The sequence below is a fragment of the Malus domestica genome, chromosome 03 (assembly GCF_042453785.1).
Source record: "Malus domestica chromosome 03, GDT2T_hap1".
Classification (NCBI taxonomy): Eukaryota; Viridiplantae; Streptophyta; class Magnoliopsida; order Rosales; family Rosaceae; genus Malus; species Malus domestica.
The window spans coordinates 26,613,524-26,676,324 of NC_091663.1; the positions used below are offsets into that span (position 1 = coordinate 26,613,524).

Genomic DNA, 62,801 nt, shown 5'->3' on the forward strand with positions numbered 1-62,801 from the left:
TTACTGGGGTTGACATAGTTTTATACCAATTTTCAGTCAGATGAAAACAAAGACTGGGTTTCGTCTACTTGCAACTATGGAGACAATTTTATTGCATCTGTTAGAAGGGGAAATGTGCATGCAGTTCAATTCCACCCAGAAAAGAGTGGAGGCAAGAAATCATTTCTCTCTCCTGTCTGTTAGTAGATTTTAATGGTAGTCCAAAGTGTACAGGGATTGTGGGAATGTTCCATGCCTTGTTTCTTTTAGTAAAAGGGAAGCAGATTTTATCTCACATGACTTTAGACCATTGAGTTCTTTCCTAGAATGAAGAGGTACAGTTTTTGTTTAAGGTAGACCATTGAGTTCTTTCGTAGAACGAAGAGGTAAAGTTTTTGTTTAAGGGCTAGGCAGTGGATCATTCTGACCTTTGCTGTGTAATTTTGGCATTCTGAGATCTATTTTATAGACTTTTGTTCCAGTTCACTTTATCCATGCATGAAAAGTGATTTAGATTTATTTTCATTATATGAAGACCTATTATTGATATCAATTTTGCCTGAATGTGAATGTTTAGATGTTGGTCTTACGATATTGAGAAGATTTTTGTATCCAAAGACAAACCTGGAAAAGGTAACCTTTGTACTTATGAGAAATATGCTTCCCATATGTTGACTATGTTTAACCATCTAACAATGTGAGATGTTCTTGTGAAGACAGAAGCCAACTGAAAGGAAGGCTTTGAAACTTGCTAAGAGGGTAATTCCTGTTGACTTATTTTATAGTTTTATCATTTTAGTGGTAGGAAAAGTGAGAAGGGCTTGAATTTTAATCCGACCTAAAATATTGTAGTCCAACTTACAATATCATAGTTCTAAATGTATGGGTGATGGTGCTTTTTATCTTGTTTTGTTTGTGCCTTTGTGGACTTCTTCTCCACTTTTGTATTTTTATTGTTTCTTTGCAATAAAAAATTGTTTCTTCTTCTTCTTCAAAAAAAAAAAAAAAAACTTACAATATCATAGGTCGGATACGGATTATGACTTATCTCATTGTCTGTCATATGCTGACTGTGAAGGTTGTCCCTAAATTCTGTTACTTAGGTGATTGCTTGTCTTGATGTGAGGACGAATGACAGGGGAGATCTTGTTGTAACCAAAGGCGACCAATATGATGTAAGAGAGCACACAAAAGAGAATGAGGTATTGCAACATTTCTTGACTCTTTCCTTATATGATTTTGGTGATTTTTAACCCTTATTTCTGGATGCTTGTCATGCTTAGCCATCAGTGAATAATATTTGATCACATCCAAAATATATAAGATCTAGTTCACTAAGCCCACTTATGGATCTTACTGTAGATTATTTTCTTGTTTCAAGCACTTCTGGTTTCATGGTTGATACCCTTTTTTTTTCACTTTGAGTATGCGACCTGCTTTAAAAAGGATCAGCAGCACCTCCTGAAGAAAGCGTATCTTTGTTTTGATGGAATTTTGTTATTAGTTAAAAAGAAAAGAGATACTTTTTCTATTCATTGGGGTTCTTGCTCTAGCATGACTATTCAAGATCGTACTTGATATCTTTTCATATTTTTTATATGATTCAAATTATTTTCTTTATGTCATGAAAATTGCTTTTATGTCTACTAATCAAAAAATTTAATAGGTGAGAGAACTTGGTAAGCCTGTAGAGCTTGCTCGACAGTATTACAAAGATGGGGCTGATGAGGTATGCCTCCTTAAGTTTGAACAAATTTCACTGCTTATGTATCGTCTAAGAGCTCTAGTAATCTGCTGAAGTCTTAATTTTGAATTTTTCAGGTCAGCTTTCTGAATATTACTGGTTTTCGAGACTTCCCTCTGGGCGACTTGCCCATGTTACAGGTTTGTGATAGAGAATCAGTTCATGTTCGACTTGAATCTTTCAGTTTTGACACAATTCAGAGTTCTCCGATTTTAAAGCTGGATTGTTACATGTTAATTAATTTCCTAATTCTTGTTTGCTTTCATGCTTTGTAGGTATTGAGATACACATCAGAAAATGTTTTTGTACCATTAACAGTTGGAGGTGGCATCAGAGATTTTACAGATGCAAATGGCAGGTATAATCTTCGGTGTAAAATTGTGATGGATCAATAATTGTCCTTTCTTGCATTTTTCAACTCTACTGCATATGTTTTTTACCGGAGAAACTGAAATCCTATAGCTTCAACTCAAATTATATATGCCAAAATCCTTTGTGATGGATCAATAATTGTCCTTTCTTGCATTTTTCAACTCTACTGCATATGTTTTTTACCGGAGAAACTGAAATCCTATAGCTTCAACTCAAATTATATATGCCAAAATCCTATAGCTTCAACTCAAATTATATATGCCAATTAGATGTATTGGTATGGACATGGATTATAGGTTCACTTTTTTTTCTTTCAGGCACTATTCTAGTTTGGAAGTTGCTTCCGAATATTTCAGATGTGGGGCTGATAAGATTTCTATTGGAAGCGATGCAGTTTATGCTGCAGAAGAATATTTAAGAACTGGAGTATGCAATAACTTTTGCTGTTTCAAATTCAGGTTGGTACAATATACACATCACACTGTGTATGCCTCTCTAATGGTTTTGTCAACTGAATTTTCAGGTAAAAAATGGAAAAAGTAGCTTAGAGCAGATATCTAGAGTTTATGGAAATCAGGTAATTTGTTGTCCAGTAGATGCATCCATGCTTAACATTCTTTTGAGTTAATCTACACAATTGGACATAATATAAGAAGTCTCAGTACACATTTTGTTATTTTCCTTTGATCCCAGCGTCCGTTTCTGGAGCATTTCTTTTGACCCTCCGAGAATTCATTATAGTTCTTGTGGGACCATAAAGTAGGAAACTAGAGTTGATGAAGAAGCTCCTCATTCTGTTCTTTCTGCTTTTACGTGTTCTGAATTTATTGAGGATCTAGGAATTTCTGTAGTTTTGACTGACTAATTAGTCATGGTCACCTTGACGGTGTTAATTATGTCTGGTATTATGTCTTAGTATTTGCAGAAAGCATGGATCATTGTTTCTTTTATTGAGTTTAGACGATATTGAGTTTATATGAAAAATATGATGCAGGCTGTGGTTGTGAGCATTGATCCTCGCAGAGTGTACATTAAGAATCCGAAAGATGTAGAGTTCAAGACTATAAGGGTAGCAAACCCAGGTAAGGGGGCATAACTTCAAATCTTTCTTTCCTTGTTTCTCCAGCTTGGATATGCCATTGATCTTCATGTTTTATAGAGTAAAATCGTGTGTTCAAATTTTCAAGGAAAGTTATAAGAAAGAAAATTACTTATTGTTAATTTCAGGTCCAAATGGAGAAGAATTTGCATGGTACCAGTGCACAGTAAGTATTCTTTTCCATTGCTTTCTTTACCTCTGTACTACTGTTCAAAGTTAAAACAGATATATTTCGGAAGCTTGCATATTACATGGAATTGCTTCATTTAATTTGTCCCCAGAAAATAATAATAACAAGAATGCCCTGAACCTCCATGTCGCCTTTAAAGTATCGTAGTATGGCATCAATTGTTGGCTCTAAAGACATGATTAGGAGTATATATTGTTGATTTAAGATAGTCGCGGGTAGAATTTTAAGTTCTTCACAAGGGAGAAGGGAACTAGAGTAACCTACATCATCTTATTCTTACCGCACAGACAGCTATATCTGTTTGTGCATCATTGAATTGTTTCATATTTCCAATTTGACTTGTGTTATGATATGCTGTAAGACATTTCCGTGCTTCAATTGTATGTTATAATATATAATTGGCAGGACAAGAGTATGAACTTGGCTGTCAGATGCAACAATTAGAGATCCTTGCCTTGGCTGGTTCCGCCTTTACAAGATTTTCCGGATTACATCTTGAAAATATCTGTTGTTTGTTCCTCAGGTTAGCGGTGGCCGAGAAGGCCGACCAATTGGGGCGTATGAGCTTGCAAAAGCAGTAGAGGAGCTCGGAGCTGGAGAAATACTGCTAAACTGCATTGATTGTGATGGTAAAGATTACTATTGCTTTACTCGAAACTTTTTTTCTGTTACATTAATTTATTTTTCGAGCATAATCTTTATAAAATGGATACATAAAGTTATTATGTACAATGAGTGCTATCTTCCCCCCGTAAGTTTTAGTTTCTTAAACTTCCCAAATGTTTGAAACTGTCTATTTTGTTCTGGAAGGCATTGATGTCATTTACATTTTTTTTTTTTTAAACTTCATTCTCAAACTAGTTTGTTGTTTTTGTTGGATTTTCATGCTTATGTCGAGTCTTCGATGCTCTCAGGTCAAAAGAAGGGATTTGATATAGATTTAATAAAGCTGATCTCAGATGCTGTGAGCATTCCTGTGATTGCTAGTAGCGGTGCTGGTTCTGCCGAACACTTCTCAGAGGTGTTCAGGAAAACAAATGCATCGGCTGCCCTAGCTGCTGGTATTTTCCATCGGAAGGAGGTACAGCTTTTGAACCGTTTATTTGACTTGTTAGCATCTAGGTGCTGATCATCATTAGTAATACTCTGATTATAATCCTTGCAGGTGCCTATTCAGTCAGTGAAGGAGCACTTGTTAAACGAACAAATAGAAGTCAGAATCTGAACGCATCACTGCTCCTAACGCTTTGAAATATGTAGGTGACTGATTTTCTTTTTCGCCAAAATAAAAAGGTTTTGAGAGATGTCAAGTTTGTCAATCTGTTAAGCTGAAACTTTTTAGCTCTTTGACCTGAGCATGTACCTTCATTTTGTGGCAGCAGTCGACTCCAACGAATATTGGAGTTGTTTAAACAGGGTACCCTGAAGTTTTGTGGATTTAGGCACAAGTTATAGTATGTAAATTTTTGCATTCCTGTATTTTACGGTATGATCCCACATTTGGTAACTCACAGCCCACTCACCATCTTCTTCAAGCTCTCATACTCACTCTGCCTGGTTGAAGCAAACTGAACCCGAATGCAGTCGTTAAGACCTAGTTGGCTTATTTATTGATTTGCCCCATGAAACTTCTCTTTAAGATCACTTTACTCCGTGAAATTTCGAGTGGTGTTCTAAATCAGTTTTAGTGGATGTTAGATTCAGTTCGTTCACGAGGAGCTGCCTGGGAAGTTTGAATTACATTGGATTAGAAAGGAGAAGCATCCTTCATTTGTTGCCAAGTACCAAACATGAAACTGGATTAAAAAAATCTAACCCAACCGAGGATGTATAAGATGTGCCTCAAGTCTTCTTTATGCGTTGGATTAGAGAGAATCAGAGCATTGCTCTATGGACTTTAGTCCAGTTGCAGTTTTGATCACTCAAGTAATAATCTGTGGGTGCGTTTTTTGCACCAAACTATCTCGAACTGGACTATCTTGAGGGACTAAGCTAGATTAACTTAGTAAAGTGTTTGGTGCAATGTCGGACTAATAAGCTGGATAATGAAAAAAAAAAATTTAAAAAAAAAAAAAAAAAAAAACCCATACTATATCAACCAACATCAAAATTTCATCCAAATTTGACCTTATCATGCCTCACTCCAACAATTTCCATCATGATGTATTTATCTAACGCTCCCTATGAATGCCCATTTTGAGCTTTTCTAGCAATAGGAGTATTCCAAGTAATTTCTTAACAACTAAACACAACTATCAACGTTCCAAATTCCAAATTCAAACAACATATTACACTTATATCTCAGTTTCAAATTCTAGCAAAAATAAAATTACACAAAACAATTATGCAAGCAACATCAATTGACCATACTTTCCTGGAAGCCTAAAAAAATTGACTCTCACAAAAAATTATTCAACCCCAGTCACAATCACAATCACAATAATTTAACTCAAACACCTCCTGGGCACTTTCCAAATCACCCTTTTGCACATACCCATTAATCAATTGAATTCACAATCAACAAATGACTACATTTTCATTCCTTTGGTAATGAATTTCTTTCTCATTGGTCATTAATTCACAATTATACCATAAAAAAATCAAATTCAAGTGGAGAAATCGAAAACTGTAAGCTAAAAAATGAGAAGCTCTCACCAGTTTTCGGCAACGGCGGCGATCTTGGTGAGCTCGTACTAGTTTAGAGATGACGAGGAAGGAGGATTTAGCTGCGGTGGATTCGGAAGGGCTAAGATTGCTCCGTGAATGCTCAAGAGTCATGGGCTGAGATTGCGGTGGAGGATTGTGCAACTGGTGTGCAGTGCTCGAAGGCCACAACCATGGTGCTTTTGCTAAGAGAGAGAGAGAGTGAATTGAATGAAGAAGAAAGGAAGGGAGTCAGTGGATTGATTTTCAGTTTTTGTTTGAGGTCTGGGTTTAGCCTTTGGGGTGGGATGGTGAAGGCCCAAGGGAGTGGGCGAAGGTGCGAAGGTGCGAAGGAGAAGGGAGAGGGCGAAGGGGTGAAGGCGAAGGAAGACGACGAGGGATCAGCGGCGGGGGAGAGAACGGGACTAACAGTCTGCTAAAAATCGAGGGGTCTCGCTAAGAACGTTTACCAAAGCATTCAGTCGGGGTGAGTCCCCGTTAGTCTTGTTGATGCACAAAACCGGAGGTCTTGGAACAACGTAAATTCGACCGTGAATCTGCAAGAGATGTAAATAACACAAGATGTATCGTGGTTCACCCCAAGGTTTGGGTTACGTCCACACTGATTATGTATTTATTTTAGGGAGAGAGTGCTCTGAGAGGGAGAGCTTTGAGAGGGGGTGAGAGGGCCTTGGAATTGGCCTCCCCTAATTATGAGGGTGAGAGGTCTTTTTATAGAATAAAGACTCCTCACTTATTACATATTTGCCCATTCCTTTATCACATAATTACATTTGAGTCCCCCGAGTATTTATACGAGGTCTAAATACGAGGCCCTAAATATGGTATAAACAGTAGTCTCCCAAGTCTTCAGTCAAGAGAGTCTTTTGGCTGGAGACTTGAAATTCAATCCATGTGTGGGCCGAAGTAACTAGATGTTGTCTTGAACTTGATGCTCGATATGAGGCGGTGCTCAATCAGAAATGATGCTCAACTAGAAGTAGCACATGCTGCAAAGCTGCTTGGCTCGTGACTTATGTTGCCTTGGTTGGCTCGGCTTGTGGCATCGAAGGTGAGGGAGTCCCTTTTATAGAATAAGGGCTCGCTCCTCAATACATAAATGATGGGCTAGAGTTGATGCTCGCTGCGAGGCGGTTGCTCAGTAGGCGGCGATGCTCTCTAATGGTGGTGAGGGAGTCCCTTTTATAGAATAAGGGCTCGCTCCTCAATACATAAGTGATGGGTTAGGAGTGATGCTCGCGACGAGGCGGTTGCTTAGCTGGCGGCGTTGCTCGCTCCTCAATACATAAGTGATGGGTTAGAAGTGATGCTCGCGACGAGGCGGTTGCTTAGCTGGCGGCGTTGCTCTCTAATGAAGGTGAGGGAGTCCCTTTTATAAAATAAGCGCTCGCTTCTTAGTACATAAGTGATGGGTTAGGAGTGATGCTCGCGGCGTGGCGGTTGCTCAGCTAGCGGCGTTGCTCTCTAATGAAGGTGAGGGAGTCCCTTTTATAAAATAAGGATCGCTCTTCAGTACATAAATAATGGGCTAAGTCCCCCAAGTATTTTTCATGAGGCCCAGTTGAGGCCCAATATATGGTACATAATGTAGTCCCCCAAGTCTTCGGTCAATAGAGTCTGTTGGCTGGAGACTTCAAATTGAATCCATGTATGGGCCGAAGTGGCGATTGTTCGGAAGCGGTATTTGTATACCCTGCACTAAAGCTTTGCAAGTGAAGCTTTGCAAGTGAAGCTTTGAAGCTAGAGTTCTATAAATGAAGCTTTCAAAGCTGGAGCTTTTGTAAATGAAGCTTTTAAAGCTGATTGACATGAGTGATGCTCATGAATGTTTATGTTGATTGACATGAGTGATGCTCATGGATGTTGTCATGAGTGATGCTCATGAATGTTAACATGAGTGATGCTCATGAATGTTGACATGAATGATGGTCATGAATGTTTATGTATAATTGTCATGAGTAATGCTCATGAATGTTTATGTATGAATGACATAAGTAATGCTTATGTATAATTTGGAGTACTGGGCGTACTTTTAATCACTTGGTTGGTGGCATGAAGGAGAGTACGAGTTGTACATTTCATCACCTGGTTGGTGGCATGACTGGCTAGTTGCCAAATGATATTAGAGTACGGGTTGTACATTTCATCACCTGGTAGTGGCATGAATGGCTAGTTGCCAAATGATATTGGAGTACAGGTTGTACATTTCATCACTTGGTTGGTGGTAATAACGGTAGGTTGCCGAATAATTTTGGAGTACTGGGCGTACTTTTGGTCACCTGGTTGGTGATAATAGAGGAAGGTTGCCGAATAATTTTGGAGTATTGGCGTACTTTTGGTCACCTGGTTAGTGCTATTTTGGGCTTATGGGCCTTCGCCCTCCACAACATGCCAGCCTATTTATTTTGGGCTTTGTCGTTTTTTTTTTGGGTATTATTACCCTTTGATGGGGTTTATACAGATGTCTCCGAGAGATAAGAAAAATAAATTACATCATACATCTGTCAAAAAAGTAAATCACATCATTCTGGTGGGGTGTTTATTCCTCACTTTTGCTTTCTCTTTTGCTTTCTCTTTTCTTTATGTTTTCTGCTTTGGATATGTCGCTTGATGACATGATTAAGGGCAACAGGGGTAATCGTGACAGAAATAGAAACCATTGTGGTAGGGGCTCTCGTGGCCTCGGTGGAGCACGTGGCTCCTTTAATGCTGAAGGGATGGCCTGGTTGCTTTCGGCCTGGTTGCTTTTCTTTTGCTTTTCCCCATCTTTGTTTTTCTTTCTGATTTGCTTTTCTGCTTTGACGTGGCCGCTCTTTATCCTTCTCCCGGTCCTTGTCACCCTCGTGGTCACTCTTGTCTCTATCACGTTCTGAATGGCACTCCCTCACCCACCCAAATATCGGGAAGAGAGCTTGAAGACCGAGAACCAACATCTTCCTCCTTGTTTGGTCTTTGAAAGCACGCAAGGGGTAAGATTTAAAAACCAAAATGTCGAGGCACCTTCTCAGCAACAGGCTTTGCTGCAGGTTCCAGAGGAGCGGGTTCATCGGAGTCTCCCTGTATAACTTGTTCGACGATCTCTTTTTCGATGTCCTTGTATGGGAATTCTGACTCGAGGTGATTGTCTTTGATGCAATGAATCTCTGCGCTCAGATCACCTATTTGGTTGTCTTCCACCTCATTTAGCCATTTTGTGCAGTAAGACTGCCTTGCACCTTCCACATATTCTTTTAAGAGTGGTACCGAAGGGAACCTGGCAGATAAGTTGAAGCCGCAAATCAATCTAACAGCTTCAATCAGTTGCTTCCTTTCAATAAGATATTGAACAAAATCAGGGATCATATCTGCAAAACCAATTTATAAAGTGCAAAAATCCCAAAATCTCTTAAAAACCAACTCATCTGTAGAGCCCTGCAAAACCAACTCATCTGTAGAGCCCTGCAAATTCCTTGTATCTGTGGTTGCACTCGGTTGAAGATCCAAAGGAGATGAAGCTGCGACGTTTATAAGTTATGGCACTCTTCCTCGCGATTTTGAGGCCCTCGACCTCCTCCGCCAGTGTGGGCCTGCTCTTGGCCGAGGATTGCCTGCACTTCGCAGCCAACACCGCCATGCGGCGGATCACGGCAGGGTCCGATTTTGGGGTCCAAGACTTCGGCGAAGTCGTTGCGCTTCATGATCAGCATGGCCTAGTCCACCAATGATGGCGGACTGTAGTTTGCGTCAATGGTGTTTCTCCCACTCAGAATCTCTAACAGGAGTGTTGGATCTTGATGGGCTTTTCAGCGGTGGCGGTGGTTTTGGACAATGAAGTTTGGGCGACGGAGATGGCTAAGTCAGCTCGGTAAGAAAGGTACCCCCCTAAGAGGAAAATTGAGATCTCAACTCTGCGTGTTCTCAGAACTCGGGGTCAAAGCCGCTATGGGAGGGACCAAAAGATCTTTTTCTTTTGAATTGTAGAGAGAGGAAATTCAGATGGATTTATGTTTTTGTTGTTGTTAGGCATATGAAAATGGAGAACCGTGGGGTTTTTTTGGGAAAGCTTTGGATTTTTGCAAATTCACAGCGGAGGTGAAAAAATGAAAAAGAACCGATATAGCTTTTGTGTCGTTTCCCACAGACGGCACCAAATGTTGATGCACAAAACAGAAGGTCTTGGAATAACGTAAATCCGACCGTGAATCTGCAAGAAATGTAAATAACACAAGATGTATCGTGGTTCACCCCAAGGTTTGGACTACGTCCACACTGATTATGTATTTATTTGAGGGAGAGAGAGCTCTGAGAGGGAGAGCTTTGAGAGGGGGTGAAAGGGCCTTGGAATTGGCCTCCCCTAATTGTGAGGGTGAGAGGTCCTTTTATAGAATAAGGACTCCTCACTTATTACATATTTGCCCCTTCATTTATCACATAATAACATTTAAGTCCCCTGAGTATTTATACGAGGTCTAAATACGAGGCCCTAAATATGGTATAAACAAGTCTCATTAAAACTAGTCTAGTGTGGACAACAAGCACCGGATTGGACAAACACTTAATCTAGTCTAGTCCAATGATCCTTAAAAAGGTCAAACAGACACACCCGTGAGAATTGATCTCTAAACTTATCAAAAAGAACAATTTCGACGTATCTATATAAAGGTACCACATGTAACGCATGTTACTACCTTATCAAAGAGAACATCAACTTCCTATTCAACTATTTATCTTTGAATTCATATTCTACTCTACCAACATGTAAAATACTTCTGTGAATGGGAGCTGTTATTTGCTCTCCAGAAATGTAATCATGCATTCCTCCAAATTGTTCTCTTATATTTTTACATGGGAGTGCCATATGACTTTTTCAGAAATGCCGATAACAGTTCTATTCTCGTACTTTGCAAAGCAAAAAACAAATAACAATGACAATATTATGGGGATCATCAAAACAAACCATCAAATAATCAGCCAAAACAAAATCTAAGAATCGAGTTTAGGATATAATGTCTTTCGACATGAGATAAATTCTACACAAGGATTTGAAGAAGTTCTAAATACATGTTCCTTGGAAATAATTCCTACGATATAAGATTCACAGTAGCTCAAAACATCTAGAAAACGGGGTCGATCAACTATTAGAATTAGAAAACACAGCCTGACAAGCCTCAATTGAACAACTCACCTAGGATCTCAGTTAACAGATCAAAATCCTACCAAAAATGGTGCCTTCCGTATTTATGTTTCCTGTAGTATATCAGATTTTTTCAAAAGCCCGAATCAAATCACGTACCACTGCTGATGGGGGGCTTCATACGTCGAGGAGAAGCCTCTGAGGGTCCTCCACAACATCTTTAATACGACGCAAGAAGTAAACTGCCTCTCTTCCATCAATGAGCCTATGGTCATAGGTAAGAGCAACATACATCATCGGCCGCAGGACAATGTTGCCTCCGACAACCATTGGACGGTTAACTATTGAGTGCATACCCAAGATTGCCGACTGCCAAAAAAATCGCTTGTGTGAGATTACGTTTCCAACGTTGGTGTCTACCCAGAATAAGAAGTTCCAGTTGTTCAAACAAGATAATAAAAGTCCAAGTTCATCGTGTCAGAGAAGCACCAAACCTGAGGGGGATTGATGATGGGGGTACTTAGAAGGCTTCCATAAACTCCACCATTAGATAATGTAAATGTACCTCCAGCCATCTCGTCGATTGATATAGATCCATGGTTTGCTTTCTTTGCGAGGGTGTTGATCTCCTTCTCTATCTCAGCAAAATTCATTTTATCAGCATTGCGGATAACTGGCACAACAAGGCCCTGCAAGAAAATAAATTGAAAAACTTATAAAGAAGCAATTAAAATGCATTCTTATTTTACAGGTACGATCAGCTACTATGTTTCTACTCATTCCAGAACATAATAACCATGAAAAACATGTATATTTACACAAAGGTTACAACTTCTGAGGTATTAAAACAAAATAGTTTGTCAACAATCATATGTCACACTGCATACTAAATTATACGGTCAAACAGATGAAACGACAAGAATACCGTCACAAACCCTGAGCTTATGTGACAGTTTGTAGAAGGAATACCACATTTTCACTCTTAAAAATCTAAAAAATAGATTTCTGGATGGGATCTTACGGATTTAGAAGACTGTTAAACCGACCGAACTTGCAAATGGAAATGCCGAAATCAAAGAGGGGTAAAATTTTTAGTTTCACATAAAAGTTGCTATTTTGACATCTATGTTTGCAAATTGTCAAGATGGAAGGTATATAAATCAAAAGAATTATGGCCAAACCTTTGGAGTGCCAACGGCTATACTTATATCTATGTAATCTCTGTATATGATATCGTCCCCATCAACGACTGCATTAATAGTAGGCTGGTTTTGGAGACCACTGACGGCAGCCTGTTAATAGAAAACAAATACAGATAAGAGTACAGAATATAGATATGCACGCAACATATTATTCTGTCTTTCATATTAGCAATTCTACACGTATTATGTATGGCGTACTTTGATAAATCCAGACATAAGCCCCAACTTGACTCCGTGCTTCTCAACAAATGCATCCTTGTACTCAGAACGAAGCTTCATCAAATTGGTCCTACCACAAGCAGCAAACCAGTGAGGGAAGAAAAGAAGACGCATATATACAATCCCTGATAAAACTGGAAAGGCACAGATTGAGTTCCGCTAACCAGCCACACCAAAGAAAATACATGCAATAGCATCAAAAGAAAACTAGAGTCAATTTATTCAAGATGGAGCATGCCAAAAGTTGGTGAATTAATCCAAGAGCTGGAAGAAAAAAACATGATGAATGCTGAAGAATACTTTTTTTGAACTCACATATCAACTTCATTGAATGTCGTCAGCATTGCAAATGTGTTCTGTGAGTCCTTCAATCTTATACTAACCCGCCTCCGAAGCCTTGTCATTGGAATCTTCAATCATGCGGTTTTAAATGATTACAAGCAGAACATCAAAATAGCCTCATAAAATCTTGCAGAGGATTTTCATTTTATATTTTAAAATATGCTAAAAATGAACATAATATAAGAAACCATAGAAGACTTACTCGTCTTTCCCTTTCCTTAGAGTAAAGCTGAGGTTCTCTGGCAGAGGGTTTAGGAGGTGGTGAAGAGGGAGTTTTACGCTTTTCAGTAACAGGTGTAGTTTCAACTTTAGGTTTTTTCTTCTTGACAATCTTTTCAACAGGGGGAGATGGTTGAGCAAGAGCTTTCTCCGATGTCTTCAGTGACGGACTGACATGGGCTACACCTTCACCGGACTTTGAGATAACAGCAATCTTGGTGCCTGGTTCGACAGTATCCCCTTCATTGGCCACAAACTGCCAACAATTAAAGTAAACACACAGGATGAACTAAAACATCAGCAACCAATGCACTCATATGAAAGAGCACCAAAGTTAATGGGACTAAAATCTATACCTTTTGGATCACACCGGATTCAGGACTAGCAACATCAATCGTCACCTGATGAAAAATAATCACAGAATTAAAATCCTACTCATGGTTCCTGTCACTTAGGGGTTACCAATCCCTTTTACAACTGTGGAAAACTATATTAACATTCAAATAGGACTTTATTATAGAACCTTATCTGTTTCAACTTGAGCAATTGGTTCGTCAACTGCAACCCTATCACCAGGCTCTGCCTCCAAAAAGGGCATAATCAGTCATAGAATCAGACCCAAGAACATTCAGCGTTATGTATATTTGACAGAATATAGGAAGTGGCTGAGCATACTCTTCAAGAATTTCGCCAAAGTGCCATCAGTGATAGATTCACCCATAAAAGGGACGACGGCATCAACCATATCCCCTGCATCATATGGAAGCCAAAAGTTAAACCTCAACCCAGAGAGAGAGAGAGAGAGAGAGAGAGACGAGATACCAAAGACATTAATTTCCTCACAGGAACTAAAATACTTTGAGAGTGTCATAAATTGTGCAAAGTTTGAAGAGTACCGTTTTTAAATAACTTACTCCAGGATGTTCGTTCGTTCGTTCCTACTTTCACATTATGAAACTTAAAAATGAAACCACTCCTAAGTTCTAGCGAATCGGTGAAAAACTAGTACTACATTTTCTTTTCTTGTTTAATCCAACTACATTTAGTTATTTTCCTCCTACAGGTATTGTCCCTTATTGATCCAGTTTTGGAGAGCACTTATAGGGTTGAACTCGTAAGAGGACCCAGATTCTCTCTCTCTCCCAAGCTCGTCAAAGCTCTAATTGTTTGTGAATATCAGTCCGTCCATGCGCATGTTTGAGAGAGATTAAATATTTGAAGTGATTCTTTTTCCTGTTTCTAAGTGAACATATGAACAGGACAATATATTAACGACTGTTCTCCATACTAGATTGACCATTGACATTTCTCCTTATTTAAGTCACTGCATATTAGATGCATAAAATTAACAGAGAACAGAACATATACAATACAACTGTAGTGTTGCCAATTTAGATTCACAACGGTGTCTGTTATAATGAAACTAAATTGTTCACTGACTCCCCATTCAAATAAATCTGACGACAATATTTATATAAAAAAATATTAAAAGGAAAACTAATTGGCAATGACAAGTACTATAGTCCTACTACTTTAAACATAAAGCAAGCATGTATCCTTGAACAATAAACAGCATGCAGACAATTATAAATTCGAGTGTGTTAAATTGATGGAAGAAAAGTAGATAACCGACCAATCTCTGAAGAAAAGGTCCTGCTCCACATTTGCCTGATAGGCTCTGGCAGAATATAGCCACCAACATTCCTGAGAAACAAATGCACCATAAACTTCAAACGGTTATGTTGTCACTCAGTCAAGCAAAGCATCAGAAAACCAGGATTGAGAACAAATGCACCATAAACTTCAAACAGATGCAGCGTGAGAAAGAGAGGTTTTCACCCTAAGAGCCTTGCTTGCTTCATACATTATCAATCATTTACGCATACGGATACATAATTACATTGTCTACACAAGTAGTGTACACAATCCGACTGGAAAGCAGAACAAATCTCTTTTGTGAATGCAGAACACAATGTACAATAGGATAACATTACCGTCAATTCACAAGACACCGGCTGGTAATTATCGAGTTAAACAGAATAGACAGAAACAACATAATGCGGTCACTAACCTTGTTGTCCTGCTACAAGGCGAGGAACCTGTGACAAGGAAGCATGTATTACAGCAGGATCAATCACACCGACACATTGATTGAGATATAAAACAAAACCGTATGTAAAAGTAATCCATCTTTCAGAAAAACTTACCTGCAAAAATGAGGTGAGAAAGGTTTCGAATACGGTCTAATCCTCCTTTGGGTTGAAGTAAAATCTGTACCCGCGTGCATGGAAATCCAAAAATGCAATAAACATACCACATAAAACACATTAAAAGTAAACCCACACTTCTGAATTCGACGTTGATAGAAGCTAGCAAAACCAAATTCAATTTATAGTAAACATAAGCATGCACATCGTGTAACATCACAGAAGAACACAATATATATTTGAATTTTTTTATAGAAAAAAAAGGGGGAAATACAAAGTAGTAGAGAAAGAACCTCCGATTTTGCAACTGGTCGGATTGACAGCAGTGAGTGCCCCAAAATCTGAGACAAACAACAGAAATAAAGCTTTCAGAATAATCTACGAAATATATATATATATATATATATATATATATATCAAATTCATTTAAAAAAATATATGCAAGAAAAAATATGTAGTATTGGGTTGTTTACCGAAGCAGAGGAGCCCCCAGAAACGACTCTTCGCCTTAGAACGCCAAGCATCGTCGTTGTTTCGATCAGTCTCTCTCTCTCTTTGAGGGTTTAGGGTTTAAGCGAAATTTGTACAAATGGGAGTGAAGATTTCAGAACGTAGGGTTTTTTGATACTATTATAAATGTCACTTTCATTCACACGCAGAAAGAGACGCGGCGCCAAGATGTGTAAGCTACACGTCTTGCTCTTTTAGTATATTATTCGGGTTGGTGGTTTGGGCTGGTTCGGTTTTGGGTCAAGAGATTTTTTTAAGTATTAGATATTTAAGCGGTACTTTATATATTATAATATGTAGGGATATTTTTAGCTAAAATGATATTTGAAATTTGCATAACTACTTACTTTGATCCGTGAGATTTGAAATCAATAGATGTGGTCCCAGAGTTTGTCTACTATCAATCATTTTGATCATTATGTGAAAAATTGTTATATAAGAACCAAAATACCCTCAATTTTACAAACAATGATTTGACAAAATTTGAGAGTATTTTTATCATTTTATTCTTATTTAATAGATATTTTTCAATGAATGAACATTATGACTAAATAGAGATTTCCATACAACCCTCCTTATTTATAGTCATCTGATTGAACAAATCAAATTAAAACAACTAAAATGACTAAGTAGAGATATGTGAGACGCTAAAAAAGGTGTATGTTTATCATCTTCGAATCTATAAACAAACAAAAATGCTATTTTTATCATCTAGTTATACCATCATTTGTTCCGTCTCTCTATTAGAGATAGAACCAACATGCGTTGGTGGGTCCGACCTCTATTAGAAAAATAGTATAAATAGATAGTAAAATTACTCATAAACAAATAATGGAAACGAGCGAGAGCATCGATAGCTAAAGATTTTTCAGTGTATCTGAAATATTGCTACTGAGTGTCAAAATTTCACGAAACTCATTAATAAACTATAAAAATGAGACATATTAGTCGTCCACCTGTATTATACCACGAGACAAATCTTTCAAAGTAGACAAATTTCTAATGGATAGCTCCATTACATAAACCACGTTAACTTATCTCATTCTATTATCGAACAATAAGAAGTTATAACTCATAAGTCTACAAAGACAGAGGCGGCGCTGAGGGGGAGTGAAAGGTGCAATCGCACAGGGCCCCTAAATTCGAAGGGCCCCCAAAAATTTTTGGTATCTTATATTTATATGTAATAATGTTATATATTAAAAAAATGCTTTTATTAGCACTTTAAAATCTTATAGTGCACTTTTATAAGTATAAATTTTTCTTTCTTTCTAAATATAAAAATTTGAAATGCACAATGAGATATTAGGAGTGTTAATAACAACACCTTAAAAAATGATTTTCTTTTCAATTTTATTAATTATATAATAATGCTATATATTCAAGTGAAACTCTAAAGTTAGAGTTTTTGAAGTTTTTTCTTTCTTTATTTGGTTGCTTAAGATTGAACTGTTTTTTATTATTTAGTGAAGATTATGTTTATAACTCTTTTTACTTATTTAATGACACTTGTAAACTTACAATCAATGAGTCTTAAAGGTTGTTTTGATTTAAGTTATTATTTTCTAGTACCAATATATTGTCATACTTAAAAAAATATATATCTTAAAAAGGGGCCCTTTTATAAATTTCGCACAGGGCCCCCGAAATCTCAGAGACGGCCCTGTACAAAGATACTGCTTTTTTCTTTACAACATTCAAAGATATATATTGTTGGATTTTATTAAGAGAAAGAGCTTAGCTTTGGCTAGAGATCATGTGCAGATAAAAGTTTCTTATAATAACACTGTAACACATGCATGGATACATTAGCACAATTGGGTAATTAACAATCATACGAAGATCAGCTTTGTGCCTTCAACAAATTAGGGTTCGAACATGGTCATCACGATTAAAATACTTGGTTGCTAAAGCAACGATGGTACACATTACAGTTGACACAAAACAACAAGACTGTCCTTAACATACTCATAGAGCTAGAGAGAGTTCAATAGTACGTACTAAATTACTAATTCAAATAAGATATATAATTTGATTTGGAAGTGCATGGAGAAATGAATCGTAGAGTATTCATGCACACGTACGTCTTCAAGGCAATCCACCCCCAAGCCCACCGCCAGCACCAGCTCCTCCACCGAAACCTCCCCCAGCTCCTCCTCCAAGTCCTCCTCCACCACCACCACCGAATCCTCCTCCGCCACCTCCTCCAGCTCCACCCCCAAGACCACCACCGGCTCCAAACCCACCACCGGCTCCCCCACCAAAACCTGATCCACCACCTACTCCTCCACCGCCGCCACCGCCTAATCCTCCACCGCCACCGCCACCAAGTCCACCACCTCCGCCAAGTCCGCCACCAGCTCCAGCTCCAGCACCACCACCGAATCCAGCACCAGCACCAGCACCGCCTCCTAAACCTCCTCCACCTCCAAGACCACCACCACCTCCACCGCCTAGTCCACCACCACCACGGTGAAACAAGTTTTTCTGATCCTCAAGGGAACCCTTTTCACTGCCGAGCTTTCTTGCACCAGTAGAGAAAACGAAAGCACCGATAAGCACAAGAAGAAGAAACTTAGAAGAAGAAGTCATCTTATAATTAGCCATAGTTCGGATATAGTTGCTAATTAAGTGACCTTTGGTTGTGAACCAGGGGATTGAGGGAGAAGATTATATATAGACATGGATATGAAGGGTAAGATGGCCAGAGTGGAGATAGTAGTAGGGTTTGGTCTTAAATTTTGGACCATCTTCTCATCTACAAAACCGTGTCGGGACAGTTAATGCATGCAAACCCCAACTGTACGTCTTTGAAAAAGAAAACCCTCTGCCTTTACTCGATGCAACATGCATGCCCCACTCGATGTTGAGATAAATTTTTATGTGTACCATGTGATCATATAGGGTTGATATGTCAAACTTTTATGCATATTTTAACGTCTTTTTATTTATAATATGGAACGTGCTATACCATATTCTGTTCCATATACACTGAAATTTTCTTCAACCGTGACTACTCTTGTTGGATCTTCACTTTGCTTGCTAGCTCTTGCTACTTCCATTCCATTCCAGCGCAATTCGAGTGGACTTTTTGCAATTTGCATGAGATACCCTCCTCTCTCTCTCTCTTTCTCATGGGTTTCTGGTGACTACATGTGCCTCGTTTCATGTTTTCAGCAGGAATCTGGTGCACTACATAATACATCGTTCCCCGAACTGTTTTGTCTCGATCGATGTATAACTGTATCTCCAATGTACCGGAGATATAGGATTCAAAACTCATTTTTAAGTTTTCTGATTTGGTTTTAATTCATCAGTTCAGGGTGGAGCTCATGCCAACAACGAAAAATGTTATTTAACAAGAAAAATAACATTTGAGTTTTGAGTCGAATCATCTTCAATGCATGTATCAAAATTGCCGAAACTCAAATTTGGTTTTTGACTCCAATGTTTTCTCCTCCAAAACAAAGATTCAAATCTTAAAACGCAGAATATAAGAATATAGGTAAGTCTTTGCGTTGAATAAGAAAACCAAAAAACTCAAAACCACTTTTTGTTTTTTTTGTACTCAAATATAAGAGCATAGATATAAAATTTAAGTTTTTTCATTCAAGATGCTCTAATATGAGGACTTAACTAAGAATATGTATTGGGTGGATAGAACTAACCAACTTTTATTCTCATCAAAAGATTCTAATCCAACTTTTCTGCTATATATTTTTGGAGTAATGCTAGCGAGACGATTTATTTAAACCATATTTTGTAAATCATCTGCCGTCGTTGTTTCTATGATTGGATTATTACTTACTTGATGATTAACATACTTATTTTCTATTAGTGACACATCATATAGTTTGCAAAGTTGGTTTAAAAAACTAGTGTACCTAACATTACTTTTTTTTTTTTTACATTGTATAACACGTTAGAATATCGTCGTTCATAATTTTAATTTGTCATTCTACACGCTAAAAATTATTTTATTATCTTAAAGTATGCACGAGTTTTTGTTTTTGAAAAAAGAGTGAACAGATGAATGTCTAATGACAAATTAGAAGTGCTCACATTGTTCTTTATTTGTTTAACTCAAATTTTTTTATCTTTACCTTTTTGTCTATGAAGGTTGCCTTGCTGCTCTTGCAGATCTATATGGATTAAAGATCAAGGGACCACAAGAAATTAATGTTAACCATGCTTTCAACAATAAAGCAAAAGTATAATAAATTAAGGCGGTACAAAGAGAATATATATATGATAAATACAAGTTAAAGTAATGTTCAAAGTTTTCTTTAAAAAATAAAAAAAAAGAGAATAGTGTTATTTACATGTCTATTTTTACTTTCCACACATTCTTATTAATTTTTTGTCAATGATATTCTTCAATTCATTTGATTCAATTGCCAGAAATAAAAAATTGTGTATATGAAATAAAAATGAGTATATGGATAACACTATCAAAAAAAAAAATGTAGTGTTCACATAGTTCATATCTTACCTTCGGTTTACATGTCAGAAAATAGAGAACAGTATAATGATAAATTACTGGGTAAACATCTCAATCCAATTAATTCGCCTACAAATGTTTGTTCAAATTAGGCTTTATGCATGCATGCTCGGACGTCCTAAAAAACTCTGATTTTCGAGTCCAAGTAATGCTTGAAAGACCAAAGATGGAGATGGAGGTGCTTTAATAGGAAGTTTTTGAGCGTGGGTCTTTTTTATATGGAAAGTTTTAGCGTAACCGGTTGTACAAATATACATCGATCTTTCTTATCATATGATAAGAGAGATAGACAAATGATTGTATATATTGAGAATGAATCACACATTAAGAAAAGAGATCGTGTACGAGCTGACAAGTAAGTTGAACTATTCTATATATTGTCAATTAGTTTTATAGTGAAATCTTATTATTTTTTTATTATATCCTATATGAGGGAATATATTAAGAAATAAATATGTCACACATGACTGTATTCAACCAGCAATGTTGTTGCCTATTTTCTCCTTTGGCCAATTTGGCTCTGATTATAATTATATGAAAGAGTTTAATTCGATATAAAAAAAATGCTCTGGAAATATGTAGCAAGTGGCTCGATAGGCTTGATAATTGAGAAAGTTAATTCGTTGTTGGGTTTGATTAATGAAGCGACGTGGTGGTTGGGTTGGCTCATTTGACCAACACGGATATGAGCTCTACCGACTGAAACTAACCAAACAGCGAGTTGAGCTGAATTTTTCTGTATGGGTAAATAAGTTTAGTTGAATTATGGTAAATGGTAGCTGAACATTGAATGCACAGTTTGACCGGAGGCCCTGGTAGTGATTGTGTTAAGCAGAGCAGAGAGAGAAAAAGAAGACGATGTTAGTGAATGGATACAATGAGACGTCATTTGTTAAAGAGGATTGGCTTCGAAATGCCTTCAAAATACTGAATAATTTTATTGTTACATTGATATAACAGGCTAAGGCTAGAACCAAATTCTCATTTAGTTACCAGCTGATGATCATCCAATCTGATGACACTTGGCACTTTAATGACCATTGATCTATACTCTTAACATCCCCCTCAAGCTCAGGAGTAGAGAAGCCAAGCCTGAGCTTTCTCCTTTGTGTTTGAAACATAGGAACACGTAAACCCTTTGTCAATATATCTGCAAACTGTTCATTTGAAGAAACAAATATTGAACACAAGGATGTGTTTTAGACACTCCTTCTCTCAGAAAATGGACATTATTCTCCAAATGCTTGGTATGATTTGGATACCAGAAAAGCACTCGACTGATAGCATCTGGCATTGCATGTGATGATTATGTCATCAACATATAAACTATCAAGGAACTGGACTCTACATATGTGATTTAGTTTTGAAACCCAAATCAAGAAAAAATTTGGTGAACTATTCGTTTCGATCTGTTGGAGCTTGTGAAAAGCTACATTAACATTTTCTAATAGGGATTCATTATAGAACCTTAGCTGCTTCAGCTTGAGCAATCGGTGCGTCAACTTGAACCTTAGGTCTTTGGAAGCGCTTTTAATTTGACTGAAAGTGTTTTGGATGAAATTATTTTTGAAACCAATGCTAGTTCATCCTTAGAGATGGCAACGGTATGGCTTGGGAAGAAAATGTTATATTCATTCCAAAAAGCACAAAAATTAACCATATCCATAACCACAAGCTAACCATTGTGGATTATTCATAATCATACCCACCGGGTAATGGATTTTCTATCGGTTAATTGTTATATCCATCTTCATCAATGCAAAAAAAATATTTGTTCAACTGACACATTATAATTTAATAGATACTAATTTTGTCACTAAATATCCACATCCAAATCATCATAAACATAACAATACTTTTTAGAGGTGTTCATTATAAGCCAAATATGATAGCAAATTAAGGCAAATGAAAAAACGTAAAGAGATGACAAAAGCAAATACAACAGCCAGTATGTAGCAAAAAAAAAATCCGAAATATCCTATGGTTGACACGTGAACTTTTTCACGAAGAAGACAAGAATGCCCTTATTAAATTGGGGGCCCACAGAGATTTCCGCGCGCAGTCCAACATCCCTAGAGGCTAGAGCAGTTGACTATAATATCATCAATCTCCCCTGCCCATGGCAACAAGAAAATTCAAAGGCATTTATCTTTAATACTCTCCTAATTGAAGATCAACTCAATCAAGCAATGAATCATGATCATATTCAATCAAGGATACTTCCAAGATGATCCCAAGATATTATTTAATAAATAATATCTTTGTGATTAGTTATTCCTCATCCATTCTACAGATGACTTACCTTGGCCAATTGAATGGGGCCACATGTCATGGCAAAACCCTACACATGTGGCCGGCCCTAGCTCTATAAATACCCCATCAACACCAATTTTTGGTAAGCATTTGCTATGCACTTAAGCCCTAAACTCTCTCTCTTTTCAAAGAAACCGACTTAGGCATCATAGATCCATTGGCCAACACCCCCCTCTCTTGGGTGCGTGAAGCTTTGGCCTTGATCAATGGTGTTTATTTGTTTTTTTGGGTACAATTTCGTCATAACTAAAGAAAACAAAATTTAACTACCACAACCACTACGGAGAAAGACCAAATTATCAAATAATTTCTAGACTTGTGAACATATATATATATATATTATTTGAGGTGGATTTAAGGACGGATACGGATTGGGAACCCTTATAACTAAATTCAAAACACAACCAAATAAATTAACAGTTTTTCCCATATCTGAAAAATATTCAAAATTTTATCCCCGAATCCGTGCCATTCATGCAATTATCCACAGTTATCAGATGTAACGGATTGAATTTTCATCCCTAGAATCATTCTCGAGCACTTAAAGTATTTCTTGCAATAAGCACATAACTAATGTTTTTTTCCAAATGCACTTCAATTACTTTTGGAACCCATAATTATTCTACTAAAAATATTTTATTTATTTTAAAAGCACTTCCAAACAAATCAGTCGTAGAATCAGACAAATGAACGATTTAACTTTATGAATATTTGACAGATCATCCAAATTGGCTGAGAATACTCATCAAGAAATCCGCCTAAGCGCCACCACTCTGCTCTGCTGAGCCCAATTCAAAACCCACATGTTTCTGAAATTCCCTTAAGCCCAACAGCCCAAATACTAAACCCCATTTCCCCATTCATCCCCGTCCAATCCAATCAATTTCTCTCTGGGTCCGTCTGGGATCTAAAACCCTAACCAGCTGAGCTCCCCCTTTTACCCTTCCTTCCGTAACCCCTGACCTCCTCCTCTGCAACGACCGAAATCGATTGAAGATGCAGCACGACGAGGTTATATGGCAGGTTATCCGCCACAAGCACTGCAGCTACATGTCCAAGTATATGCCTTTTTCTTCCTTTTTCCCCCTTAAATTTTGAACATTTTTGCCTGCGTTTTTTTGAGTATTTCTTAATTATTTGGTTTCTTTTGGCAGAATTGAAACTGGGATTTTCTGTAGAAACCCCTATAACGTTACCGGGATTTGTAACCGGAGCTCCTGCCCTCTAGCTAATAGTCGTTACGCCACCATTCGCGACCATGACGGTACTTTTTGCCTATTTTTTTTAAGGAATTACTTACTTGATCGATATGCCAGTCAATATTTGATTATTTCAGTAATTGGGATTTGATTTCTGATCGTTTTAGCCGATTTTCCAAATTTCTGGTTATGTTGATATCAACAATTCGCTCCTACGCCGGCGGCAATGTATGAATTATTTGTATTTGCTGTGTTTGTTTCCTGCAGGAGTCTTCTATCTTTATATGAAAACTATAGAGAGAGCTCATATGCCGAACAAATTATGGGAAAGAGTTAAGTTGCCGCGGAATTATGAGAAAGCACTTGAAATTATTGACAAGCATCTGGTATTTGAAACCCTTTGGACCCTCTTTTAACTGTTTATTACTTCACTTGTAAGCTTTCACGAAGTCGTTAATCACATTGACTTTTCTCATTTGGCAGATGTATTGGCCTAAGTTTCTCGTGCACAAAACAAAGCAACGGCTAACTAAAATGACTCAGATGCGGATACGCATGAGGAAGCTTGCTTTAAAAACAAGGTTGGTATCTTCTGAATTTGTAACGCTTTTTGTCTGTGCATTGAATGTTCACTCATCTAATAATTATTGTTCTTTAAAAAAGTTGCCTGGAAAGTGGCTTCAGAGAACTGGTTTCATTACCTTCCAAAATGTCCATCTTAAGGAAGCTATGTTGAGCTGTTGTATCATGACAATTTATCGTGTTTTTATCAGGGAGAAAATAATGACAACACCAAGGAAACAGATAAAGAGAGAGGCTAGAAGAGAGGAAAAGGCTGAAAAAGCTGCACTATTGGACCAGGTTATAACTTATGCTGCTGCCACACACTATAAATACACCCGAGCTATTAGTTATGTTCCCTAGTTCTCATAATGATTTGCTATTCTTTTGCAGAGCATTGAGAAAGAACTATTAGAACGCCTTAACAAAAATGTTTATGGAGATATATACAACTATCCCTTTAAACAATACCAAAAAGTTCTTGATGGGGCAGAGGTAGAGACTGAAAGGGAAGAAGAAGAAGAGGAGGAGGAGGTACTATCGTACAATCTGATCATTGCCCTCTTTTTGCATGGTCTAGTGTCTCAGTTATTAGTACTGAAATCCAAAGTATTTAATTTTAGGTCTATTTGAAAGTATATTTTATCATAATGTAAATGCTTTTGTGCTTGGAAATAAGCAGGAACCTGAGATAGAATATGTTGAAGGCTATGATGAACTTGAAGAGGAAGATGATATAGAAGATTTTGCTGGTCTTGCAATGGACAATTCGCATGCAGATGACGATAATGGTACAGTACAACCATATTCTATTATTTTAACAGAATATGAAATGGAAGCATGCATATTGCATAGTCAGTACTAAAATTTCATAAGTCTAGTATTCATACTCTATATTGTACTCAATCGTGAGTCAAAAGAAAAAAGGTTCACCAGGCATTGTTAACTGGTGAAAAAATAATAAAACTACGGGAAAAATTTGCGTTAGTGTTCGTGTCTAGCAAATGGACTCAATAAAGGATTTTATTGTACAGTTGGAAGCGATGAAGAGGCAGTAGTTGCTCGCAAGAGAGGGCGAAAGGAATCTGCCTTTTCTTCTAAAAAGTTTGAGAAAGATGAACCTGCTGTCAAATCGAAGAAAAAGCCGAGGGTGCTTGTTGAGGTAATTCTAGTTACATTGTAAATTCGTCCAGTCTCATTGTTAGTTATGCTCTAATGCAACTTTAATCATATCTCTAAGTATGAAATCAGAAAATGGCGATTATATTTATAATAACTTATGGGCCATGATTTTGAAGAGGTGCAAACTTACTGGAACTCTGTTGTTGGTTTCAGACTTTCAGTATAGTTGTGTCGCTTATCTTGAGTTGAAATTATTGATACATCACTCGAAGTAAAACTAGTAGTGCTGTCACCTAAGACTCACGCAAATCTACATTTCCTATTATGGGGATAGACTAAATGATCACGGGTTGGATTTCGATCTTTTCGTATGTTAAAACTTTGGTATCTCAGTAAATGGTCGGTAGAGCAGTGCCTTTAGTACAAATAATACCCCTTTTTTTGCTATAATGGGAAAATGACTAGAAATAACTTTCTATGTCCCCTATATCCACGTCTGTTGGGATGTGCACAACTCTTTCCCCCAATCTGAATCTGTTACTTATTTTATCAGGTGGAGCATGAAGATACTGGTGCTAGGCAAAAAGCAGTCCAGTGAGAGCTACTTCTTATTTCGTTATTTGATCTGTAAAAGACATGGTTGCAATGCTCTTCTGCTTGTTTGGTTGGTTGTCGGTTCGTCACAAAGCTTCCCGCGCAAAGAAGAAACTTGCTAAAGGAGACCAAGTTTCAAAGATTTTGCTAGCTTGGTATGTTGATTATCGTAGATTGTACTGCTAGCAGATTAATCTATAAATTAAGTCACAGATTGTACTGCTAGCTTTGGTGTCTTGTGTCTTTTCAGTGAGGATCTAGTTAGAGTTGGTAGGCGGCCAAGGGATATTTGTTATTGTTAGTCCTTTGGCCTTCTGGGTTGTAAACGTCTTCTGAAACAAAGAAATACAATTTTGTTCGAAGGATTTTATTTTGTTTATGAATCATTGCCCTCTTTATATTTGGATTGCATTCTTGTGATTTCTTCCGAATATTCTTGTTATTTTTCTTTCACTACGACACTCTAAAAAGTATAACGAGCTTGTACTTAAAGGGTGCGTTTGTTGCACCGGACTATCTCGGACTGGACTAGGTTCAGGGACTAAGCTGGACTGGCTTGGACTAGACTAAGCAGGACTAACTTTGTGAAGCGTTTGGTGCAGTGCCGGACTAAATTATTTTTAAAATTCAGATATTTTTCTTTTGTTCATTTTAATTCTTTCTCCCTTATCTCTACCGTTCCTTTCCCTTCCCAACAAACAAAACTTTCCCAATTTTTCTCCAGTTCTCAGATGAAGAAAATCTGCCTTTACAATTTTGGTCAAATCCCAAAAAAAAAACACCAATCAAGTTCATCTCGCAGTGTGCCGCCTTCTGAGGAAATGCATGACTGAATATGATCTTGGCTTGTGTTTGAATTTGTCGTCCGTCAAAGTGAAAAACTGAAAAATTCTGAGATTGGAAGGAGCGAAGATGGATCCAGTCCGTGTGTTACGAGACGACGAGGAGGTAGGCTCCACTCATCTCTCTACTCTCTTCCGTTCGAATTTTTATTGACTTTTTTTGCTCTGATTACATTTGTTCTTGCAAATTAGCTGCTTTAATTCACTTGTTCTTCCATGGGTGGGGATTGGAGTTGCAGACGGCAAGGGGTGGGTGGAGGAAGACGAGTCGTCGTCAGAGATGGTGCAGTCGTGCAGGACGAGCACGAGGACGCGGCGTGAGAGGGAAGACGAGGAAACGGGACTAGCAATCCCCTCCTTTTCGGGGGCTCTCGCTAAGCCCAGCTAACGAAGGATTTAGTCGGCACGAGTCCGACTTAATCCCACTAAACTCAATCCCGGCTTGCACCAAACAAGGGTTATTAGTCCTAGCTAGTCCAGTCCTAGCTAAGGAGGTCAAACAAACGAGGCCAAAGTGGTTAAGAGTGTCCACGCTTGCACTCGCCCACGGTTTGATGTGTGTCGAATTCCGAAATTGCTTTCAAAACCAACCTCCATCTCCTGCATACAACTTGCTCCTTCTGTTTTGACAAATAATAGGACGATAACACTATTCATAGAAATTAAGGAGGCGGGATTTGAATTTGGGTGCATGCTACTATAGTCAACTTGACAAAACTCAGGTATTCCGTGCTTGTGGCTGGTTTGGTCCCCTTCAAAAGGCATGTAATTATTCAAATTGAACTATATTGTAATTATTTGCTGGGCACTATTGGGCCAGAAGTTTGGGCTAAATTATATGATAGCAAGGCCTTCCCACTGGGATATATAGCCCAGAGCGCCCCTCCTCGAAATGCAGGTGAAGACAGTCAATTCAATTCCCTTTTATTTTTCCCAGCCAATAAACATTATCCAAAACAAAATCTCCCCAATTGGCCTGTTGAAACCACCTTTTCTGCTAACTAGTTGGGATTTCACGATGAGGTGCATCCTGTTTCACCCAGCACTGCTTCCTCTGCACACCCAGCTAAACCAAAGACAGCAGCTGCTGGGTACGCATTCCACTAAACTTGCTGCTGCACCTGCACCACATAGGCAGCAGCACTTGCTCTCGTTAAGAACCAGGGCCATGCAAAACGCTGTTACTTTTCTTGGTGTCAGTCCCTCTGCCAATTCCGGTGGAGACATTTCTGTCCTCCTCCAAACTGGGTACTTGTTTTCTCACCTTCCAAGATAAAATTTCATTTTTCCAACCGTCAAATTCATGTTTTATCTTCTGTGTTTTTTTTTGGGTTTTTTGTTGCAGCGGGGTGCTTCTTTTGGTTTACTTGCTTTCTAACTTCGTTGTGCCGGTTCTCGTTTCGAAATTTTTCGGGTTCGATAAGGTGGGTGAAGAAGATGAAGACGATAACGACCTATTTAACAGGTGAAGACCAGCACAGGCCACAGCGGAAGGAAAATGGTTCCAAGAAAATGTCTGAGATTTTCTTTTATTGTAGTTGTTTTTTATTCACTGTAGAAGTTCGTTTTGGGTTAAAGTTGGGAGGGTACAAATAACAAATATGATTTCTAATGTGCTAACCTATTATTATATAACTTTATGATGAATAATACTTGCAGTTCATTCTCAGTCTTCACTTGCATTTAACGTATTTTCATTGTAAATTTTTTATAATCTGGACCGTTTAATTTTATACAAAAAATCATTCAAATAAAAAATCGTCTAGTTATCCAAATATATCAAATAAATCAATAAATCATCATAAATATATTATCTGGAACCTACACTGTTTAACTTGTCTTATGCAGTTTTGGGTCTACATTTGCTCAACACAATTTACAATTACCAGCAAAATCAAGCCTGTTTTTAATCAAAAAAGAGGAAAGGAGAAAAGAAAAAAATACCTAAACAACCGTCCAATCACTTTCAACTGTATTCGAAGATTTTTCAGCAGGGGATGTGTTTTCAGGCTTAGGAGGCTTTTTTGAAAATAATGATGACTTGTTGTCGAAGAAACTCGAAAACGGTTGGCTACCGGGGCTCTTTAAGTTTTTCTGGTCCTTCGAACCTGATTTTCTCAACTGTCTGTCTTTACCACCAAAGTTGAGGGTAAGTCTCCTAAAACGCCCTTTTGGTTCTCCTGAAGGGGTCGTCGATTCTTCAGGCTGCTTCATTGCTCTTAGTGCTTCCTCTGGATTGACCAACATAGTCTCCACTGTTTCATATACCTGTACCAAGCATTGACCAAGAGAATATCAAACTCAAATTTGGGTACGCAAATAAATTTATATCCTTATTGCCCGAATCCCCCACCCTAAACCCCGAAAGAGGAAAATAATAATTTGAAATTATTTATAAAGATGTGATAGCTACCTAGGCATAGGTTAGAAGGATAGAGAACAGTTAAACAATCTAATTGTAGATGAACTCATCTTCTCTTATGATAACCTTGGCCGCCAAAAAATTACCAACAAATTTTATCTGAAAATATTTCATGAACAAAGTTTACTGTTGAAATAATCCTTTTTTGGTTTTTTAAAGCATTTGTTCTACGAGTGGATGACACCTTCGACATATATCTCTGATCGAGCATCCATGACTGCCATAATCACGTTTGTCGATGTATTCTTTACGAAGGCTTTATTATTCTAGACACTAGTCCAGTTGACATAAAATTATACCAATCAACCTTTGGTTTAGCAATATGGATCCATCATACCTGGCAAAGCTCATCAACCTTCTCAGTCCACGTGCTGCTTTGACAAGTGGAAACAACATATTCCTTGCACTCATAAAACAGCTTCGAAAAATCACTGCTCACAGATAGTTTAGCCTCAGCAATTACAAATCCTAAACCAAGCTGGATGTTGCAGAACGGGCATCATTAGAACAGTATAGAAACAGCGGCAATGTATTAAACGATGTTAAAAACAAGCAAAAATAACAACATAAAAAATTGAATTTACCAAAGAAACAAACAGCTGCTGAAAAAGCTCGGAAGGTGATATGTCCTCAAAACCATCCAGGATACCTTCCCTACAAGATTAATACACGATGCTATTAACGTTAGACAGTGGTGCTAAAACCAGAAAAAGGTGTGGCAAAATGAGCACTAGTTCTTCCAACTTACACTGCTAAATCCTCATCAAAGAGGGGTGCTTGTTTAACTGCTGGAACTGGTTTGGATGTATCCCAAAACTCACGCCACAAATTGCCTAACATCAAAGCATAACCGTATGAAATTTCAAATGAGATTTAAATATATGGTGGTACTTCCTACTTTAAGATGCACGTATGCATTGTAAAGGTTAAAAGATAATCACATAAAATGGCTAAGCATCCTTATTCTAGGCAATAATATGATAGACTGGTTACCTTCTAAGCAATTTCTCCCATATATACATATATAGAGTACCAAACCAAAGTATTATTATAAGCGAAGTAATTTGCAGTCTGTTATGCATTCGACATCCTCTTATTGTTAACTTGGATATACAAAGCTGTTATGTGACATAAACAATATAGAAATGGAACAACGAAAAAAGGTGGCACCTTCTTTTTGCATTCGGCTACTGAGATAGCCTCTTGTGGACAATTCATCACTACCATCGAACAAGTCTTTAGCCTCATCAATTGGCTCAGTCTCTGTCCAGTCAGGAGGGGAGTGCCATCTCACAAAGTCTTCCAAAATACAACCAGGATTTGCAGCCTGCATATGATAAATGTCAGAGATTAGTTAACTTGAACAGTCAACACACACCATTCAGTGAATCTACAAAATAAGCTTTCATTAGTGAAAACCTTGAAAGCCTGCATGTCAGAGAGAAGTTGAGAACATCCAGCACCAACGCTGACCATAAAGAAAAGGCAAATTGTCAAAAAATATACCTAGATTAATAAGGATAATAGGATGCAAGTTTATTGTGATTAATATGTATATGTACAGTTCTTCTCAAAAAGCAAAAAAAATATGTATATGTACAGAGAACTAGGAAAAATAAACAAGTCACTTTAAGCAAAATGCCAAATGTTACTTGAAAACAAAAAGTGACTAAGAATTAACTCAAATACAGACCTTCCTGTTCGAAGCACAAACTCCTCATTTTCTTTGATAAGATCTTCAGTAAGCAAAGGTACTTCCTACATATAATAATGTGCATATATGATATAATCTCAAATAATGTGGCAAGTTAAAACAGTTTTCCTTGAAAGACAAAGCTATTAAAACATACCTGGGTCACAGGGGAGTACACAGGTTCACCAGTTTCCAACATTGTCAGGTTGCCAGATGGGCTATCAGCACCTAATCGGAGGACAAGTTCCCCAGTGCTTAACTTAGCATACAAAATAGGGCATGCAGGATTGTCTTTGGAAAGAGCAGAATCTTCTGCATTTGGACTAGCTTCCCTTATTACAAAGTCTAACGTTTCAGTGGCGATATCACGACGCCTTTTCCTGGAAACACAACAGTTCATAACTTGCAGCCGCTGATACAAAAGACAGGAATTCAGATCTGGAATCTCATCGAAGGGAATGCTAGGCACATGTTGTTCCTCAGACCAAATTCTTCTCAGCTGCATGTGAAGGAAATATCAAATCAACAAAACATTAATGATACAACAGCATATTAGGTATTCAATTTCAGTGGAGGAAGTATATATAAGCATAAAAAACCCAGAAAATTTAAGATGGAAAACTTTCTGGCTAGACATCTACTCAGCAGGATTATATTGCATGAAAATGTGATAAGCCAGGATAATATTGTACCTTAAGGCTGAAACAGAACCCAATTTCTTCTTTTTCAGTTTAAGATAATAAGTTTATACTCAAGATCACAAAATACTACCTAGACCTTATTCAAAGAGAAGTGTACTTCCAGAAAATATATAACATGTTATGGTTACAATACAGGAAGCCAGAAGTGTCGGCTCATATTTCTCTTTTTTTTTCTTTTCATTGTAAGTCATTGGAAAAAGCTCAAACAACTCATACTTATGGTATACAGAACTTACTTCAACAACAAATCTGCACCAAAACAGAGTCATTTTCTTGAGGGTTCTGAAGCTCCCAATGACTTCAGCTAACTTAACAACAAGGCTTTCAGGAGGAGCACCATGAATATCTCTTGGCAAAGATGCTGTGGTAATTGCCTCCGAACCAGAATCAATCTTCCGTCTTAGAAAACTCCCCTCTGCGAATATCTTGCAAATATTACAACGGAAGTGAAAGATCATAACACGATAATGAAAAACAAAACAGGACTAAGAAGAACCAAAAGGAAGTAACTGTCATGAGGTCACCTAACGTATGAATCTACCTGCATCAAACAGAGCGTGGATCAATGCTAGGACCTTCTCGTTGCTACAAAAATCAGATGGCTTTTCATCCTTTTCACGAAGCACTAATGACTTCACTGCAGAGAGACTCAGACCCGCTCTCTCCCTGACAGGTGAGGAACTTCCTGATGAGGCCAAAAAATCTTTCAATGACTTAGACTTCTTTCCAGCCCTGGATTAAATTTCCAAAATATAAGGGCAGAAAGTTAGGATATCATGTACAAACTGAAAACTTACATTGACATATAGAACCGTTTAATAACTAAGGGCACATGTACTACTGAAAGAGACTTTCCAATTATAGAAAAGACATTCACTTCTGATTATACAAATGCAAGACAACTGATATCCGTTTAACATATAAACATATTCACAACGTTGAAAGAATGCAATTGAACAAATTTCCAACACAAGTGAACTCCAAAAGTTGTAAAGATTCACAAGTTTATAGGAAAAGTTTCAGAGAAAGAAGACTTGTTAAAGGGATGAATCTCAAAAATGTAAATACTTACTCAACAGCAGTAGCCAATTGTCTCATAACAGACAACGGAGGAATCACAATGTTGTCTGAGACTAAGCTTTCAACTGATGGGATCATCTCTGCCCCCTTGCAAATATCAAATCCCAATTTATCATCAAAGTGAAAACAACTAATGAAAAAAAGGACAAATAAATCAGTAAGTTAAGTTATCAATCGCAAACTTTCCAGGTTAGGCATCGCACAAATTGGATGATAATAAGGTTTTGTTCTTGTTATCTATCAGCTTGGCACAATGTGAGTGTTTTTCCATCGTTATCGGTTACTGAGCGTGTATCACTAAATTTTCTTAATATGTACAGGAACAAACACCTGATTAAAAATTTAGTTGAGTTTCCTAATATAAGAACAAAACCAGTCCGCCAGGCCCTGGGGGAAAAGTCGAATAAATTACCTTTTCATTCGTGAATGTGATGTGATTATGTATTGATGATCTAAATATAAAACGGAAATCTTAGAAGACAAACCATCATAACGTGTTACACACAGAAATAAAAGATATAAAGAAGCAAACCTACCTTTGCTTCCATATCGTTTTTCATGTTCAGCAGGTACAAATTTTCATCATAAAAATGAACCGCCATTGAAGAATTCTCAGCCTTCTCGGTATCTTCACCTCCTTTCTTCCCTATTCCAATGTGCCTGAATCTATCCTGCCAATCTTGCTTTGTCCCTATGTTTGGTGGTCTCCACCTAAGATGCTTCGATTCATGCGAGCCCTGTATTATTTCATTTCCAAGCAATAGAAATCAAACAATCCTATCAAATCGTACATTATCAAAAACTCTACTCAAGTAAGCCGGATTTCACAATGTAGTATCTTTTTTTTCTCAGCAGCCAAACAGAAAATGATCAAAAACTGGTTCTGGTCCCTAAACCAAACACCGAAAAGCAAAATCCTACGAAACTTAAACCGATTGATCCTACATTTCCAATCCAAAACAATAAAAACACAAAACAATTAAATCAAAGCCAATTTGAAATTCCAGAAAAAAATTAACAACAAACTGACCTTTGACTCGCCATCCTCCCTCGGCGATTCATAATCGGCGTAATCGATCGAATTCCTCGGCGATTGCTTGTCAGAATCTTCACCGATTCAACACCAAAGTTATCAAAAACTAAACAACATTTATAATCCGAAATTAAGAAATCAAATCCCGAAAAACAAAACAAAAATAGCATCGGGGAAAAGTCAAATGGAAGTCTGGGGGCAGTAAAAAATAGTAAACGGAGAAAAATACGATTCAGCGAATGAGATTAAAAATAAAATAGACCTCGATCGGGCTTTAAGTCAGAGAGAACTCGCTCCGCTTTAGCCGCCGCAGAATGGAAGGCGGTCCTCGCTTTGGATACAAAGGAGGGCGACTCCATATCCTGCGCCGGGGATGCGCAGGTTAGGGTCTCAGTCTGTGCGTACTAGTACTACCGGGCCAGAGGAGGATTCCATATTTGTAGCTGTCGAGGAAGATGTGGGGAAGAAATTCTCATTTGAATACACAGAGACTCTCTCAAACACGCATGGTTTTTATATTTTTTTTTTTTGTTTTTCGGAATTTATTATTTTTCCTAAGATTTTTTATGGATAATTTTATTTCCATACTCTTACTTTTTCTCATATCCTTATTATTTTTTATATATTGATTTTCGTTCAATTTATTTGATTTATTTGATTCGATGATTAAAAATCAAAATAGCATATGAGAAGTAAAAAATTGATAAGAATATATCAGTACCTTTTTATATTTGTTGTTCGAAATGTGAGGCGAAAATAAAAGGGAAAATAATAATTACGGATATTTTATGGACGTTTTTTACGGGGTACTGGTCAGTGTTTTCTTGTGTGCGTTGTTTACTTCATTACGTACAATGAATTTGTGTTGAGAGTACCATAATAAGAAGATAAAGAAGAGACTTGTTCTTGTTCTTCCAATTTAGGAGGACGTAAGTCCACCGGTTGGGCTGGTCCAACCAAGAAAGACATGGTGAAAACTGCTCGTTTTTCCGTTCTCAATCGTGTACCTGACATGCCCATCCTTTTCAATTTACTTGGTGTTTGATTTACAAAACTTCGTGTTTATATTTGAAACCGTTGATATTCTAAATCATTTTGTAAAGGTAATTTATGTATAAAGTTAATTAAAGCTAAAGTCATTTAGTCAACCAAATATAAAAAATATATAAAACGGTTTATAATGTTTTTACTGAATCCATCCATCTATATTTTTTTGTAATTTGATGACCAAATGGTCTTATATATCATATTTTTTGCATAACGATTTTGTAGTGATTTACAATATTAAACTTGAAATTCCGTAAATCGACACGAAATGAATTGAGAAGAAATTCTTCTTCAACTATTGCGAAACCAAGTTAATTCCATTTGCGTTGGTTGTGATGTTCTTGAGCATGTTTGTGTTTGAGATTGCACTGAAAGTACAAACATTAAGGGTCAAACAAGCAAAGAGACCTTCGTAAAGATGCGGATTGGATCCTCTCCGATCCCTTTCCTGGGGATCATTCAAGCAGGAGCGTTCAATAAAAAATGAACGGCCATGATTAATTTGAAATCTTCAAACCTCTCCCTGTCTCATATTTCACTGTCTTCCTTACCTCTCTCTCAATCTTCACCTTCATTTCTCACTCGCTCAAAAATAATTTCAATCAATCCAACAAATTAAACAGCCCCAACCCGATCTTTAGCCCCGTCCTCCATCCCAAACCCCTGATTTATTTTCTTCACCCAACCAATAACACCCAAAAGCCAAGAAAAAAAAAATTTAATGTGATTTTTTTGGGGCATTTTCCAAACACTCTTACAACCAGAAATTAAAATTTCTGAATAGCCGCAAGAAATCGCAAGAAGAAGGACGAACTTTGTCACATTCCGTATTTGACGTGAAACCCATTAAACCCAGGGAAGAAGAAAATAGCTCGGATCGAAAATCGTCGCTTGGGCTGTCTCGCCAAGATTGGCACAGGAAGGCTTGAGGCAGCCTGCTAAAAGGGAAGCCAAAGAGAAAGTTCCGGAATTTTTTATGTGAAGTAGAGAGAAAAGAGTCGGATTTTGATGTTGGAACCAAACATCTAAAAGTGAATTTAATTATTAGCCGTAGGTTATTCATCTAACGGACATGATTAAATGGGTCCGCAGGCTCCATTGTGAAAGCTCCGGAGAGGACCCGATCCCGTAAAGATGGTTGACTTTGCAAGGAGATAGGATCCTCACCAGATTCTCTTTGTGAGGATCTCGAGAATCGTTTAATCACATCCATTTATCTTATATTGTGCAACTAATTTTTGTTAGGTATTGTCAATTTTAAATAAAAAAATTTACAATGATGATGTACGATGAACGGATATGATTAGAAGATTCTTACAAAAAGAATCGGGCAAGGATCCTCCTAACTTCACAAATGTCTAGTTATCGAGCAAGGGCAAATATATATTTTTTAATAAAAGAATGAGATTAGTCTCACAATAGGCTAACCATAATATAATTTAAATTTACTTTTAACGAGAACCAACACTTACAAGTAAACTGTAGTACAAAATGATGGCAAGGGCAAAAAATTTAAAACTGAATTTTGGCCATGTTCCAGCAGAAGCCAAATCGTCAGCACTCAAAATGAATATGAGACCAAATCTTCAGCACTCAAAATCCTCAATTATTCTGGATTTTCTATCCTCTCCATCTCATACCCTTCCTATCTTCTCCTATTCCTATTTTTTGTGAGGATTGTCTACCCTCTCCATCCCATACCCTTCATATCTTCTCCTATTCCTATTTTTATGATCACAGTTCTAGGTCCGTTTAGAGAGGCTTCTCCTTCTATTCCTATTTCTGTGATCACGGTTCCAGATCCGCGTAGAGATGCCACACTCATTTTAAACGTAAAAGATCGTACTCATTTTAAACGTAAAAGATTCGATCTTGTTACAGCAAAATGTGATTTTGTATTTTTGTGTTATTGGACTCTATTTTTTCAGGTGTCAATTCCGTACTTCGGGGTTTGGGGTGCCGGCGATGACTATTTATGTATTCATTTCTCCTGTCTGTCACACGTAAATAAAAAACAATAATACCCAATCTCCAATTCTCTCTATTTTTGCGCATTTATAACAAATATCAACATATTAAAAAAACCAAATTAATATAAATTTTCAAGAGTGCCAACAGATGATGCCAATGATTTAACAAATAGACTGACATCGAATTATACAGACAAATTCATCAAACCGAAAACAAATTATTAGGTTTTGCTTTATCATTTAATAAATACCCCATCAGATTTAAGGAGTTGGAAGACTTGATTTTGGTAATTTATAAATATATCCAATGACAAAATTAATATAAAAAATAAAAAATAAAATTTGTTTCTTCTATTTAGAGAAAAACCTAGTACGGATCAGACATTGATTTCAAATTTTGGATGATGAAAGTATAATAAAACACCCGGGATTTCCACAAAACATGAAACAAAGGTGATTTACATAATTAAAGTAAAAATAAAAAATAAAAGAAGAAAGTGGGTTTGAACGAATGAATGTTGCGACTTGTTCGAGGCCAAAATCAAAACCAAAAATTTGACAGGCACGGAGAATCGCTTGTTATTATCGCCAACCTTCAATGCAATTTGCGCCAATTTTATATTAGACGCCCTTGCTCTGCAAATTGGCTTCTACTTCTACGGAAAGCACTTCTCGCACCAAAAATCAAACAAAACTTTTCGAAAAAAACAAATATACAAAGCTCTAAAACGAAAGAAAAACCCCAGAAAAGTTAACTGAGAGAAAAGCAGTGGAGCCTAAATACAGACGAAGACGGATAAACAGAGGCGATTTGTTTGACGGGCTAACGTTTATTGGAATGTTATTTATAGGCACGGAGGATGAAACCCTAGCATGAAGGAAATGACGAGTCTACCCATCAAAATTTTGGGTTTCGGCTGTCAATACCCAAATACAAATATTGTGGGTTTAAAATTCTTGGGCCTGTTTGCTAACTACGAATCGAAATAGGAAGAAATCGGAAAACGATGAATCGGAGTAAATAAGAATTGGGATAAGCGGGAATCGAAATCTAACAATCTCATCAAACACTTAAGTAAATGATGCATTAGGTCTTCAACGATGAAGTAAGTACAATTAATGAGGTCACTGGCACATTGAGCGAATGCAAATCTCAAAACGTACAAAAAAATTCATAGGTAGTAAAACTCGCAAAACCTCACTATGGTATAACCCAAAATGGTATAAAACCCCAGTCTAAGGAGAAAAGTGAGAAGTTTCATTTAATTCAAAACTAAACGCATTCAGGACGCAAATAAAACACACACAAGGATATGACCATCTCAAAATAGGTGTCGCGTTAAAACCTATTCAGCTAACAAAAGCCCTATGAGAAAAATACTCATAATCGTAGCAGAGACTGTTGAGTTCATGACTGGACTTCTAAGGTATGCATATCCTGATCCGCCTTACTTTGGTCCTAGAAAATCTTGGTCCCACAGACCACAGTAGTGGTGGCGATTTTCCTATAGCTAAAGGTGATAAGCTCTCATTAAACCAATGTTCAGTGACTGATTTTGAAGTTGAAGCTATGAAAAACAAGCCATATACTTCCTTGGTAGGGGGTGTAATGTATGCACAAGTGTGGACAATACCTGACTTGGCATTTTTATTAAGTGTTCTGAGAAGGTCTCAAGCAAATCCTAGTATTCAACATTGGAATGCTGGAAAAAGAGTGTTGAGATACCTGAAGAAAACTCAGTCCTATGTGTTGGTATACCAACATCTAGGTAGTTTGGAGTTGATTTGTTATTCATATGTTGAACTAGGAGGCTGCGTTTATGATAGAATGTCGACAAGTGGATATGTTATTATACTTGCTGGTGGTTCAGTTCCATGGAGAAGCAAAAAGCAAAGCATAATGGCTGTTCTACAATGGAATCTAAATACATAGGGTGTTTCGAAACCATGAGGCAAGGTGTCTGGATGAAGAACTTTATTATGCATATAAAAGTTGTTGGAAGTCTTGAAAGGAAAGGCAATTGAAGATTTATTGTGATAATATGTGGGCTGTGTTATTTACCAAAAACAATAGAAGATCGGATGCTTCGAGGCTTATGGACATCAAGTATCTCAAAGTTCAAGAAAATGTTAGAGATGATGTTATTCAGATTGAACACATTGGCACTTTTGATATGGTGCAGGCTCATCCGTGGACAAAAGTCTTGCACGTCACAGGCTTTAATAGGCATGTTCCGAGAGCTGGACTACAGCCATCATTCGATCTGTTTTGAATGTGGGAGTAAGGTGCTTTGGTTTCATTTGATTAAAATCAATGTTATAAATATTATGTTGTTTTGATTCAATCTCACATTGTTCTCTTGTAAACAAAAAAGTACAGTTTTTTATGAGTCGTTTCCCCAATTATATTACTCTTAGCAAAGTAATAATATGAAGTATGTTATTTAACTTCATGGGATCAAAGACATGCGGGAGCTGTAATGTACTAACGAACTTCCTTTTTAGGTTCTTTAGTCTATAACTTTATAATTGATGAGATCGGTTTGTGATTTTAGAATACAAATGCGTGTAGCTTGCATCAAGCGCCTAGTGAATCATTATAACTAGTTGCGGAAGTCATACTATTCTAATATCAATAAGGGATCACCTTTATTTATATAACATATATGAATAGCTTGATCACACTCATGCGGGAGAATGTAAGAGTTTTACTTTTAAATGTGAGTGAGTGCAAACTATATTTGATATACATATATGTCTTGATGTATAAGTTGGACAAATATTAGTTTTGGACTAAATACATTTAATTATAATTAAATGTTTTAGAGACAGATAATGCTAGGGAAACTAAATTTCTAATTTGAATTTTGTAAACCAAATTGTGTAGATGTTGATGATTGAATTATTACTTAAATGTTGATTAACATGCTTATTTTTTATTGGTGACACATCATTTGGTTTGCAAATTTAGTTTTAAAAAGTTGGTCTCCCTAGCATTATCCAATAGAGACATGTTTTCAATTCATTTAGGTTTAAGAGGTGATTAAAACCTCTTAGGAAATTGGTGAATTCATTTTGGACTAAGAGGTGATTAAAACCTCTTATACCATCTCCAAATGAGATGTCAAATCTTATGTAGAATGTCATGTAATCAAATTTGAAGGTAGGAGCAAGTTACAACCAATGTGTCAATCCTATGTGGATTGACATATGAGTTTTTATATGTCAAATTTGACATATGAGAAAATGTGATGTCAAATAATTTTTAATTATTTTATTGTGTGGATCCCATTAATGAACTAATTATAGATCTTGAAAATTTATTTTCATTGATTTCTTTTTAAAATGGGTCATACAAATATCATTTATAACAAAAAAACATATCGGATGGAAAAATAGAAAATCTAATATTGCCATGTCAGCCATCAAATTAACATTTGACATTTATCTTTTCACATCTCTTTTGGAGATGCTCTTAGGAAATTGTTGTAACCAACTCATGATAGGAGGAGCGGTTACCAACACAATTATTGAACGTCTTTTGGCCTCTCTTCTCGTGAAAATGGTTGAGAATGAGTCTCACATTGATGAGATGAGAGATCTTGCATGAACTTATAAATAAGTTGGGCTACTCCCCATATTGCCAATTAGTTTTATGGTGGAATCTCAACTTTCTTTATGGTATTAGAGCATGTTGTCTCACGTGTGAAGCCAAACGGTCACACGGGCTCCATATCACCCCGTTGTGTTGTACATATGTTAGACTTGAAAATTCGCCACACGTGAAGGGACGTTTTGAGAATGAATCTCACATTGATGGGATGAGAGATTTTGCATGGGCTTATAAGTAAGTTAGGCTACTCCCATATTACTAATTGATTTTATGGTGAAACCTCATTTTTTTTAAAAAACGTGTTCATATAAGCTCATTATATTATAACCAAGGAAGAAAATATCGGTAATATCGGAAATATCGGTAGTCCGAAAACACGGAAATATCGATGGAAATATCGGGATAATATCGATATCGATAAAAATTACATGGAAACCACGGAAATTGTAAGAAAAACTTGGAAATTTTTATTGAAACTTTGCAGGATGTTTATTTAGTCAATTATCTATTAGTTTATCACAAAAAATTGGAAGGAAATGCATTGCATGATGGATTTAACATTATCAAGTTGATTATATAGCGAGCTGACAAACATTGTGAGTGTAGAAAATATGTAGAAATTAATGAAAGAAGTCTAAACACACCATAATCATTTATATATAATGAATTAGTACAATATTTTACACTTTATACATTGTATGGTAAGATACATGAGTGACTTAGTACCACATAGAGTTCCTATGAGGTTCAAAATTTTCACTATCTTCATCATCTCTATGTGTAGAGTGAGTGTATTTTGAAGAGTAGTTAGCAACCATGACAATGGTTTTCAAGAACCAAAACCCAAAAGTCAATAGGAAACCGAATACTTCGGTATTTTTCGGGATTACCAAACAAATGAGATTTGGAAACCAATCCCATATCGAAAATTTCGGTATTTTTCGAGATGGGATTCCCGAACTTCAGGATGGTTTTGGATTGGGATTTTTCGGTTTGGGTTTGAGACTTTTTCGGTTTGGTTTGGGATTTTCCGGAATTTTTCCCAGCCCTACCATGTAAGTGACCAAATAAAAAATAGAAAAATTAAAAACCACATGCCATTGACTAAGTAATTAATTGACACAATTTAAAATATAATACCACAAAAAAATTTGGAAAATGTGCAAATTTGTTTCTTGTAAAAAGAATTCAAAACAAAAGAATATATATAAATATTGTAGCATATTATCACAACAACATAAGTGGTATGGTGGTTAAGGCCTTAAGGAGTTAAGTGGGAGGGGTTCGAACCCCTCTGTGCTCAAAATTGAGACTTTTCAAAATTTTTAGGAATTTTTGGACTAATATCGCGATATTAGGCGATATTATAACTAATATCGCGATATTATCGATAATTGACGAAAAATCATTGAATACTCATTAAAATATCGGTAACTCAAAAAAACGAAAATATCGTCGATATATCGACGATATTTTGGATATTTTCTTCCATGATTATAACCAAGAAATGTGAGGAACAAAGAGAACAGAAGATCAAAAGTTCGAACTCAATCATCATGAGTTCTTCTGCAGGTACGATCTAAAATTAATGTGACTTTGTTTTGATTAGACGATATTATCGATAATTGACGAAAAATCATTGAATACTCATTAAAATATCGGTAACTCAAAAAAACGAAAATATCGCCGATATATCGACGATATTTTGGATATTTTCTTCCATGATTATAACCAAGAAATGTGAGGAACAAAGAGAACAGAAGATCAAAAGTTCGAACTCAATCATCATGAGTTCTTCTGCAGGTACGATCTAAAATTAATGTGACTTTGTTTTGATTAGACGTTCTGACTAGTGGAACGTAGTTAATGGCTTTAAGGTCATCTTTAAAAGAAGGATCCAGATGGCCGAAAATAGTTCGAAAATCGTCTCCAACCGAGGGCTAGGCCAGAGGGTTGTGGAATCTGAGAGGGCCCCATGAAATCGGAAAGGGTTGGCTAGAAAAAATGGAAATCCTGACCGACAGGAATGCTTTGAATTTTTTTTTTACAGTTTTATTATTATTTTTTATTTACAAAATTTTTCTATAACTTCTATTTTTCATATTTTTTTTCCTATAACTTTTATTTTACAAAATTTGTTTCATATTTTTTTTTAAAATTCCATTTTTCTTATAACTTCTATTTCACAAAATTTGTTTCATTTTATTTTAAATTCTATTTTTTTTCCTATAACTTCTATTTCACAAAATTTGTTTCATATTTTTTCCCTATAACTTCCTAAGCCATTATACAATATTAAATTAAATTAAGTAACATGAAACAACATTAAATAACATTAACCAACATAAAAATTATACAGCATAAAAAAAACATTTAACAACATGAAACTTAAACAATATTTAAGTTGTAGTTTTTAAAAAATAAATTATATTTGGCGCTATGACCCTTTGGCCCTTGGTTGGAGACGAAGGCAAATATGATCCTATACTGTTTATTAAAATATTAATATCTTGAAGGACCAGAAGGCTAAAACGAGCCCTCTTGCCAGACCTCGGTTGGAGATGGCTTAATGGTTTAGAATAGTTCTCAGTGATGTCCGCCCGTATTATGTTTTCATCAGAAATACAGTATTTAAACCCCGGAAGTTGTTTCTTTATCCATTTTCTCCTTTCAAGAAACCTTGTGCGTCGCTTTGCAGAAAATTTTCCCAAGAATGAATGCAGAAAGATTAACGGATGTATCTGGCTGGCAATTATGCAGACTGAAGCATTCTCTGCTGTTCGATGGATGAGAACGTATTTTCCATCTCCATTCAAGAGTAAGGTTGAATCATTGGCTGGATACTTCTTTTTGTTAGACCGAGTCAATCTTACCAGAAACTCAGCTCCGAAACAAACTCTTCATAGGATAAGATTGCTAGGTCAGGTTTTAGTTTGAATAAGTTTAAAGATAAGTTTGTTGTGATTTTGTTTGCTAGGTCAGGTTTTAGTTTGAATAAGTTTAAAGATAAGTTTGTTGTGATTTTGTATTTTGAATACCCTATTTACACGGAGATCTTTGAATTCAAAACACAAAATCACAACAAACTTATCTTTAAGGCGGATGATGCTGGAATATAATCGTTTCCTTTGCTTTTCAAAATCTGTCATGATGCTTTGCTTCTTTTGTGATGGTACAGACAGAATTTCATTGATTCACTCTTTAATGCACATGAACTTAATTATCCCAAGTATAACCTCCTAAGAAGGCCAATTTATACACTATTAGACATGCTAGTTACACGGTGACTATTATATCGAGAAGATGGTGTCTTTCGTCGAGTTTTTATTGAGCAATTAACTCCTTCACAGTCATTGGGGATGAGTATTTTGAAGGGCCATCAAAAAGTTTATCCGTTATGATGCCATGAGTTGCCTGTGTAGGATGGTAAAAATCCCAGAATACATGGTTCCTCCTGTTGGAGCACAAGGACGAAACTGGCGTGCAAGGAAACTCGGCGTTAAGCTTCCCCATCCCACAGCATGCAGCTCTAACCTCTGTAAATCCTGAATCGAATACGAAATTTGTGGTTTGTCAGTTAACTTCAAATTCTTCCTTTAGTTCTTACAAACACGGGAAAATATATAGCTTATCATGATCTGCATATGTTCAAATTGACGGTTTGACAACACATGCTTGACGGATTGGCCATAGATTGTTTCCTCTTGTAAAGAAGGAAAAGAACATATGAGTACCGTAAGAAGCTGCGTTTTGAATGATGTTAGTCAAGACAGTATAAGTGTCAAAGAGGGTGTAGCTTATGCCCAACGCCGGTTTCAATTGCTGCAACATGGACTTAAGGGCTTCATTGTACATGACGGACATCGAGTTTTCAACATCATTGCACTCTCCTGTACTTGAATTCCTTTGCGCCGGACAGCAGCCAACCGGCCCAGTCCCTATAACTATAAATTTCTGCGCGCCTAGAGCATGCATTCTCTGCCAAACAACAAAGAAAGAAGAGCATTGAAGTGCAACTAAAGTTTCACTATGCAAGCATGGAGCTAAGGTAATGTGTGCTTCATACCTGTAATTGTTCCTTTAGATTCGATACCATCAAATTGGCGTACTGCTGCAGCGTGTATTCATTTTGGAGTTGGGAATTTCTAAAGTAGCCAAAGATGTCATTGCTTCCAATCACAATGAGAAACAGAGATTTTGAAAGATGGTCCTTGGCGCCCTTGGAGCCTAGTTGTAGCCCAATGTTTTGATGCACTTCTGAGTAGTAGTTTACTTGGTAAGACAAGGGTATCGCCTGACGCTGTGACAACAAAGAGCAATACAGGTCAGACATAAATCGTCGGACAAAGCTATTCTATTTGTCCTTCACACGTCTAGTCACGTGATACTGAGATATATTCCTAGTGACATTTTAGATTTCTCCTATTTTGGTCCTCTTAACATAATTTCTTGTTTAGAAGTAAGATTATATAGTACACACTACCACATGGTATTACAATTTCATTCAAATTATTATAAAATGTGAAAGAGTAATATTACGTGACAGTATTTTCGCTACACAAAAATTTCTCCTGATTTTGAAATTAGGATGGGTGGCCAACATTTTGCGGACTTCACTTTGAACTACATAAGAAGGTGGTACAGAATAACACCCAAGTTTTCTTGTAAAAGGCTTTCACTAACTTTCATTAGTAGGGTTACATGGATCCCACCCACTTAATATAAAATAAAAGATTTGGGTTCTTAATAAAAAAAACACTCTTATTTTTCTTTTGAAAGGGTGCTGAAAACATTTCGCTTACATATTGTTCATCTGAACCGTTGAAGATTCCAGCTCCTCCGGAGGCAAAGCTAACTCCGTTGACGAAGGATGCTTTTCGCTTGTTGGACTTGGATACAAGTGACAAATACGGTGGCGATGTTGGTAACCCTACTTTCTCAGCTGCCAACCAAAAGATGACAGATTATATACTACGTAGCGTAAATGCTTCTCGTTCTCTCAACATGTATAATGTCAGTTTGTCATGATTTCTTAACTGAAATATTAAACCTACCAAGAAAATCTGCAGAATTTTTTCCATTACCCCACCTCCCAGTTGCTACTTTGCCAGGATAATCAACCCCATTATGAGGAAAATCTGCCTTGAAAACAGAGATTGTTAGGTAATCGTTGTTACCAACGTCGACTAACGAGTCTCCGAACACGTATATGGCCGGAACCATCTGAGCCTCCGAGAGAGCGACGAGGAAACCAGAAGTGAAGAGAGAGAAGACGATGACGAAGAAAGCCTTAGGCAAAACATTAGTGTAACATTTAGCCATGTTTATGGACAACCCGTGTCTAGAAAGGTGCCTCAAAATTTGATGTTTTTGTGTGATAGTTTTGAGGGAGATGAACAAATGGATGTTATCTTATAGAGGGAGATAAGTTGATGAGCGTACGTATGAAAAGGAGACATTTTTGCCGTGTGGGCTCGAGCAGTAGCACTCATCTGAAACCTCTCATCCTGACACTAATATTGTCATTACCATAACTATTCTATAATTTGTTCCTCAACTCTTGTTTGTCTCTTCCCAAAATATCAATCTTTTGTCATAGGAATTAACATTTTTTAATACAAAATGTTTTTTTTTTTTTGAATAACTAATTCTTTTTTCTAGTTTTAATTGTTAGAGTATACCATTGCCAATTTCTCCGTTGATATATTCGTTGATTTTGTTAGTTTACTTTTCTTGGTTACATAATTCTTACATAAATATTGAGTTTTCCCCGATGATAAACATTTTATTCCACCAAATTATTCTTGATTATAATTTTTTTGGAAACAACTATATATTTACAAAGAATAGAAAATAAATTAGTTTACAAATTTATTATTCACGAGATATGAATTCCACTGCATTATTATCAATTATAATTTAGCATCCTTGGATTAACATTAATCACATATTTTGAATAACTAATTTGATTTTTTGTTGGTAATGTTACGTTTTTCTCTTTCCAGTTTCAAAGAAGCAAAAAAGGAAGTAAAAAACATCATAGAATATGAACACAAAAAAGGATATAGAGAAGAAGAAAGAGACATCCTTTGTTGAAGTGGGGTTCCATACTTCTGGTGCACATATCTCCATCCTTGTCTGCTGCCGGAGTCTAATCTGCTGCTTGCTACGTGGATGCACCGTCCCGAGTTCCACACTCCACGCACCATCAAACTTTGCCTTTTCTTCTTTCTCCGTTCTTCCATATTTGAACACTTGTTTGTATTTTTGTGCATTTTCAGTTTTATTTGCCGACCCAAAACAGTTGTTTACAGATTTCTCATATGTTGCAATCTTGCATTTCCACTTTTTATAATTGCTAGAGATATGTGCACCTGAATTATAAAATAAAGAATGCCATTATTATTAAAAAGGAATACTTTGATAAAGTACAAAAAAATTGAACTGTTTATTGAATTTGTTCCAGGTTTTTATTTTTCAACAACAACAACAAAGCCATTTCCCACTAAGTTGGGTCGGCTATATGAATCCTAGAAAGTCATTGCGCTCGGTTATTTTATTTTTCAACTTTAATTAAATTTCTTGATTTCTGCATTTATACTCAAATTTTTAATTCAAATATTTAAATATGAAAATTTAATCATTTTCATGGATAACAAATTTTCATGGATGGTTAAAAGAAAATATATATGTCATTGTATATAATACCTATACTATATAAATTGATAAAATACACTTAATTTGTGATAATACGAAAATAAATAAAACTATTAATCTACCCATCATCCACAAAATAGTTTAGAAAAATTTCATCTTTCATATATTTATAAATTCATACTAGTATATATGTTGATATATATATAGTACCTATAACACGTATTAGTAGACACGGTTAACTTACGATCGAGGTAGAAAAAAATTGAGAAACGAATTAGGAGTAGGAAGAAGGAGAAACAATTTAATTCTTATATTTAATCCTAAAATTAAGTAAATATTAATCATATAAATAAGGAATAACATTTGTCACAATCTAATAAAAAGATAATAAAAATAAGCTGATATGGATAATCAATGAGTGGACCTAATCCAACAAAGTGGACTAAATCCAACAAAGTGGGCTAAATCCAATAATAACTCCCAAAATTGGACTTATATCAAGTTTGCTCTTATTTTACACTAATAGAAAACAATAAGTACTTCAAACCAGTGACAGTACCAAAATTTTAATCGCGAGGGCATTTCATCGAGCACTTGATGTGCATGTCGTCCTTTGCCAAGCTATGTTGCTTGCATACTTACATATGAAGAGTGTTGTCAAGTGATCCTAGTGAGTTTTGTTGAGACCCCCTACCGGAAAATGCCAACACATTATGACGAGTGCTATCGGGGTATGCCAAATACGTATTTCAGCGAACACTTAATGGGAACAAAAGGAGTCTCGTGTAAGACATTGGAAAGGTCCCTAAGAACTTCACCAACTGTTTCTCTGACCTCTTGAGGGTCCCTATGAACCCACCCCGACTTCAAACTAATATTAGTAAGAACAAAACTTGCATTTTCTTATAAGGGAATGCACATATTCCACTCTTTAAGAATAATGTATCTTCAACATATAACTTTTATAATTGAAACAATCCATTTTTAATACTGTTATTACCATATTATATTGATCCCGAAACTACTAAGTACCGTTCAACTACAAAGCACCTTGAACCCACCAAAGAGTCCGTGCTTTGGTACCCATGTCAAATCACATGAAACAACATCACAACAAGTGAGAGCCACGACACATGGCAATTACCCATTAGCTATCCCCAAATCAATGGGATATTTCGCTCCAACTTGAAGGCCAATCACGATATGACAAGTGGTGGCACCACATTAAGTGCATTCTATCCCACATTGGCCAATTTTGAGAAATCTCCTCCAACCTTGCCTCTATAAAAGGTTCACCTCTACTACTTTCAAATGTTTAATCATCATTACTGTGGATGCAAATTTTCTGCTCCTCGATCTTGGACGATTTTGCACCTACAAAACAACTAGCACCTTAGGTTAAGGCCAAAAGTCTCACGCGCCCACGATGAATGGGGGGGGCTTTGGCCGAAGAACCTCCGATGCCAAAGTTAGAATTTTAGAGAGAAATAGTGTTTAGAGTATTTGTGATTTTTTGTAAGAGAATTGGAATGAATATTTGGTGAAAATAGGAGCCTATTTATAGGGCTAGGTTGGTTCACTTTAGAGAGGAATGTGGCCGGCCACTTAGTAGGGTTTTTAGGTTTTGTTTTGGTTTAATTAGGCAATTAATTGGCTAATTAAACATAAAAGGAAATGTTTTGGTGGTTATGAAATTTTATTGGCTAATAAAAAGGAAGAAATGGTGAAAAAGGTAGAAAAAAGTGATTGATTAGGTTTTGAAATGGGGATAGCCGGCCCTCTAGTGACTTTTAGGTTTGAATGAGTGTTTCAATTTGATAATTAAGGGATTGATTAGGTAATTAATCCCTTAATTAGTCAATTTTTAGGAAATATGAAAGGAATATATTATTTAGCTAATTGATTAGCCAAATAATGGAATATAAAACATATTAAATAAATTAGGTTTTGGGAATTACCTTATAGAAAGGATTTGATGAAATAGGCTTTAAATTGTTACCTATTTTGGGCACTTTTGACTTGGTTGAAAGATGATTGCCCATTGCTCGCGCGTAGGAATCCGGGTATGCCTCAAGGGTATTTTTGTCCTCTTTTGTCCAAAAATCCACGTGGCGCCTAGTGAATATTTTTGGCTCCACAAATGCCCCCACACCTGTTGGGCTGCTTGCAGAAAAGGGCAACATGTGTAGAGATATTCTTGCTTTAGGAAACTTTGAATTGCTTCCTATTTTGTTGTTGATTCTCTCTTTTAATAGGAAATTAAATCCTTCTAGGAAAAGGAAATAAATTTCCTCAAAGCTTATTTAAGTCCACCTTAAGTGGATTATTAAATCAACTTTTAGAGAGAAACTTATTCAACCTTACAAGAGAGAAAGAGAGCTTAGAGGATATTTGTTCCCCCTCCTCTAGCAATCTTCTACGTCTTGCCCGTGTAAAGGATCGTCTTTCGTTGCGTGCTTCGTCTTCTCGCTACTTCTAGGTAAGAAAAAATTAATTTTCTTGTCTTCTTGGTTTTCTTGAATCTTTGGGGCTTGAAATTTAGCTTGATGAGAATTGAGGACCGGTGACTGGATATTTTGGGAACCTCGGCATGGCTATGCCGTAGGTGAAACATTTTTTTTTCTTGCTTTTGTTGGGCGCTGGGCGCTGCTGTGCATTGAAGCAAGCCAGGCTGTGGGGCCTGGCGGGTTTGCTGGGTCCTGCGGCCTTCATTCATATTTTTTTTTGTTTTTTTTTGTTTGCCGAGAGCTGTTTCTTTTTCTTTTTTTTTTTTTTTTTTTTTTTTTTTTTTTTTTTCTGAAACAACTATTTAACAAATCTTCCTTGTACTTTTGTAGAATTTTCAAGCATGTCTTCATTGAGCCACAAGAATGATGATGGTGTGCCCCCGTTGTATCGTCAAGGCGGGTCTTTGAGCAAGGTTGGCTACTTCAAAGTTGCTCACCTCAAGATTAGCTCCGACGATTTGTTTAGAGATTTTCTTGAAGCGTATTGGCATGCCATTCCATCGGGAGTGCGTGTGAGGCGAGTTAAGGATGGTAGCAGCCGGGAACCATGCAGTGGAACTCGGAGAGCTATCAAGTTCCATCCTTACTATTTTGTGTTAGGGTTTACTTTCCCTATGCCGCACTTCTTCCAAGAAGTGCTCTGCTCCATGAAATGTGTGCCCGCCCAATGTTCCCCGAATGCGGTCCGAGTGATGGTGGGGTTCCACAATTTGAGCCAATTCTTTAACTTGGGACTAACCACCAACGAATTTTGGTATTTCTTTGACATAGGTCGCATTGATGGAGCTGGGCAACTGCGATCTCGTCATAAGCTTTTTGATAATTTGAGCAAAGGAGATCATGATTGGGCCAAAGAGACTTTAGAGATAAGTGGAGAATGGGAGTCTGATTCTTCCCCGAGCTGCGTGTGCCAACGGTCTTCGTATCTGGTAAGCAGGCTGCTTAACCTTTTCGGCTGCTTTTTTCTTTTTAGTGTCAAGTTACTTTTCAATTTTCTGATTGTCTTATGTTGTTTTTTTTTAGATTCGGAATTCGGCTCAACTCCTAAGGTTTCTCCAGACATGAAAAAAGTACATGTCGCTCTGGGTATCCTTTCCGAATATCGTGAGTGGCGTTGGCTGCTCAGTCCTCTTCGTAGGGAAAAATGTGGGCTGCCCCCAAAAGAAGAAATAAAACGGATCAAGGCAGACGCGATGGCTCGTCCTATCATTTTGATGGAGCCTACTATCAACGAAGGTGGGAAAAAGAAACATTCTCCGCCTGCTCAAGAGATGCATGCTGAGAAGAAAACGAAGACTGCTCGTGGGGATTCTCCGGCTGTTCCCAAGATTGTGATTGACTTGACTTTCTCTAAGGGCGAGAAAGAACGAACTGTTACATTTGTGCTGGTAACGCCTATTGCTTCGAAGGTTGCTAGCTCAATTGCTGAAAAAATTGCCCAGCGCAGAAGTTCCTCCGTGACTCAGGTACCGAAGTTTGTGCCAAAGCGTCAGTTTGAGGCTAAGTCTGGCTCACCCTTGAAGAGGCTTGCTACTATGAAGAATGATAAGGTGTCTCTGCTTGCTAAAGTGGCTCTAAAACCAGCTTCTTCCGCTACTGCAACCAACTCGTCTGCTGATAAGAAGGAAACTGCTCGTTCAGGCAGGCTTGAAGAATCCACCAAGGCTGTTTCTGGGGAAGCTGCTGAGATTTGCGCGCTTTTCAAACCAGATCTTCTTGACGACATGGATGTATGTGCCAAGTTTGTTGATGACGTCAAAGAGATTGTTGGTCCAAGTCTTTTCGCGAAGCACACACCCGAGTATAGGAAGACTGCTCTGCTAGCCATGATGCAGAAAACAACAATTATGGCAGCCGAGTCTATGTTCCTTGACCAAAAGGATACCAAGGCTGCTAAAGAGATGGCAAGAACCATGGCTGCCGAAGCTTACTCCTCGGTTGAAAAAATCAAGAAATTGGAGTTTGAGCTTGCTGCTTTAAAGGGATCTAATATTTCTGCCCCCACTTCTCTGCAGCTTGAGGCCACTCGCCAAGAGATCATGGATTTGAAGACTAGGCTTGATGCGATCCAAGTAAAGTATGAAAGTGTAAAGAAGGAAATCGAGCGTTACATACCTCAGATTCAAGATCTTGAGCGTTCCATCTCTGAATTTCACTCCGCTGCTTATGCAAAGGATGAAGAATTGATTGCTACTTACAACCAAGTGATCCACTTCAAAAAGGTTGTTGACAGGCTTGAACCTCAAGTGTTGGAACTTCAAAGTGTTTTGAAGACCAACGACAATCTGAAGAAGGAAATTAAGGAGTTGCGGCGAGTTCGTGCTTGCCTGCTTGAGGAGAACGAGCAGTTGAAGGGTGAAAAAGATGGTTTCGAGGCTTCGCTTACTCAGAATCAAGCTGATTTCTATAAGCTGGGCTATGTAGATCATCTTTATGGGCGGCCGTCTAACTTTGAGTTTTCCGGTAAAGACTTCGAGACCTTCTCTATTTCTCCAGAAGACTTGCTCGCTTTTACTTTTGAGTCTTTTATCGGTGAAGTAGTTGGATGAGTTGATGCCCAAGCTGGAGCAGCCGAGGGTAAAGAGTCAGAGGATGCCGCTGCTGAAAACACCAAAGCTGCTGAAGGTGTGACGACTGAGTAGTTGTGAGATGTCCAAGCTATTGAAGAGTAGTCTTCTAGGTAGCTTTTAGGATTTTCTTTTCTTTCCTTTGTTGCTTTTGCTTGAACTCCTTCGGTATTTGCTAGTTGTTTATCAATTTTTCTATAAAATTTAATAAACTTGCTTATTTTGCTTTTCCCATCTTCGCTTCTTTTTTGGTCCATGCCCTAACCTTTAGACCTTGTAGACTAGAGGCAGGCGTGCTACTTTTCTATAAGCAGACAGGCCTGCATAGCCTACGCAGCCGTAGGTGTTGGTGTAGAACTTTTGCAAAGCTGTTAGCCATAGGGTTGGCAGCCGGATGCCTTACTTACAGAAGCAGACGAATTCGCGTAACCACTAGGCTGTTTAACCTTGGCTCTTTCCAATTCCGTAGGTTGTGTAGTAAGTATCACAACACTTTAGGACTTGGTGTAGGTTGTTCTGCGTTTGGCAGTGGTGAAGCTTATCGACTACGTAGCATGTCGGCAGTGGATAAAATCTTCACGTATTCATGCTAGCTTGTTTAACCTTTCACAAGAATGTACGGTTGCATAAGTTTAGCATGGTTCTACTACTCGAAGGGCAAGCCGTATGCAGTCTTCTGGAAATCCGTAGGCTACCTTAGTGCACTCGGTAGCAGCTTTAGGTTTCCAGTTCAGCTGCCCATTGGGTGTGCTGCGTAATGTGCCCCCTCCGTCTCTAGGGCCCGGTTCTCTGCGGATTAGGCCGATAGACCCATAATCCTTCAACTAGCTAAGCCTTGAAAAAGACCATTATGGCTACTTCTAGGAATCCCAGCGTAAGCCATTATGCACCTAGTTATACTAAGGCAGCCAGGCTCATCCACGTCTGGATATTCGGAGTGTTAAGTTTATCCTCCTGCCTTGGAGAGCACAGTTGGTCCCTCGGGGGGGGGTGCAATTTCTTGCAGTAAGTCCCAAATAGGGGTGCAATCTTCTTTTGAAGTGCAGAAAAAGATAAGTTGTTGTAGACATATAATCGAGCCAAGTTACAAATTACTTCTGAATTCTTTATTGAAAAATGAATAAAATGAGCGAAAAACTTGGTTGCAAAAAACTGCATGATGATTGGATAATCCTCGGTTTACGAGGTGGTGCCCGTTGAGCTGCTTGAGTCTTCGGGTCTTGATATAGTGGGAAGTCACACATGGTATTTCCTCAAATTGTAGGCGTTCCATTGCTTCTCGATCTCTTTATCATTCATGGTAGCAAGAGTGTAGCTACCCTTGTCGCCTACTATGCTGATCTTGTAAGGACCTTCCCAGATGAGATCTATTTTTTTCGAGCCTTCTTTGCGGGCAGTGATGAATGACTTTCTTAGGACTAGATCTCCAGGTTGGAACTGCCGGATCTTGGCCCTTTTATTGTAGCTGGAAATGAGTTGCTGCTGGTAGGCTGCGATGCGAGTGATGGTCTGTTCGCGCATTTCTTCTGCCAGATCTAAATCTATGGCCATCTCTTTACTGTTTTGCTCAATGCTTGGCAATAGAGTATTAATACTTGGCATAATGACGTTGGGAGGAATGATTGCTTTCGAACCAAATGCCAAAGAGAATGGAGTTTCACTAGTTGCTCGTCTTTTGGTGGTGCGATATGCCCATAAACATCCTGGGAGCTTATCTGGCCATTTTTCCTTTTTGTCGGTGAGGGATTTCTTGAGGCAGTCGAGGATCGTCTTGTTGGATGCTTCGGCCTGCCCATTGCCTTGAGGATATCTTGGCGTGGACATGTGTTGTTTGATACCGTATTTTTGGAAGAACTTCGCCAAATCTTTTTCCACAAATTGCGGGCCGTTGTCAGTGATGATGTTCCTCCATATGAAACGCTCTATGTCCGTCTGAGTCATGGTCGTCATGGGTTCTGCTTCTACCCATTTGGTGAAGTAGTCGGTTGTCACGATCATCATGCATCTTCCTCCCGTAGCAGGCGGCATAGGCCCTACCAGGTCGATTGCCCATTGCATGAATGGCCAAGGACTCGTTTATGGGTGTAGCTCACTGGCGGGTAGTGCTGGTACTAGTTTGTAGCATTGGCAACGGTCGCACTTTCGTAGTAATTCCTTAGTATCTTGGAGCATGGTAGGCCAGTAGTAGCCTGCGTTAAGAGCCTTCTGGGCTAAGGATCGGCCTCCAGAGTGATTCCCACAAACGCCTTCATGAATTGAGCTTAGAACCTTCAACTCATCAAGAGGTGCTAGGCAGCGGAGATGTGGTCCGATGTAGGGCCTTCGGACGAGAATGCCATTCCATATATAGTAGCGCGTCGACTTGATTTAGAGCTTCATTGACTCCAATCTTTCGGTGGGTAGTGTGTCGTTGACCAAGTAGTCTATAATTGAACTTTGCCAGGTGGGAATTACACTAATCTGTGACATTTCGGCTATCGGCTCCATCTCTATGCTTGGCTTGTCTAGATATTCCACCGGAATGAAGCGTTTAAATTGGTGGTCAAAGGCGGAGCCTAAACCAGCTAGTGCATAGGCATGGGCATTGTCTGCCAGCGGAACTTGAGTAAGAGTGTAAGTTTGAAATGCCTCAAGCTGCTGGCGTACTTTCTCTAGGTATTGTGCCATCCTGGGATGTTTTGCCGTGTATTCCCCAGTAACCTGGCTGGTGATTAGCTGGGAATCAGAATGAATTGCGAGTTTCTTCATCGCCAAGTCTTTAGCCATTCAGAGGCCTGCTAGTAAAGCCTCGTACTCAGCTTTGTTATTGGATGCTTTGAAGCCTAGAGCGATCGCCTGCTCAAGCATTGAGCCGTCTGGGGTAACAAGGACTACACCTGCTCCCGAGCCTTTATAGTTTGATGCTCCGTCGACATGCAAATTCCAGAAGTCTTTATTGGATGGAGCAAGCGTGACTAAGGTACTCTCGGCTGCTTCTGGGGCGTCGTTGGGCCGTTCTGTTGCGTTGCCTAGGCTAGGCGTGAATTCTGCTACGAAGTCTGCCAAGGCTTGGGCCTTTATCGTTGTGCGAGGTCGGAAAACTAAACCATATTGGCCAAGTTCCAATGCCCATTTCATCACTCGTTGAGAAGCGTCTGGACCATGTAATATTGATCGTAAGGGATACTGAGTCATGACAATGACTGTATGAGCTTGAAAGTATGGTCTGAGCTTCCGAGCCACAACAACTAATGCCAAAATTAATTTTTCGATCTTCAGATATCTTGTTTCCGCATCGAGAAGAGCTTTAGAAGTGTAGAATACCGGCAGTTGGGCCCCTATCTCTTCTCGTACGAGGGCAGAGCTCACTGCTACTTCGGAAACTGCCAAATAAATGTATAAATCCTCCGCTGCTTCCGGCTTGGATAGTAAGGGAGGTGATGTGAGATAATTCTTCAAGTCTTGGAAAGCTTTTTCACATTCTTCATCCCATTTGTCTCTTTGTGCCCTCTTGATAGCTTTGAAGAAAGGCTTGCATCGATCGGTGGATCGTGAGAGGAAGCGGTTGAGGGCAGCTGTTCGTCCGGTCAAGCTTTAGATCTCCTTCAAGGTAGTTGGAGACTTCATATCTAGGATTGCTCGTATTTTCTTGGGATGTGCTTCAATTCCTCGTTGGGTTACTAAGTACCCTAGGAATCGACCTGAAGATACTCAAAACGTGCATATGGTAGGGTTGAGCTTCATATTGTACTTTCTAAGGATATTGAAAGTTTCTGCCAAATTGCGAATATGATCTGATCGCTGCTTGCCCTTTACCATGATATCGTCAACATAGACCTCCATGGTTACCCCAATTTGTTTTTTGAACATCATATTTGCTAGCCTTTGGTAAGTGGCTCCCGCGTTTTTTAGGCCAAAGGGCATGACTTTGTACCAGTAGGTGCCCCGCTCTATCACAAATGCGGTCTTCTCCTTATTGGGCTCATACATGGCTATTTGATTTTAACCAGAGTATGCGTCTAAGAAGCTGAGCAGCTGGTTCCCAGAAGTTGAATCTATTAATAGATCGATCTGGGAGACAGGATAAGGGTCTTTTGGGCATGCTTTGTTGAGGTCAGTGTAGTCTACGCAAACCCTCCATTTGCCCTTCTCTTTCTTCATGACTTGTACGACATTAGCAAGCCATGCTGAGTGTGCTACCTCTTCTATGAATTCGGCCTCCAATAACTTGTCGATTTCCGCCTCAATGATCATTACCTGTTCGGGTGCGAAATGTCTTCTTTTTTGGATTACTGGTTTGGCAGTGGGATCAACGTGCAGCTTGTGGCAAGCCACCTTGGGGTCAATACCAGGCATGTAGGATGGTGACCATGCGAAGACATCTCAATTTTCTCTAAGGAAAATAGTAAGTTCCTCCTTTTCGGCTGGGCTTAGTCGTGAGCCAATTTTGGTCGTCTTTTCCAGCTACTGGGGATCAAGAATGACGTCTTCGGCGTCCTCTTCGGGTTTCCATCCTATCTCGTCTACTTGGGCGCCATATTCTCGATCCTCCTGCTGTAATTGCTATTTGGTAGTCTCTTTGTCTTTTTGGACTTCGGTAACCTCTATGGGGGTAAAGGTATTCTTCTTTGATTCTTTCAACATTTGCACAGTGCACCATCGAGATGAAACCTGGTCAGATTTGATCTCTCCGACTTCTCCTCCCGGGATGCGGAATCGAATTTTTTTATACTTAACGGAAGTGACGGCATCCAGCTTGATCAACCAAGGTCTCCCAAGAATCCCATTGTAGGGAGATGGATCGCTTACGATCGTGAACGTTTGCTTTGAGACGACTGGCGGTGTTTTCACGTCAAGTGTGATATGGCCGATGGTAGTTGAGGTGTGTCCGTTGAATCCAGTAAGTACTTTTTCCCGGCGCATGATTGTACTTTCCAGGCCCATTTTCTGAATGACTGAAAGTTGAAGTAGGTTGACTGCACTTCCATTGTCAACCATCATCCTGTCGACTATAGCATGGGCTAGTTGGACAGATACTACTAGTGCATCGTCGTGTGGGAAGTCGACTCCTTCCGCATCCTGCTCAGTGAAGCCAATAATAGGTCCAGGTTGGGTATCGACTGCTTGAACTTGTGAGATTACTAAAGCCTGCTGAATCTTCCTCTTTTTGGAGTTATTAGTGGTCCCCAAGTGCTCAGATTCAGTGAAAATGCCATTGATTCGAATCATCTTGGTTGGTGGCTCATCATCGCCGTCTGCATTCCTTTTAGGCTGCGCAGCTAGCTTGTCTAAGTATCTATCGACTTTGCCTTCTTTCACGAGCTTCTCTAGGTAGTTCTTCCAAGTATAGCAGTCGTCGGTTATGTGACCAGGACCTCAGTGGAATGCGCAATACTTGGTGTGGTCCAACTTGGAAGTATCTCCTTTCGATTGTTTCGGTAACTTGAACCATGGTTCGTTCTTGATGTCACGAAGGATTTGATGAATCCGAATTGAGAATTTAGAATAGCTATTGGTTATCGGGCCTTCTTTGGTTGTGGGTCAGTCTCTGCGCTTGACCTCATGCCTGCCCTTGTTGGGCTGTTTTCCATCTTCCTTCCTTTGAGCTGCTGCCGACTCTTTTCGAGGCTGTTCAGACGCTTTTTCTGCTTGTCGAGCCTCGTCCCAAAATGCATGCTTCTCTGCCAGAGTAAAGGAATCTGCTAGAGTTAGGTCTTCTTTCATGATCATTTCTCCAAACAGTGGGTGGTCTGCTGGAAGTCCTTTTTGGAAGGCTGCACTTGCTATCAAGTTATCGCATCCGACGATCTTCTCCTTCTCTGCTTTGAATCTCTTAACGTAATCGCGAAGTGACTCTTTTGGGTTTTTCTTTACGTTGAACAAGTGATAAGACTTTTTCTTGATCGAACGATAAGATGAGTATTCTTTGGTGAAAACCAAGGAAAGATCATCAAAATTCTGGATGGATTGCGTCGGCAAGGTATGAAACCAATCTTGTGCCTCACCTTGTAAAGTAGTGGCGAATATTTTGCACATAAGGGTGTCATTATTCCGATAAAGGACCATCGTACTTCGGTAATGCTTCAAGTGTCTTTCGGGATCCCCGTCTCCTTTGAAAGATGTGAAGTGCGGCATGCTAAACTTGCGTGGAGGCTCTGCCTGCTCGATCTCATCCGTGAAAGGTGACCTACTTATGCTGGTCATATCTCGCCTTAGTGCTTCATCAACCATTTCGTTACGTCGAAAATCACGCATCTGTTCATTGAAAAGCCTTTCTACCTCTTCTTGGATTTGCCTTTGTTGGGGTAGCGGAGCCTTCGGCTGCCTCTGGTCTTTACTTGCCGGTCTAGGCTGCTCTTCTTCATGCTCGGCTCGTCTATGCCGTGGCTGCAATGTATGAGATAGATTCCTAGCAGGCGAGGGATTTCTTTGCAGGCTATCGGTTGAACTAGAGCCGGATTGAACGATTGTTTCCTTCCGTTTGTCAGGTTGCCTGCTCCGATGTGATGTGAAGGATACTCATTGCAGGCCTAACCGCGAATAAATGCTTTGCCTGGAAGGCTGTCCACGTTGATTATCAAAGCGTGGCCCCAACCGTGAATGTATACTTGCCCGTGGGCCTAGTCGAGAGGGCACGTTCCTCCGTGCGCTAAAACGGGAATATACACTGTTGATGCACAAAATCAGCGAAGACTTTGGTACAACAGAAAGTGTCAGGTTTTGTGACCTTCGCTTGGTTGCTTGGTTGCTTCAGTCACTAGTGAGGATAAGTACGTAAATGAATAGAGACAGAGAAGCAAACACAGGATGTACGTGGTTCACCCAGATTGGCTACGTCCACGGAGTAGAGGAGTTCTTATTAGTAGTGAAGGGCTTACACAAGTACAAAGGATCAAGCTCTCAATTTAGTGAGTTCTTGTGAATGATTTAACACAAAATGGCATTAGGCAATATTGTGGGGGAATGACCCCTATTTATAGAAAAACTTGTAGCTTTGTCACATTGACATGTGTCATGTTATGATTGGTTCTTGATGTTGACACGTGCTGCGCTCTGATTGGCTTCTAATCTTGACACGTGTCGAGTAGTGATTGGCCTCCTGGTCGGAGGGGAACTCTTCTGGGTCCTTGACAGTATAGCGTTGGCCGGTGCTCGGTAGTTTCGGGATTGGTCAAGTATGGTACAAACAGTGCTCCCCTAAGTTCCTGAGTGAGGGAAACTCCTCGGTTGGGGACTTGCAAGATCCAATCCCTTGAGTAATCACGAAACTTCTAAGTACCGAAGTGTGGTCTGATCTTCATCTGCCCTTCTCTGGAAGTACTTTTCCTCCATCCGGGAATGGTGTATTTAGCTGATGTTGACGCACAAGGTAATGTATCAATTTCACTTGAAGCTTAGTTGTAGTTTCAGGCTTAGTCAAGTGTGATACAAACCCTATAGTAGGAGTCCCCCAAGTCGCCGAGCTAGGAGATCTGCCGAAAGAGGTGACAGACAAGGTAAGCAGTCAAACTTCTAAGTAAGCAACCCAGGATCAGAGGTTTGACTTCGGCTTCCGGTTGATTGTTCTCATTCTCCTTGTCTCTCATTCAACTGCCAGGATAAGGAGAAGCAAATGGATAAGAGATGATATGAGATACTTTTGCTTTTGAAGAAGTAACTTTCCACAGGCTTATTCTTGAACTGTGCTGGAGGGTTTTCTGGTGCCCTTCAGAGTATAAGGCCGACTCAAAAATTTGAGGGTCAAAACAAGTCCATCAAATCTAGAGTACGTTCGACCTTGATGATATGGGATACTTTTGCTGTTGACGGAATAATGAATGTGGTATGGAAAGGTGTCGTGCTGTAGTGATCTGTTTCAGCTCACCGTTGAACCTTCTGCTTCAATCTTTTGCATGGCAGAAGTGGTGTGCAACCTTTGCATTTAAATGATCCTTCAGAACATTCCTTCATAGTGACCCATCCACGCTTGGCAGCTTCAGTGTAAAGAGCCAATATCTGATCAACTGTCATGAGGTATTTGCCGGTGGAATTCGTGACCTTGACAGCAGTTGAGGATGAGTACTCGAGAGCAATGCTAAGTAAGCAACCAGGCAAAGGCTCCAGGCAGTCAGTTCCAAATTGGAGGTTTGATTTCAGGTTCCGACTGACTGCTCTCTTTCTCCTTGTCCTGCAGGTGTGGACAAGGACAAAGACAAAGATAGGGAGAAAGCATGATATGGGATACTCTTGCTTTCGACCCTGATGATATGAGATACTCTTGTTCTTGGTGTGGCTTATTTGCTGAGGTATTATCGGGGGGAAATAAAGCTGAGTATTTCGAGATGTTATGTTGAGGGTGCCTTTTCGAATGCGAGAAAGGGTTGAGCATTTTTGCAGGTTTGCCTGTCCGTTGAGGAGGGAGGTCAATGTATATAGGGATTTCCCAATAACAAGTAGTAATGTTATTCCTTTACCCTTCTTGGTCACAGCAATGTAGTGGGAGCTGCCAGCTTCACGTGTTTTAATTTTGTCAGAGCACTTTGAAAAAGTGGTATGTGGTATCTGGAAAGCTGATGTTACGTGTGAAGATTACAGACAAGCTTTATCTAAGGAAATCTGGCTCTCGAAGTTCTGAGAGTTGTGCCTCTTCGGTTTTCGAACAAGCAATCCCGTCGAGGATCTGACTCTCGAGATTCGGAAAGCGGTGCTACTCCGGTTTTTTAGAAAGTAATTATGTTGAGAGTCTTTTCTCGAATGTGAGTAAAGGTTGGACGTTCTTGCCAACCTGTCTTGCCGCAAAACCCGGAGGTCGACACACATAGGGACTTTCCAGTTGTCAAGCAGTGGTGCTGTTCCTTTACCCTTATGGGTAATAGTAGGGTAGCTGGAACTTCGAAATTCTCGTGCCTAAACTTTGTCAGAGATCTTTGACAAAGTTATATGTGGTACCCGAGGAGTTGATGGTGCATATGGAGAGCGGTGATTGAACAGTAAGATTCACGTGCTTTCTACTTCACCAGAAATCTTCGACAGATTGCCCGTAATTTCCGCAAAGCTGAGTGTGCATGTGACAGGTGCTGACGAGGCTGAAAAAGCAGGTGCTTCTTCGATTTCTGAGATCGGCCCTCGTGGTCTCTTAGCAGCCCAGCTTTTGAGAAAGCAAACGCCTCTTCGATTTCTGAGATCGGCCCTCGTGGTCTCTGAGCAGCCCAACTTTTGAGAAAGCAAACGCCTCTTCGATTTCTGAGATCGGCCCTCGTGGTCTCTGAGCAGCCCAGCTTTTGAGAAAGCAAACGCCTCTTCGATTTCTGAAGCTCCGTCGAGTGCAGATTTTTATAGAGGCTGGCATTAAGTTCCACAGCACACTTGAATCTCTACCAGTAGAAGCTCATTTCTTGCACTTCTAAGATCTTGATTTGTCTGACCTCTTCCTTCTTCAACACATTTGAAAATGTCTGGACCCTCCGACCGTCGTTTTGACTTGAACCTTGGAGAAGAGACAGCCACGCCTTCTCCAGACAACATATGGCGCCCATCCTTCATATCCCCTACTGGTCCTCTTACCGTTGGGGATTCTATGATGAAGAATGATATGACCGCTGCAGTGGTGGCCAGGAACCTTCTCACTCCCAAAGATAATAGACTACTTTCCAAACGGTCTGATGAGTTGGCTGTTAAGGACTCTCTGGCTCTTAGTGTTCAGTGTGCAGGTTCTGTGTCTAATATGGCCCAACGCCTATTTGCTAGAACCCGCCAAGTTGAATCATTGGCTGCTGAAGTGATGAGTCTCAAACAGGAGATTAGAGGGCTCAAGCATGAGAATAAGCAGTTGCACCGGCTCGCCCATGACTATGCTACAAACATGAAGAGGAAGCTTGACCAGATGAAGGAATCTGATGGTAAGGTTTTACTTGATCATCAGCGGTTTGTGGGTTTGTTCCAAAGGCATTTATTGCCTTCGTCCTCTAGGGTTGTACCTGGTAATGAAGCTTCAAATGATGAACCTCCAATGCCTCCTCCTTCTGGGGTTTTGTCAAGTACTGAGGCTCCGGATAATCACCCTCCGGTGCTTTCTCTTTCTGGGGCTCTACCGACTGCTGAGACTTCCCCTAAGCAACCTTTGTGAAGGCTCCCTTTTGTTTGTTTATTTTGACTCATGTATATGTACATATTTGTGGCTTATCGAAAATATTAATAAATAAGCTTTGCTTCATTTCAACATATTGTGTTAAATACACCAAAGCCTTCTTCATAAAGTTCTTTGAATTTTTGCTTTTGTTGAAACCTGTATTGTTGAAGCTTTGTGAGTGAAGCATGTAGTTTGAGGTAGTGTTCCCTTAATTTCCCGAGTGAGGAAAACTTCTCGGTTGGAGACTTGAAAAATCCAAGTCACTGAGTGGTTGTGAGACTGCCGAGTATCAAGGTGTAGTAGCATATGGTGGGAGTCCCCCAAGTCTTCAGGCGAAGAGAGTTGCCGAATGAGGTGTCTCGCGTGTTACTAATTTGTCAAAGTAACGAATTCTTGTTTCGATGTCACACATTCGTATATGCTTTATCTAAA

At 38.5% G+C, this 62,801-nt stretch overlaps 8 protein-coding genes, 1 long non-coding RNA gene and 1 other non-coding gene across 13 annotated transcripts in view; 3 read left to right on the top strand and 7 right to left on the bottom strand.

The window, feature by feature from the left end:
* Window positions 1–4,891, top strand: part of LOC103443259 (imidazole glycerol phosphate synthase hisHF, chloroplastic) — a 6,881-nt gene extending 1,990 nt beyond the window's left edge. Inside the window, exons 6-20 of one of the 3 annotated variants that reach the window (XM_070818422.1) lie at window positions 37–151; window positions 557–612; window positions 700–738; window positions 1,083–1,181; window positions 1,646–1,708; window positions 1,801–1,863; window positions 1,999–2,081; window positions 2,413–2,521; window positions 2,619–2,672; window positions 3,090–3,177; window positions 3,323–3,360; window positions 3,908–4,013; window positions 4,299–4,465; window positions 4,550–4,640; window positions 4,764–4,891. In XM_070818422.1, the coding sequence (XP_070674523.1) occupies window positions 37–151; window positions 557–612; window positions 700–738; window positions 1,083–1,181; window positions 1,646–1,708; window positions 1,801–1,863; window positions 1,999–2,081; window positions 2,413–2,521; window positions 2,619–2,672; window positions 3,090–3,177; window positions 3,323–3,360; window positions 3,908–4,013; window positions 4,299–4,465; window positions 4,550–4,609 (1,140 nt within the window). In that variant the 3' untranslated portion in view covers window positions 4,610–4,640; window positions 4,764–4,891. Of the gene's footprint in view, window positions 1–36; window positions 152–556; window positions 613–699; window positions 739–1,082; window positions 1,182–1,645; window positions 1,709–1,800; window positions 1,864–1,998; window positions 2,082–2,412; window positions 2,522–2,618; window positions 2,673–3,089; window positions 3,178–3,322; window positions 3,361–3,907; window positions 4,014–4,298; window positions 4,466–4,549 lie in introns of all 3 variants that reach the window. The other 2 variants (XM_070818421.1, XM_008382073.4) reach the window with 2 other exon arrangements.
* A 6,118-nt stretch (window positions 4,892–11,009) lies between these two features.
* On the bottom strand, window positions 11,010–16,013 carry LOC103407947 (dihydrolipoyllysine-residue succinyltransferase component of 2-oxoglutarate dehydrogenase complex 2, mitochondrial). The gene is made up of 14 exons (XM_029100136.2): window positions 15,824–16,013; window positions 15,644–15,691; window positions 15,351–15,414; window positions 15,215–15,242; window positions 14,777–14,847; window positions 13,819–13,893; window positions 13,667–13,722; window positions 13,500–13,544; window positions 13,127–13,399; window positions 12,898–12,992; window positions 12,562–12,652; window positions 12,343–12,453; window positions 11,656–11,850; window positions 11,010–11,530 (listed from the first exon to the last, which is right to left on the bottom strand). The coding sequence occupies exons 1-14, from the start codon at window positions 15,872–15,874 to the stop codon at window positions 11,339–11,341; spliced, it is 1,395 nt and encodes a 464-aa protein (XP_028955969.2). The 5' UTR covers window positions 15,875–16,013; the 3' UTR covers window positions 11,010–11,338.
* A 1,606-nt stretch (window positions 16,014–17,619) lies between these two features.
* LOC108170221 (glycine-rich protein 5-like) lies at window positions 17,620–18,566 on the bottom strand. Its single transcript, XM_017324863.3, has one exon. It carries the CDS (start codon window positions 18,465–18,467, stop codon window positions 17,949–17,951), a length of 519 nt encoding a protein of 172 aa, XP_017180352.3. The 5' UTR covers window positions 18,468–18,566; the 3' UTR covers window positions 17,620–17,948.
* A 4,976-nt stretch (window positions 18,567–23,542) lies between these two features.
* Window positions 23,543–26,515, top strand: LOC103428629 (uncharacterized). The gene is made up of 9 exons (XM_029100137.2): window positions 23,543–23,732; window positions 23,829–23,938; window positions 24,141–24,259; window positions 24,357–24,454; window positions 24,647–24,734; window positions 24,828–24,968; window positions 25,117–25,225; window positions 25,469–25,596; window positions 26,110–26,515. Exons 1-9 carry the CDS (start codon window positions 23,671–23,673, stop codon window positions 26,152–26,154), a joined length of 900 nt encoding a protein of 299 aa, XP_028955970.2. The 5' UTR covers window positions 23,543–23,670; the 3' UTR covers window positions 26,155–26,515.
* A 1,369-nt stretch (window positions 26,516–27,884) lies between these two features.
* Window positions 27,885–28,661, top strand: LOC103428621 (uncharacterized). Its single transcript, XR_011578823.1, has 2 exons — window positions 27,885–28,240; window positions 28,338–28,661. It is a non-coding gene; the product is annotated as an uncharacterized lncRNA (long non-coding RNA).
* A 115-nt stretch (window positions 28,662–28,776) lies between these two features.
* On the bottom strand, window positions 28,777–34,458 carry LOC103428612 (uncharacterized). Of its 2 annotated transcripts, none has more exons than XM_008366730.4 (14): window positions 34,184–34,458; window positions 33,919–33,995; window positions 33,425–33,625; window positions 32,881–32,975; window positions 32,350–32,540; window positions 32,045–32,223; window positions 31,265–31,606; window positions 31,108–31,172; window positions 30,834–30,882; window positions 30,585–30,741; window positions 30,163–30,247; window positions 29,999–30,068; window positions 29,752–29,892; window positions 28,777–29,260 (listed from the first exon to the last, which is right to left on the bottom strand). In XM_008366730.4, the coding sequence occupies exons 1-14, from the start codon at window positions 34,278–34,280 to the stop codon at window positions 28,937–28,939; spliced, it is 2,073 nt and encodes a 690-aa protein (XP_008364952.3). In that variant the 5' UTR covers window positions 34,281–34,458; the 3' UTR covers window positions 28,777–28,936. The 2 variants fall into 2 exon arrangements, with proteins under 2 accessions (XP_008364952.3, XP_028955972.2); XM_029100139.2 differs by having other exon boundaries at window positions 32,881–32,968; window positions 34,184–34,405.
* A 2,994-nt stretch (window positions 34,459–37,452) lies between these two features.
* LOC114824279 (small nucleolar RNA snoR86) lies at window positions 37,453–37,575 on the bottom strand. The gene has a single exon (XR_003772420.2). It is a non-coding gene; the product is annotated as a small nucleolar RNA snoR86 (small nucleolar RNA).
* Window positions 37,576–43,660: 6,085 nt separating this feature from the next.
* On the bottom strand, window positions 43,661–45,947 carry LOC103428602 (GDSL esterase/lipase At5g55050-like). The gene is made up of 5 exons (XM_008366721.4): window positions 45,606–45,947; window positions 45,354–45,493; window positions 44,618–44,851; window positions 44,286–44,529; window positions 43,661–44,096 (listed from the first exon to the last, which is right to left on the bottom strand). Exons 1-5 carry the CDS (start codon window positions 45,871–45,873, stop codon window positions 43,876–43,878), a joined length of 1,107 nt encoding a protein of 368 aa, XP_008364943.3. The 5' UTR covers window positions 45,874–45,947; the 3' UTR covers window positions 43,661–43,875.
* Window positions 45,948–56,824: 10,877 nt separating this feature from the next.
* Window positions 56,825–57,490, bottom strand: LOC139194771 (uncharacterized). Its single transcript, XM_070819677.1, has one exon. It carries the CDS (start codon window positions 57,488–57,490, stop codon window positions 56,825–56,827), a length of 666 nt encoding a protein of 221 aa, XP_070675778.1.
* A 312-nt stretch (window positions 57,491–57,802) lies between these two features.
* Window positions 57,803–58,492, bottom strand: LOC139194772 (uncharacterized). Its single transcript, XM_070819678.1, has one exon. It carries the CDS (start codon window positions 58,490–58,492, stop codon window positions 57,803–57,805), a length of 690 nt encoding a protein of 229 aa, XP_070675779.1.
* Window positions 58,493–62,801: the final 4,309 nt, after the last annotated feature.

Excerpts from the sequence above, each read along its gene's own strand:
- LOC103407947 (XM_029100136.2), bottom strand. The coding sequence starts at position 15,874 with ATGCTTGGCGTTCTAAGGCGAAGAGTCGTTTCTGGGGGCTCCTCTGCT. Across the intron at positions 13,894-14,776 it reads GACCTTTTCTTCAGAGATTG|GGGATATGGTTGATGCCGTC; the intron begins GTCGGTTATCTA and ends CATATGATGCAG. Across the intron at positions 11,851-12,342 it reads TAGCCGTTGGCACTCCAAAG|GGCCTTGTTGTGCCAGTTAT; the intron begins GTTTGGCCATAA and ends ATTTTCTTGCAG.
- LOC108170221 (XM_017324863.3), bottom strand. The coding sequence starts at position 18,467 with ATGGCTAATTATAAGATGACTTCTTCTTCTAAGTTTCTTCTTCTTGTG.
- LOC103428629 (XM_029100137.2), top strand. The coding sequence starts at position 23,671 with ATGCAGCACGACGAGGTTATATGGCAGGTTATCCGCCACAAGCACTGC. Across the intron at positions 23,733-23,828 it reads CACTGCAGCTACATGTCCAA|AATTGAAACTGGGATTTTCT; the intron begins GTATATGCCTTT and ends TTCTTTTGGCAG. Across the intron at positions 24,735-24,827 it reads AAGCTGCACTATTGGACCAG|AGCATTGAGAAAGAACTATT; the intron begins GTTATAACTTAT and ends ATTCTTTTGCAG.
- LOC103428612 (XM_008366730.4), bottom strand. The coding sequence starts at position 34,280 with ATGGAGTCGCCCTCCTTTGTATCCAAAGCGAGGACCGCCTTCCATTCT. Across the intron at positions 33,626-33,918 it reads GGGAGGATGGCGAGTCAAAG|GGCTCGCATGAATCGAAGCA; the intron begins GTCAGTTTGTTG and ends GAAATAATACAG. Across the intron at positions 30,069-30,162 it reads TTTGATGAGGATTTAGCAGT|GGAAGGTATCCTGGATGGTT; the intron begins GTAAGTTGGAAG and ends TTAATCTTGTAG.
- LOC103428602 (XM_008366721.4), bottom strand. The coding sequence starts at position 45,873 with ATGGCTAAATGTTACACTAATGTTTTGCCTAAGGCTTTCTTCGTCATC. Across the intron at positions 45,494-45,605 it reads AAATTCTGCAGATTTTCTTG|CTGAGAAAGTAGGGTTACCA; the intron begins GTAGGTTTAATA and ends TTTGGTTGGCAG. Across the intron at positions 44,530-44,617 it reads ATCTAAAGGAACAATTACAG|AGAATGCATGCTCTAGGCGC; the intron begins GTATGAAGCACA and ends GTTGTTTGGCAG.
- LOC139194771 (XM_070819677.1), bottom strand. The coding sequence starts at position 57,490 with ATGATTCGAATCAATGGCATTTTCACTGAATCTGAGCACTTGGGGACC.
- LOC139194772 (XM_070819678.1), bottom strand. The coding sequence starts at position 58,492 with ATGGTTGATGAAGCACTAAGGCGAGATATGACCAGCATAAGTAGGTCA.